Source organism: Pleurodeles waltl, chromosome 10, assembly GCF_031143425.1.
Source record: "Pleurodeles waltl isolate 20211129_DDA chromosome 10, aPleWal1.hap1.20221129, whole genome shotgun sequence".
NCBI classification, from domain to species: Eukaryota; Metazoa; Chordata; class Amphibia; order Caudata; family Salamandridae; genus Pleurodeles; species Pleurodeles waltl.
Window position 1 is genome coordinate 939,957,491 of NC_090449.1, and position 72,089 is coordinate 940,029,579.

Consider the following 72,089-nt stretch of genomic DNA (forward strand, 5'->3'; position numbering starts at 1 on the left):
TTTGGATGCAATCAACAAATCATCAATGTACTGCACAAGAGTCGAATTATAAGGTAGCACAAGAGGTTCCAAATCCTTCTTCAATATCTGATTGAAGATGGATGGTGACTCAGAAAACCCCTGAGGAATTCTGCACCAACTGTATACCTTATCCAGGAATTTGAAACTGAACAAAAACTTGCTGTCTTCGTGAAGTGGAATCGAGAAAAACGCTTGTGATAGGTCTACTACGGTAAACCACTCAGCATCACAAGGAACCTGGTACATTATTACTGCTGGGTTGGGAACCACAGGGCAGCATTTTATCACGATTTCGTTTATTTTTCTCAAATCCTGCACAATTCGAACTTTCCCACAGGGCTTCCTCAAACCCATAATTGGAGAGTTACACGGACTGCTCAGGACCTCTTTCAAAACTCCCTGTCTGAGAAAATCTGCAATTATCTGTGTTACTTCAATAAGGACATCCTGAGTCATGTGATATTGTGACACTTGTGGGAACACTGCGTTCGGTTTTATCTGCACCTTGACTGGTTTCACTCCCTTTATTAATCCAACCTCCTTTCCAATCAAATCCCACACCTTCTCTATCACTGATCCTTGCAGATCAGCAGGTAGATCGATCAAGGTGAACACTGGAAAAAGGGTAATTAGAGGGTAATCTTCATTCATCTCTCCTCCTTCTTCCATGAGTTGACCCTCATCTGCCTCATCATCACTGTTTGTCTGAACCTCTATTCCACCATTGGAACAGGTAATTGAACATTTGGTTTTGCACAATAAGTCTCTTCCTAACAAGGATACTGGACTTGAATCGCATACAACAAATCTATGCAGGCCCTGGAAATTTCCAATTTCAACCTGCACTGGGTCAGTGATTGGATTAGTCAGGTATTGATTAGCCACACCAACCACTCGTATGGTGCGCCCTGAGAGAGGTAATCTTGGTACCTCTGCACTGCGAACAGTAGAGCGTGTAGCTCCTGTATCGAATAAAAATGAGACTTTGTAGCCCATTACTTTTCCCTCCACATATGGGCCTCTCTGGTCTACCTCTAAGGATGCGGCGAGTCTGCACTCTTCACTGTCTGAGCTATCATCTGACCAGTCCTCATTTATCTCATTTTCACCTCGTAATGGGAATTGTTGTACAGTGTTGTTTTGATTTGTTACTTGACCTGTAACCTGTTGAGGAAGCATCACCTGTTGCTGTCCCATCGGAGCTAGGGGTAACTGCATTTGCTGTCTAGGCACCATAGGGATCTGCTGTTGCATTGGTTGTACTAACACTGTTTGGAAACGCAGCATTTGCATTTGCTGCATAGGTTGCACCCCTGACATTTGCACCAAATTATTTTGATAGTTCTGATTCGGGTGTCTCATTCTTGAACCTCGTGAATTTTGCAATGTACCGGCATTGATACTCTGCTGAACTGTACCATCCTGTATTATATTTGGACAATCCCGTTTCCAATGTCCCACGCCCCGCACGCATGGCATGGTGACATCTTTTTCACTCCTTGACCATCACCTTGAACAACAACATTATTCATGTCCGAACCACGGTTCACAAACCCTCGACCTCTACCTCTTGGCTGTGCCTGAAACACACCATTCAATTGTGGTTGTTGCTGTATCATTTGCTGAACACCATTTCCCTGTATTCCAGCCTGTGCAGCCCTTATCTGCATCACCATCACCTTCTCCTTCAACTTTTTCTGCTTTAACTCAATTTCGTCACTTCAGTATTTCGCATACTGTAATACTTCATCAATCGGTTTAGCTTGCCAACAAATCAAATGATTTTTAATCTTTTGGCTGACCTCTGGTCTCAGCCCTTCGACAAATCTGAACACAAGATGATTCATGTCCTTCGGTTCAATTGTGTCAGTACCACTGTAATGTTTAAATGCCTTCAACAATCTTTCATAATATGCATGTATTGACTCTTTAACCTCTTGAGAGGTCCGGTCGATTTTCTGCCAATCAGTCACCTTCGGCGACACCTTTTGTTTCAAAAACTCAATTACTTTCTGATAATATTTCATCACCTCTTCAGAAGGCGCTCCAGTCACTTTATCCCTTGCTGGTTCCTTTGTGGGCCAATCTACCCCTCTTTTACACTCAAGCCACAAGTCTGGCGGAACAATAATCTCAAACAAGGTATTTAAGTCTTCCCAGAGACACTTCGCAAGCTTCACGAATCTATCTGTCTGTTGGTACCACTCGATCGTTTTTTCTCTTAACCTGGGATAATCATTCGTAAAGGACAAAATGTCTCCCCTGGACCAAGGCACATGCACCAAAACACCACCAGCTGTTTCTCTCATAGGTAGGATTTTCACTGTCTCTAGGTTTGGTGTGACTGTTGTTTCATTAGATACTGGACTATCTCTTTTCCCCTTGTCTCTTTTCTTCATCCATCGGCCTTCCCATTTCTCTAGTGCTCCCCAAATTTGTGCGCTATGCAGCAGCTCTTTCAAATGTGTCTTCATGCCTGCAGATCTCATGTGCTCAAAATCTTTTGAGTCAAAATATAATCTGTAACTCCGTTTCAAATGTTTCGTGTTTCCAATGTCGATATTGTATTTGTCTGCCAAATTCGTTAATTTCTGGTGTACTTTGCCTATCTCTTTGGTGATTTTAGGGCATAAGTACCTTAATTCTGTCTCAGTGTAAGACTCCAACCTATTTACTCCCATTGTTCCATCCACCAATTCAGCAGCTTCTGCCCCTAGTCGTACTAGATTTAGGTATTCATCGCGTTTCTCTTTCTCAGGTTCGATTGCAGTTGCTGTAGCCTTTTGTGATGTGCAAGTTTTCTCTAACCACTCATTTAACTGTTGTACTGTAAAACCCTGCAGTGAAATGTTCCCTGCATGTATCATTGGAGTATGTGAGGTATTTGTACTCATAGTTTGGGGAGTCAGGACTCCTAATCCTGCTTGTCGCATTGCCTCAAGAGGTGCCCCTATTGGACTAAGGTCCATTAAGGGTCTTGATTGTTCACAAGCCTGTCCTCTCTGTGCCATTATTTGTGGGGTTATAATAGGCCCTCCTCTTATCATTTCATGAGTTATGACTCCCTGTTCCCACATCCTTGTTTTCTCCTGTGCATACAACGGCACCGGGGGACCAACTGTAATGGGTAGTGATATAGCGGCAGGTGTCTGGCCTGCTCCCAAGCTTCTTGGAGCTTCAACACCATAGGTCTGATCTAATAATCCTGGTGCAGGTTCTTTTAAAGGACCCGCTACTGGGTTATACCCAGGGATCAGTCTTGGCGGTTGTGACACTAACTGCGGAGTTGACTCAATCTGCATTAACCTTGGCTTCGTATATATCGAGTCTGGCTGCACCACCAAGTTCGTAGTAGTCTCAAGCACTGGAACATCGGGATAAATTATTTTTATCTGTGGTGGAGGCTGTAACTGTATCGGCGGGTCTGGAGCAGTGGGTACACCGACACCATTCTGTATCAAAGCTGTATCGCTAGACTGCACTGTATCAGTAACACCCTTTTCTTTCGTCTGGTTCCCAGGATCCAAGCTAGTACTTGGAGCACGGTCGTTCACCGCGTATGGTGTCGGACGTTCATGTAACAATCTATCCATAAACGCCTCATCATCTGAGTCGTCCTCTTCTTCCCAAGATCTTTTATTCTCTTTGTTTTTGCCTGGTTCTTTGTCAGTTTTGCAAGAAGCTTTCTTTCCCTGTATTTCCTCTCCCTGGGTTATTGCCGGAAACAGCTTCAACCCATCCACTATTCCTCGTCTCCACATTTTGTTCTCATTGTCCCATCTAGCCTCTGCATAGGATTTTTCTGCTGTTGTCAATCTCCTGTGAAATCTTTCTTGTCTATGTTTAAGAGCCATCAGGTCCCAAATTGCCAAAGCCTCATATTGTGGTGGTCGAGGAGGTGGTTTCTGCGTACTTAACATCCACCTCAGATTTTCTAACACCTTTTGATTAAACGTTCCATGTTCAGGAAACGCTAGACACCCTTCTTTCTCTGTTAGTTTACACCATTGTTTTATCCATAAACACGGTGCGACACCCTTTTCCTCCATAACCGTGTAAGCTGGTGTACCCTCAGGTGGTGTAGGTTCCCCATCAGTTGCAACAATATATACATCTCCTTTCAAAGAGCTTTTGAATGCCTTAACAAAATTCAGGAAAACGGCTTAGTTCCCAGGACACTCTTCACCTACCCTTTGCTCAACCTATTGCCTCTCACGGACGGCAGCCAATCCGTGCGTGACCCCTCTCGACATCTGACCTATCCCAGCGCGGCACCACTGACGTCACTCTCACACACTGCAGCTGACAAAGTCTTGCGGCTTGTACACACCTTACTAACTTCTTACAACTCATACAAACTAATGCAAATTATTGCTAGCACTTAAATGACAACACAAATCTGCCGGTTTACTACAGGAAGGGTAACACATTCGCGTCAGAACTTTACAGAGATTTCACTTGAAGCCTCGGCCGCTACTCTTTCCTTCTCAGTTCCCTCATACGCAAGCAGAATTCGACCTGCAAATCCTACTCTCGACTTGTCAATGACTCCTTCTAGTGCACTTTAGAACTTGTCAAATCTCCATCGAAGGTTACACGCATGCATCATAACTCGAAACTCGACCTGTGAACCACGCCCGATTGACCTATTAAACCGCACAGATAACAACATAAACCATTTTAACATCATACTCCGGAGTCTCAGACCTCAATAGGCCCGTATACAACAACCAACCACGTGGATAATTTTGAGCAACAAGCGCTGCATTCACATGAAGTACGCCGACTTCCCTACTCTCATTCTGTGGAGTACGCCCACTCCTTCTAAACAACACTTAATTTGGCCTAATCATACTCAAATATTCACAATCACCTGCAAAAGTGCATAATATTTAATAAGCGCAAAAGTCCCTAACCACACATACTATGGCGCCGAGAACATTCCCAACTCATTTAGGCAGGCTCCGAGATCCCGGGAAAGCCCATGGCAGATCTAGCAACTCATCATCTTTCCAATTTGCATTATCACAAGAAAACAATTGAACAGTGAAAACTCCGTCCTAGGGCCCCCAAGGGCCAAACCGTACTCTGCTACCAGAACTGTTAACGCGTCCGTTTATGTCAATTTATACACATCAGGACTCGTTTTAGGCCAATGAATCTGTGGGCCCAGTGGTGAGACACCGTAGGACAAGATAACTGATCAAAATATCAATCAATATGTCAATAACATTGTCAACATTTAACACCAAATTATATCTTACTTTAGACATTAATAAACATTTGGCGCAACCATGACCTTTTAGTAATGAATAACCACACCTTGATGAAGTTTATACGTTTTATTCCCTATTGATTACAATCTAGTAGCAAAGGCATTAATCTCAAAGTCAATAAGCATATAAGCACAATTACAAGATGACAACCACAATAAGTTTCAATAAATGCAAAGATCAGTAGCATAGACAATCAGATAGATATAAGCAGATTATGACACATCGAATTTTCTAAGATACTAGTTCAGCATAGCACCATGTCAGTCACGTCAGCTTGTCAGTCAGAATGAATACCTCGTCTAACCTCTAATTAGCATTAGCATGTTGGGCGTCATGCAAAACAATTTTGAACACCAATTTGGAAAACATCTAACTACGGTCTCTAATAAAACATACAGCAGTTGGTACCTAGAAAGAAAGGCAAATGAGTTTTCATTAGCAATTTTATAATTAGCCTCCTCTGATTAAGTCAGCATTCAGGATCAGTCTTCGTCTTCAGGACATCAGTCAGATCGCCATCAGTCTATCTAAGTTAGAGGCAAGACACTCTCCTCTTAAAGAGAAGAGTGTAAGGGACAGTAATATGGGCAAGGATGGTTTGTCTAAACCTCGAGTCACAAAATAGTGTGACAGAGTTTCGGGATGCAATCAATATCATTCCCTACCTAATGATGATTACTTCCTGTGTCATGGGTTTTTATCCCTTTCTAGTAATTCATTCCCCCAAAATTCTATTGGTTAGTCAATACACCCCATCATTGTTAACCTATCAAATTATACATTAAGTAATGCATTTGTCATCTCTTGATATTGTTTGGTCTTCATAATCCGCTTTTCGTAGGTGGCATATTCGGGGTTACTTCATCATCTTGGCACACGTCTCAGGTTAAAAGTTCTCTTTCCCTCGTCCCATTGTCCTTGGAAGTATCTACAAATGTTTCGAAGCACATTATTTTATACTAAAAGATGCTAGCATGCGGATGGGAAAATGTCCCCATGTTTCAAACTAATACAGAAAGAACAATAGCTGGGTCATGGTCGTTTGCAAGTCCGCACACTGAAGAGACAGGAAAAATACACTTTTAATATGAGAGCTACACAGCTTCTGCTTTGCTCATGCTAACTTAAGATATACGAGTTCTAATGAATGCAGTTCTATACGTTTTAATGTACTCCGTTAGGCAAACTATAAACGATTATTTCTTACAGTTGACATTAGTTTATACATATTAATGATTCTCCATATTTGTGAATACACTTTAATGAATGTTTTATTTAGTACAGCATTGTTAGACATAAGCATTTCACGTCTATAATATGTAATATTAAATACGCTCTCTCAACCACATAACAGATATTGCCAGTAAACAAGATGTTCCTAGTTTAAAAATACGTCTGCACAATCCCCCTTTGCCAGGAAGTTCCAGTTCCCATTCCCAGTTTCTGTAGACTCTGCAAAACATGGATTATTAGTTTATATCAGTATAGGTACTGTTCCCTGTTTACACAATGCCAGAATATAAAATGTTCCAAATTGGAACACACTCAACAGATGAGACAAATGTTCATGTTTACAGTAAAGTAAATAGTTTCCAATTTGAACTCCTACGTAGCAACTTAGTTCGGTTTACAATACAATACAAGCGGATTTATAGAGCCTGGGTAATCACCCGCAAGGGTATCCAGGCGCTGTTGCATGTGTATAGCAAATATCTCAAATCCTGTTTAGGGAATAGTCCCAATTTCTCAATGACAATATACAGTAGATTTGCTTTTTGCAACAGTGATTCCAACTATTACCAGTACTCCATATTCTCAGTTTTAGTAGAAACCATGGCCAAAGTTTACAAAGAAGTCATGCAGCACAGCAACTAAGTTTGCTGAGCTGCGTTGCATGAAAGGATGAGAGCACATCAACATCTAAGATGTGCCACCTTTTTGCTCTCTTCCTGCACTGGTGCCGTTTAAGCTGCCCTGCACCAACACAAACACCTTTGCGCCATAGTGCAAGGGTGTGTGTGTGGTGGTAAGCATCATTTTTGTGCAGAAAAGGGTACATTCTTGTACAAAAATTGTGCTTTAAGGAATACACCTGTTATTGTGTGAGCTGTAGAATGCAGCACACATGCAAAGAGGGAAAAACAAGCAGAAATAAAAATGCTTCTCCTTGTTATGTCTACCCCAGGGTAGCACAGAATTGTGCTGTAAATCTCTGTCTACATTTCTTTGTAGATGGGGATTTGCGTCAAAAAGCAAGGAAGGCTGCCCATTCACCATCATGGAATGCCCCCTTGGTGCAAAGTAAAGCAAGTAATGCATTGCACACCTTTGTGTTGCTTTGGGCTACAATTCATCACATATTGTGATGCCACCACACTTTGCATTGGTTTGCATAAAAAAAAGTTAAACAAACCCGGCAAGAAGTGTTTGCAAATCTGAGGCTGTATTTCTACTGCATTCTCCTACTTGCTTTAACAGTTTTCTTACCTCACGGATCTTGGATCTAAGGGGAATCAACAGCCTGCAATTTAGTAATATATTGATGTTGGCCATACAGACACAGAAGCTGAGGGATGCTAGTGGATTTCAAGCAGGTGCTGTCTTTAAGGCCATCAAGAGAGAGGGAATAATCAGGTTGCTTCTCCAACTAGCCAGTCATCTTGCAGACTCCTACCACTGATGCTAATTCTTAAAGTGTGCGGATTCTCGGAGCAGTGCAGTGAGTATCTTCAAATAGCCCTGCTACTAGAAAATGGGCAAAATGTTTCTGTTACAAAGTGGGGATAGAGCTGAGGGCACAGCTCCTGCCTGTTTCAATCTCAGACAGTAAGATTATCCCATCTCAACACATTTTAGTCATGATTTGGTTTACATTTAAATAGATTTGGAATCCTATCGGGAATTTCTTTTGAAAATGGGAAGATCAGACATTTCACTCTTATTAATTTGTCCTACCTGTAGTGTGACAAGACGAGGTATTCATTTTCATCTCACCCACCTTTAGTCTCTAGTGTCAGATAATAGTTTCACAAGATATCCTTGTGATCATCTACAAATCCAGGCCAGAAACATTCAGTTGCCCATCAACAAAACTATTAAAAAATCCAATAACTAACTTACAAAAACATTCAACACAATTGTTCCACTAAAAAATACATTCACTCCTTGTTTGCACCCAGTCAATTAAATTGTTTACCTACAATCTCCTTCAACACCACCGGCTGAACGACTGAATGTCATTAGAAAAAACAAATGTAGACCCAGACAACATAAATTGATATACCCATCATCTAAACGTCAACAGACAAGTATCAGAAAACCATTAAAATAATTACTACTCTCACCTCTCCTTTGCACCATGACCTCAATGGGCATTTTCTGAATTGTTGGACCTGACCTTTCTGCAAGGTCATTTCAAACATTTTTGCCCTCCTCCTAATCCTTCTGACTTTGTTTTTGCTGGCTTTGGGACTCTGTGCACTTTACCACTGCTAACCAGTGCTAAAGTGCTTGTGTTATCCCCTAAACATGGTACTATTGGCGTATACACAATTGGCATCTATGATTTGGGTGTTGACCCCTAGTAAAGTGCACTACCTGTGACCAGGGTCTATAAATTAAATGCTACTTGTGGGCCGCATGCACTGATTGTGCCACCCACCTATGTAGCACCTTTACCATGTCTCAGGCCTGCCATTGAGGAACCTGTGTGTGCAGCTTTACACTGTCATGTCGACCTGGCATAATAATCCCTTTGCCAAACCCAAATCTTCCTTTTTTATATTTAAAAGTCACCTCTAAGGTAGGCCCTGAACAGCCCGGGGACAGCGTGCAATGTATTTAAAAGGCAGGAATTGTACTTTTCAAGTTTTACATTTCCTGGGAGTGAAAAGCTTCCAAACGTGTTTTTAGTACAGCAAGGGTTCATCTCTTCCATAGAATAACATTGGGATTACCTTATTATATTTTATAAATGTAATTCACAATCTGGAAAGGATACATTTTGTGAGTTTAGTGTCTCTGGGATCACAATTTAAAATCACAACTTATGTTGAAGTTAGATTTTGAAATTGCAGTTTAGCAAATGCCACTTTTAGAAGGTTGGCATTTTCTTACTCTAGTCTTTTGGAGCCTGCTGTTTGACTCTGATCACTTCCACGACACAGATCTACATCCCCTGGAAAACAATATTGCTTTGACATTGACACCAATCCCAACTAATCACAACCCCGCTGTTTTGCTGTTTGTCAGTCCTGCTTGAATTGGCAACCAAAAGGGCTCCCTCCCAACAAAAACCTAAGGTCAAAAAAGAAACCTATTAACTGATTTTCAGTAGATTTTATGAGAAGCCCTCAGAACGTGCACGTTGGAAAAAATCATTTAAGAACTGAATATGATAACTCTTCACAATAAACACACAGAATACAAAACTCACTGTGGAAGGAAAAGCTGACTATATGAGATCTGAAATTGAAGCCTCTAAAAATTGTCTGAGAAAAGCGTTCAACCTCGTCAAAAATCTCACCTCCACCAAGACAGACTTGGTGATCCCCATCTCTAAAGATTTCCAGGAAAAATTCTCAAAATTCTTCAACACCAAAATAAAAGTAATTTACTTTTTACTGAATTCAACAAAGGTCCAAACTGACTTTTAAATATCCAATGAAATGGTCAACATTTAGGAATGTAACACACTTCAATGTTTTAGCGACAACCTCCAAAGTTAATCCTTCCAAACATTTTTCTGACCCTTTGCCAGCCAAAATCCTCAAAGACATGTCCACAAAATACGCCCTCTTCTAACACGATGGATAAACAACTCTCTTTCTCACAAGGAGTTGTTCTTAACAGTTTTAAAGTAGGTAAAATCACCTCTCCCTTAAAAAAAAATGTAACTTCACCCTGGTAGACCTAAAAAAGTTCCAGCGGGAATAAAATGTTCCTTTCATGTATAAAGTCTTTCAAATCTGTGTGAAGAAATAGCTGAAAACAATTATCAATGATAACACCACACTCAACCCTCACCAATCTGGATTCAGGCCTGGCTTTTGCATAGAATCTGCTATACTACAAATAACAATTGATGATATTCTTGCATCTTAAACAACAGTGAATCCTGCCTGCTTGCTTATCCGGACTTGTTAGCATATTTGACACTGTAAGTCACTTCTCATTTATAAGCATTCTGACTGAAAGGTTAGATGTAAAGGGCCTGGCTTTATCCTAGTTTGATTCATACTTCTAAAACTGATCCCAAAATATAAAACCTGCAAATAACATACCAGCCCCCTACTCACTAAAACAAAAAGTCTCTTAAGGCTCCATTCTCACCAACCCATTTGAACTTACACATGGAACCCCTGACTACTCTCTTTTAGTTATTCAGGCATCTCATTCTACTAATATGCCAACAACACTCAACTGCACCTGAAGGTGCCCTTCCAAAAAGGTATAGATGCACTGGAAAGAATGATAAAGGAGACTCAATCTTGAATGACCCTATAATTCCTCAAACTGGATCATCAAAATACTGAAGTTCTACTTATCCTGCCATATCACAGCAACACACCAATACAAATTTAATTTAACAGATCAGACATTCTCATCTGCAAGCCTTTCACTGTTGAAACCGCTCTAAGGTTCACCTTGACGGACATTCCTAAAACTCACCTAGGTCCTCTAAAATTCACCTAGTATGAGGCACTGACAAGCTTGATCACATCACACCTTTAATAATCACCCTCAACTGGCCAAGTAGCTAACTATGGAAGCCAGACGTAAATGCAAATAAGCTGTATTACCCACAAGGCTTTACACAGCGTGACTCCTAACTACTTTGCCCACAAACATATCATTTTGGGGGAGTCCAAAAACTGAAAACAGTTGTCTATCTTTGTCTCAAAATCCCTCTATTTAAGGAATCTTACGTTGAAGCCTTCTCAGGCTGTGTGCCTAAGACTTGGAGCTCTATTTCTTCAACTATAAAAACCAACCCCTCCCACTCCACCTTAAAGAAAGAACTAAAATACTTTCTATTTGCTCAGTACTAACAGTCATGATTCACCTTCAGCCATGTAGAAACATTTAGCCATTCCCAAAAGACGAAGGAGACTACCTCTGAGGAGTCGGCATTTATCTGTCTCTCTGGTGCTTCTTCATCCTACATCATGCTCTCCCACTCCTTCTTAAACCTCTTGCAATAGAAGATCCTTATACTCCCATTCCCTACGTTTGTCACCTAGCACCAGCTATCCTTGTTAAGTAGATGTAGTCTTTTGAGGATATATCCACAAGATTTCTATGCATCAACTGTACAGTCCATGATGATCTTCACCTTTCCCAATGGACACTTTGCATTGTATACTTTTTCTGTGTAACACTTATCTTGTTCAGTGTAATTACTGTAAAATGCTCTGATATCCATATGGATCTGGTGCACTGTACAAAACCACAGTTAAGTAAATAAAGAGTTGAGGAATCATCCTAGATGCAGATCTGAGACGCTAAAGTGAAATTCTTGAATACACTCAGAATACCAAAAAGGATACTCCACTACTAAGGTTCACTTCCATAGTTCAGGCCACTGGTATACTTTTCTTGCTCCTGGATTACATGACTGTTCTATTCCTAGGAGCCTCACAACTCCTTCTAAAACAAATTACCGTGGTTGGAAAAGTCTGCAGCTATGCTCTGCACATCAGACTTTGGGATCACATTACTTTGGTCCTCGTGACTTTGCAATGGCTTTCCATATCATATTGGATTACATTTAAATCAATGCGCAGAACACAATGAGCGCTGCACAGAATAGAAACAAATTTCCTTCAACAAATGTCTTATACCAGAATCTCTAGACAAGTCTCTGATCCAACAGATTCTTACTACTCAAAACGCCATACTTCAACAAATCTCACCTTGGAGATTACTCATTATCAGTCTGATCAAACAAATGTTTGAAGTCTCTCCTCATCCAGATAAGGAAACAACAAACCTATGTTGTTTGCAAAAAGCCACACAAACACGGCTTTGCAAGTTTTTAAGCCCTTGAGTTATTTTCAGTCAGCCTAAAAGGCAAGACCAATCAATCAGTGAACTAATGACTCTCAACTTGAGACTGCAGCTGTATGAAGCATGATATAACACTTCTCATATACAAGTGTGCTTACATATCAGTAGAGTCAGGTGTGTTCGCTGTAATTCACCTATGTGGCAGACATTGACACACTTCAAACAAATCATCCCACATCGGTCATACTACAATTACACACCACTCTAGCCAAAACCTACCAATCTGACTGTAATTGATCCACACAAATAAAGTACCTGCTTGTTGAAGTAGCATTCTGGGGAATAACATAAGCCTTGATGTACTATCCCTACTCACAATCAAGGATGTCCGATTTGCACAGCAAATCACAATGTGACCTATGTACTAATTAGGCAGATCATAATGTGCAAGCCCACCAGTGATGGCTTTACATGCAGAAATGGAGGCTTGCGAGGGAAAGCAGACATCATCCTGCATTTGGAATTTTTAAAAACAGCCCATGCCCATGAGGGAGATCGGTATTGCTTTTTAAAAAAAGGTTTCCTGTTAGGGACGCCGCCATGATTCCCACAAGGACATATCTCCCACAATAACTTGCCCTTCATGAATCACCCTTTTTGAGGTGCTTGTCTGTTGTTATTCATTTTTAACCACAATTGCAGTTATAAACCATTCATTTATTCATCTCTGAACCACAAATAGGAGGAGCCTGCCCTTTTTCATGACTTCTCCTATTTGCGATTTGAATGAGATGCTGTTTCCTTCTTTTTTTGTTTGTAGAGGACCGTGGCTGGAGCGTCTCTCATGGGAATAGCCTAACATATTAAGAACTCATGTTTGACTCCGCTTATATCATCATATGGAGTGCCCAGAAAATATCTGACATGTCACGCATCAGGTTATAAACGGGGCACAAGGCACAACCGAAATATGGAATTCCAAACACATCATGGAACGAGGGTCGATTAAAGTATAAAAAAACTACTATGCCCAGAATGTACTCACAAGAAACAAGCGCACATGAGTGGGAGTGCTCCGGTGAAGTGAGCATTTAATTCACAGCAAGCTTTGCAGTCTGGCCCCCAATGAATTGGAATAGGGTGCATTTATTGAGCCAGTGTTATGTCACAGAATTAACAATAGAGAGAAGCATACATCATACGATAAGTGAAGGAACGGTGAACTAAATATAAACAATAAAAGACTACGAAATCCAGCAAGCACTCTAAGGGAATGATGGTCCTGGATGATGGAGCCTGTGTGAAGGGAACTGTGAATTGCTAAAAACATTGAGCGCTTTGAGTTTGAAACCGTTGGAATTTTAATGCTAGGGCACACAAATATGTAATATGTCACAATTTGGTTTCCCTTTTTTTCATAGGAGAGGATATGGGGGAGATAAACTTTATTGAGTGAAGGGGAACACATGGAGTGAAAGGGAAAAAGGACAACTAGTTAATATTTAAAATGGTGAGGATGGAACAAAAAAAATTCCAGTGGTCAAGGTCGCAAGACCGAAACACATCAGGTTACCCACTGTACCACAAAGAGTGCATTCCGTGTGTTTCTCTTCAGTTCTGAAGGAAAAGAAAAGTGAAATTGACCTTGGCCCAGCCCAAGGAAGATGCACCACCGCAGTTACAGAGAAAGGCACGGGAATGCTGTCAGGGCTTGAAAGTGACATATATACAAATATATACATAGAGAGAGAGAGTGAGATAGATAGATAGAGAGAGAGACATATATGTGGAGTTAAGTATAGTAGAATGTAGCTTACCGTTAGAATCTTAACTTCACAATAGTTTTGTCCTCAATATTCTTGATATAATATTGTATCCACAAGATATTTTTAACTCAATATTTTGTTCTAACACCCATGACTTGACCTGGGATGACATGACATAACATACCAAATCTCAAATAGCCATGCATCACCATGAAAAACATCACTTAAAAAACAATATCCCTACCAGGTGCAAAAGCTCACGCCATGTCTAGTTTGTTCTTTCCCAGGTGGCATCATACTTGTAGGCAACCCCTTCTGCTGTTCTCTTTTTTCATTTTCCTAGATTTTTCAGTTTTCTAGATTTGAGATATTGTACTCGGCCATCGTCTGACCTCCCTTCGCCAGACCGTAACAACTACATCTTATTTAAATTAACATTCCATTCATTAGTAGGGCTGGCTCTCTTAAAATAGAATTGGCCTGGAATTCTCTTAGGTCACCACCATGAACGTCATTTAGGGGTCCTCAGGGGTCGCAGCTGCAACCCCAGGCTTGCCTCTTGTGACCCCTGGCACTGTATTTGCGACCCTTGACCTCAGAGATGGCAAAATCAGTGCCAAGAACAAAGGGGCAGGTCGTCCTTATGGATATCGGTTGGGGCTCAAATTCTCCTTGCTTTCTGTCATTTTTTATTATACTAATAACGAATAATAAATAATATGTAATTCACTATTAGTGTAATGGAAATGGAGTACAATTAGCTGGCATATGACCCTTCCTGGCACCTGAGGTAAGTACAAATGTTTTTAAATGTGTGCTGTGTGCATACGTGCAGGTGAGAGTGTGTTTATGTGAGAAAGAGTCTGTACATGTCCTTGTGTGTTTATGTTTAAGCATATGTGTGTGAGCGAACGTAATGATCGAATGGCGTGTGATGTCACTTCCGCCACCCCTCTCCTTTTGGTGAATTGACTTTTATGGTCACCAATCTCTGCATAAAAGGAGACAAATATTAAGAACAAGTTCGCAATACACTGGCTGTCGTCCACATGACCAGCATTGTCTGGCCTCATGTGTGCAGGTAATGAGTCTATTGAGCAGGAATATTCCACCTATGGCTGATCGTGTGGCATGTAATCTTTGTGGTTAATCGAGGGACTGTACAGGCTTCTACCTACATCTTCAGCATCTCATTGGTGTTTTACCACTAAAGTAATAGCTATTCGCTGGCTATGGATTTGATGCCTGATCTAAGGTTTCTCCCGTCCACTATCCATCCATCAGTGTTGTGCACGTTGCCTCTTTCATAAAAGCAGCAGTAGAACATCTAACATACCTACAGTGTTTAATCAGGGCAGAGGAAGTTTATTCATTAAACTGACTGCATCAAGGATAAAGGAGTCGATTTGGAGAAACAATCTAATATAAAATCATCCAACTTTACGGCTAGTGAAATACTAATGTGGCTGCTAGATAAGTACCCCAAAAGTGGAGGTACATCATCAGTGCTCATTTAAAGATGAGAATGCAGCATGTCATGGACACTTTACTTACTATTATGAAAACATGCCACTATTTATTCAGCAGTATTTCTTGGAGTTCAATCCATTAGACATGATAGTAGACCATTCAGTCTATACTGGGCACATGCTCTGCCGTCATGCCTCGTGAAGTTAGCCTCTAATGCAGCGGTTCCCAACCTTTTGACTTCTGTGGACCCCCGCTTTATCATTACTGGAACCCAGAGACCCCCACTGAATCATTATTGGAATCAGGTGACCCCCCTCACTGAGTCATTACTGAAAGCTGGGGACCCAATCTGTTAATATTGTTTAATTTTCTAAACAGTTGCAGACCCCCTGAGGATTCTTTGCGGACCCCCAGGGGTCCTTGGACCACAGGTTGAGAACCACTGCTCTAATGGATAAGGACAGTTTCAGTCATAGGCATAGCCGCCCACTCTCCCCTTTTTCCCAACAATAACTGGTCCCAGTCTTAAGCAAGGGAGTATAATCGGGACCACATAAGAATTGACTAGGATAGCTATTTCCGAGGTTGGCCGAAGCAGAAAATAGCAGTGCAAGAGAATTAGGGACAAATTTATCAAAAAGGTGCAATGCAGGGCAGTGACCAAAGTTGTTGTGCTACATTGTGTGAGGTGGAGAAAACAGCCATATCTACAAAGATATTGGGCTGCACCTATCATCCCCTGTTCTGGTGCACAGATAGGCTGCCTAGTGCCAGACACACACCTTTGTTCCACACTGCAATGGAGTGAGTAATGTCTAGTGTAGATTTTGTAATGGAAGGGTATCCTTCCAGTACAAATTACTATGCTTAGACTAACTTAAAAATTGTATGTGTGCTGTGCAGTGCAGTGAAATGTGGAAAATGTGGAAAATGTGGAAAAAACTAAAAGATTTCACCAACTTACTGCCATGTGCAAGGAGGCATTATTTTTTGCTGCAAAGCCCTCTCTACCATTGTTAGTAAATATGGCTTGCATCAAAAACTATGAGTGGCAGTATGGGGTTGGCCATGTACCACCCATGGAACACCCACTTGTAGTAAAGTAACACATTGTGTTACATTAAGGCTACCTTCAAGAGCCAATCATGTTTTCAGCCCGACAGTGAATACTATATCAACTTTTTACGCTGATTTGTCTCACTTTTCGTGACTTTGCACCACTGCAACGTGTTGATAAATTGGTTCCATACTCACCATGGTGTAGCACATGTTTGGAGTAATCATAAGAATTATAGGGTGATGATTTTTGTGATAAGTAATTGGGTTGCCAGGACGTAGGTTAACTAGAGGTGGTCAACAAACAAACATGTAGACATCAGGATAGGTCTGTCAACAGAAAGCAGCCTGAAAATAATTGTCACAGTGAAAAATTACCAATATTTATCTAAGCAAAACAAGGCTAACATGACAAAATTGTGACATACACAAGCAACAAAATGAATTTTGAAAGATAAAATCCCAATAAAAGCACTTAGAAACACAATAGCTCCAACTGTTGCTAACAGGGCCTCGTGACGGAGTCGTTCCCAACAGTCCGATGCCATTCACAAGGGACGGTGGTGCCGGTCACCGAGTTGTATGGACCCCAGGTACAGTACCTTAGAAACGAGACAGAGTCAAAGACACGACATAGAGTCAGGAAGGTGAGGCGTCGCTGGACCCTGTGCGGCATTGGTTCTGCCTGCTACGCAGGAGGTGAGGAATTGGTTCCTTACTGTACACAGGGGAGGGGAGGCATCAGTTCCTTAAGTAGGCAGCGGAGGTGAGGCGGCATTGGAGGTGAGGCATCGTTTTTTTACGATCCAGTGGGGTCAATGAGTCCAGGGGGTCATGCGGCGACATTGCAGTTTCTCGGTCACACCACAGGGCCACAGGCATCGCAGCAGAGTTGGGTGTCACAGACGTCGGTGACACGACACTCAGGACTCACGATGTTGCAGACCTTCAGAGGTGCTGCAGTGGCATCGGTCCTGCAGTGTCAGTCGTGGTCTTCGCACTTTAGAGGGGACTATGGCTTTGGGAGCAGGCAGTGGCATGGAGTTGCACAGCGGCATTGGTTATGGAGTCATCCGAGTCAGTGTGCCTGGTTCTTCTTATTTTTGTGCCAGGCTTCACTCCCAAGGGCCTAGGAACTGGAGTGGGTACCTCTTGGCAAGCCAGGGTTCTCAGCAAGAGAACCAAGGGGCTGGCAGGTGAAGTCTTTGATGTCCCTAAGACTTCTTAACAGCAGGCAAGCTCAGTCCAAGCCCTTGGAGAAACTTCACAAGCAGGATACACAGCAAAGCCCAGAATTTGTCCTCTCCAAAGCAGAAGCAGCAACTGCAGGCCAACCCAGTAAAGCACACTCAGCAAAGGGGCAGTACTCCTCCTCACAGCTCTCAGTTCTTCTCCTTGGCACAGTCTCCTCTTGCTCCAGAAGTGTTCTAAAAGTCGGGGGATTGGGTCTAATACTTATATTCATTTCTGCCTTTGAAGTAGTCAGACTGCAAAGGGAAGTCTTTGTCATGCTCAAGACCCTGCCTTTCCCGTCCTGGTCCCAGACACACTCTAGGGCAGTGGTCTTCAAACTTTTTTAATGCTGTGCCCCCCAGTGGAAGAAAAAAATAATCGATGCCCCCCCTCAGAATTTTCCACAAGTATTCAATTACGTTGTCAATGTTTAAATATGTCTAGGCTTATTTAAACATTGCAGTTAAGTTATACTACCTTTTTAAAATACAATACATTCTTTTTTGCTTAAGACAAGGCACTGTTATCTGCATAATGCTTGTTTTGCCGGGAGCCTGGCACCCTCCCTGGGATCACTTGAGGCCCCCACAGGGGGGGCCCGCCCCCCAGTTTGAAGACCCCTGCCCTAGGGGTTTGGAGACTGTATTGTGATAGTACAGGATTTGCCCTATTTAGGTGCAAGTGTCTGCTCCTCCCACCACTCTGGCCCAGGAAGTCCCATCAGGATAGGCAGGGCACACCTCAGCTCCCTTGGTGTGACTGCCTAGTGTGAATTCACACCCAGCCCAACTATCATCCTGACCCAGATGTGTATTCCGCAGCCTGTGAGAGGCACACAATGGTTAAGCAAGAAAATGCCCACTTTCTAAAAGTGGCATTTCCAAACGTGAAATTTAAAAAACACCTCCACTAAAAGATGTATTTTTAAATTGTGAGTTCAGAGACCCCAAACTCCAAATGTCTATCTGCTCCCAATGGGAAATTACACTTAAATGATATTTCAACGCAATCCTCATGTTAACTTATTGGAGAGATAGGCCTTGCAATAGTGAAAAACAAATTTGCAGTATTTCACTATCAGGGCATGTAAAACACACTAGTACATGTCCTACCTTTTAAATACACTGAATCCTGCCCATGGGTACTTACATGTACTGAAGGGCCTGGCAAACTTGCCAGCACCGCATGGCAGCTTAAAACTGCACACACAGACGCTGCAATGGCAGATCTGAGACATGTTTACAGGGCTATTCATGTGGGTGGCACAATCAATGCTGAAGGCCCACTAGTAGCATTTGATTTACAGGCCCTGTGCACACATGGTACTAGTAAATCAAATATGCCAATCATGGATAACCAATCATAATCACAATTTACACTGGGAGCACTTGCATGTAAGACTCTGACCAGCAGTGGTAAAGTGTGCAAAGTACCAAAACCAGCAAAAATGAAATCCAGCACACAGTCCAAAATCAAGGAGGCAGGGGCAAAAAGACAGGGGGGAACCACTTCAAGGATGCCAGGTCTAACACGTGCCCTGCCCCAGCGGAGAGTGGGGAGAACTACCCAACCGCATGGGACTTCTCATTACTATGGTGGAAGAATCTGGACAGACCATCAGCATTGGCATTGTCTGTACCAGGGCAGCATTCCACCACAATGTCCGTTCTCTGTAAGGAGATGGACCATCTCAACCGTTTTGGGTTCTCACCCTTCATCTACATCAACCATCTGAGGGGCCTGTGGTCTGTCTAAACCTGGAAGTGAGTCCCAGACAAGTAGGGTCTCACCTTCTTCACCTCCCAGACCACAGCAAAAGCTTCTCTCTCAATTGGGCTCCGCCTCTTTTCCCTGGGGACTAACCTCCTGCTATTGATGGCTACAGGCTGGTCTAGACCCTCTTTGTTTAGCTGTGCTAGAACTGGCCCCACACCATGCCCTGAAGTATTAGTCTGCACAACGAATTCCTTGGAGAAGTCAGGTGACTTCAGCTGGGTGCTGCACATATGGCTGCCTTTTGGGCATCAAAAGAGGTCTGACAAGCCTCAGTCCAGATCACTTTTTTGGGTTGCTTCTTGGAAGTCAGCTCTGTCAAGGGGGCAACAACGGTGCCAGAGCCCTTGACAAATCTCCTTTAATAACCGGTGAGGCCTAAAAAGACAATCACCTCTGTCTGGGGCTTGTGGGTTCTCAAGCCAGAATGGTGTCAATCTTGGGATGTAGGGGCACCACTGTGCTGCTCCCCACTTCGTGGCTCAAGTATAGCACCGTCCCCTGCCCTATCTGGCACTTACTGGCTTTAATAGTGAGGCCTGCCTTCTGCAGGGCCTTCAACACTTCCCAGAGGTGATGCAAGTGATCCTCCCAGCTCGAGCTGAAACTGCAAGATCATCCAAGTAGGTGGCGCTGAAATCCTCCAGCCCAGCCAGGACCTGGTTGACCAACCTCTGAAAGGTGGCAGGGGCGTTTTTTAACCCAAAGGGCATGACCCAGAACTAGTAGTGTCCCTCTGGCATTGAAAATGCTGACCTCTCTTTGGCCCCATTAGTCAAGGCAATCTAACAGAACCCAGACATTAAGTCAAACATACTGAGGAACTTTGAAGCTCCCAGCCGATCTATGAGCTCATCTGCTCTGGGGATGGGGTGTGCGTCAGTCTTAGTGATGGTGTTGTGCCCACGTAAGTCCACACAGAACCTAAGTTCAGTGGTCGCACCTGGGGCAGCAGCCATTGGAACCAAGCCCACTGGGGTGACTGGCTTTTACCTTGTCAGTCACTGTAGATTTTATGTTAGGGTGTACAAATGGGTGACTCCTTGGGTCAAGGAAAACAGAGAGGCATACTGCCCCAGCAACTGGTGACAGTCCACCTGCTGTCCCAGGGTCAGTGTTGGGGAAGCGTTCACACACTCCACAGACTCATCTTGCTCTGTAACAGATAGGAGGTCAGGAAGAGGTTCACTCTTCTCCTCCATCCCATCATCTGTAGCCAAGAGTATGGTGATTTCAGAACTCAAACAATGTGGCTTGAGGCACTTCACATATAGGACCCTAGAAGGGTTCCTTGGAGTCGCACGTTCACCAAGCAGGTGACATTATTCTTGCACTTCACCACCTCAAGACGCCCAGTCCACGTGTCCTGTAGAGTTGAGGCTCCACTGGGGCCATGACCCACACTTTCTGGCCAGGCTGAAACTCAACCAGAGTGACATTCTGGTCATATCGTTGCTTCATATCCTCCTGGCTTGCTTCCAAGTTTGCCTGAGCAAGTTTCTAGAAGCGCGCAGTCTGGTTTGTGAGAGCCAGCACGTACCTAAATATGTCCTGGTAGTGCCTACTGGGAACAGTAGGCTTTCTCCCAGCCTTCTTTCACCAGGCTAAGAGGTCCTATTACAGGGTGCCTGTACAGCAGCTCAAAGGGGCTAAAGTCAAGTCCCTGCGGTACCTCCCAGAATGCAAAAAGAAGGCATGGCAAGAGGATGTCCCACTTACACCTCATGGAGTCTGACAGACCCATAATCATGCCTTTCGGGGTACAGTTGAACCTTTCAACCAACCCATTTCTTTAGGGGTGGTAAGAAGTGGTAAACTTGTAGGTCACCCAACATTCCTTCCACAGAGACTTCATATATGTGGATATGAAGTTGATACCCCGGTCGGATACCACCTCCTTGTGGAACCCCGTGTGGGAAAAGATCCCCATCAATGCGCGTCCCTCCACTGGTTCCGTCACTGGCCTCAGAGGGATAGCCTCCGGGTACTGGGTGGCATGGTCCACCAAGACCAGGATATACCTGTTGACCATGGTTGTCTTGGGGTCCAGCGACCCACAATGTTGATCCCCACCCGCTCAAAATGGGTGCTCACAATGGGGAATGGTTGGAGAGGAGCCTTGCGTTTCCCCCCACTCTTGCCACTTGCCTGGCAAAACCTACATTGTGCATCAGAGTGCCTTCACTTTTGGGGCGAGTAAAAGTAGGTGACAATCCTCTCAAATGTTTTGTTCTACCCCAAATGTCCTGCCAAAGGCACACCATGAGCCAAACCCAGTAGGCAGGTTCTGAAGGGTTATGGTACCACCTGCACTCGGGCTGCCACATGCTCAGCACCCTTATGCTCACTATAAAGGAGACCATTCTCCGAGTAGATCCATTGTGATCCAGACTCCTTGCTAGTAGCCTGGTCTGCAGTCTGCCGCCGCAGAGACCTCAAGAGAAGGGTATGTCTTCTGCACCTCACAGAACTCCTCCCTGGTAGGACCCCCTTTTTGCTGCCAATGAGTCAGCTCAGGCACATCCCCCCGGTAGGCCATCTGTTCCCCTGTAGATTCTGGGGCATCCCCCACAGGTTTATCCTCCTCTCAGACCATGAAAATGTCTGGTGTGGGTTTCACACACCCCCTGCTCCTTCTGTTCCTGGCAGGCACCTGGACCACTCTTTCAGCCTCCAGGTCCTCCTGATCACCCTTTCTGGCTACCACAGATCGAGTGGTCACACATGCTCACTCAGACACACCCACCAGCTCCAAGTGTGACCTGCATTTCACCTCACAGCAAGGGGAATCCTCCAGGTCATTACCTAGCAGACAATAAACAGGCATGGTTGGACTCACAGCTACCCTCAAAGGAATCTGCGAACCTCCCATTCAAAGGGAACCTGCACCACCTTTTACTAGCACTCAGAGTTGTCCACAGCAAATACTTGGTGAAACACATTGGGGACCACCAGCTCTTCAGACACCTGGTGACACCTGAAAGTAGTCAAGCTGTCTCCTGTGTCTCTCAGATCCTCCACCCTCTCTCCTTTGATGGCAACCCACTGTTCGTACTTCTTAATGTTCTCAGGCATGACGGTCCTCTGGACCATCTCACCATCGCCTAGCAAGACACAAGTCATCTCAGCTGGCTCCCATCCTTCTCCTGGAACCAATTCCTCCCCAAGCACTATACAGGCTAACCCCCGTGACTGTGCACCAGTGGGTGCCGGTGTCTACTTGGGACACTTGGCATCCCTCCCCCCATGTGGCCTTACTGATCACATGCAGAACACTTGCAGGGCCCCTTCTCTGCAGGCTTCTCTGTAGAGATCTAAGGCTTCTTCTCACATAGGGGATCGGAATCCTGACCCTGGGAACTAGGTTGGAACCCTTTAGAGAACTCCCCCTGTTTATTTTTGCCTCCCCTTCTTCTTCTGATGGTGACCCTGCCCACCCTTGGCGGAATCTCCCTGATACCTCTTGTGGACCCTGGTACTCACCCAGTGGTCTGTTTCCTCAGCAAGCTTCCTGGGGTCAGTCAGCTTGCTGTTAATCAGATTCTGGGGCAGCTCTGGAAAACAAAGACTATACAAGTGCTCTCACGCAACCAAATTGCACAGCCCCTAATAATCTGTTACCTTGCTGCCCTTCACCCACCCAGCCAGTGCTCTGCAAAAAGAATCAACACATTCTGACCTAGTTTAGGAATCTGACTTCTTGTAGAACCTAAACTTTTCCTTGCACTGCTCAGGGGTGAGACCATACCTGGTGAGTAGGGCGCCCTTCATGGTAGAGTAGGTGAGCCCCTGGGGATCCCCTAAGGCTGTCAAGATATTTCTTCCCTCAAAGTGCTTCCATAGATGAGCCCCCCAGTGTACCTCAGGGGCACCCTTCATCTGGACAGCTGACTTATACCCCATAAACCACAAGTGTATGTCATCCTCCCTCTTATAATTCTTCACTAGATATTTAGGAATGTGTACCCTCCTCTCAGACTGCACTGGAAGTATGCTACCACCATTCGTACTGGGTTCGGCCTGCTTGACCTTGAGATCCAGCTTCCTCATGCTCAACTCGTGCACCCAAAGCGATTTCTTTTCCTCTAGAACACGGGCCCTTTCCCTCTCTTGTGGCTCCAGTTCAACTTTTTGCTTTCTGCTTTCAATCAATCAATCAATCAATAAATAACTTTATTTCGGCTAAAAGCCATACAAGTATCCAATAAACACCATACCATAATCATACAGTAAACCAGTTAAAAAAGAAAAATAAAACAAAGAATACCACATGATATATTAAGAAACCCTAAAATTCCTTCTAAAATGAATTGCAAAGTCACATAGTTATTAAAACAGTACAAAACAGACATCAGTCTTAAAACCTTATAGGCCTTTGCGTCTTAATTCCAATCGGTAATCTGCTGCTACATTGAATGATTCTAATCTAAAATAAGTTTATTAAAACACACAGTTATGACGATTCTCTGGTTCTTATGGCCCATGCATTTTGCAAATACCTTGCAACTGCAAAGACTACCTTGTCGCTTGTATCACTTGCCAAGATGCATAAGGATGTTTTACATTTCCTTATCCCCATTGATCTGCATAAAGGAATGATCCACTTCTTCCTGGGAGCCAAATATCTAGGACAAAAAAAAATGAAGTGTACAAGTGACTCTGGTTGCTCCTGGCAGAAATGACAAAAGGTCAGATTGTAATCCTCCGCGCACCATCTCGCAGTAAATGTCTTGAGTGGCAGAGTCCCTAGTCTAAACTTGCTTTCTGCTTTCAACTTGAGCTTCTCAATTCCCAACGCATGTTCTCTGGCCTGTCACCTGTCCTACAGCTCCTATGGAGACAAATCTCTGGATGACACACTGCTGCCACACCTGGAGATTACTCTCCCTTCTGGCAGATCCTGAGCTCCAAAGTCCCCTTGTTGGTTCTTTACTTTCACACCCTCATTCTCAGTCTCCCCAGCTTCTCTTGCTGCCCACCAGGTCCACCAGGCCCTCAGCGCCTAAAGGAACTCTTCACAAGGAAATTAAGATCCTTGCAGAACTGTTTCAGTCCAGGCACTGTGTTGAATTTCAACTTCTCAATCTCAAACACAACCTCTGCAACTTCACTTGCAGGTTCACAAGACAGAGACATGATGTGTAGATAGCTCCCAGGGTTGTCAAAAACAGAAAAATATGAAAAAGCAGTATGCGGTTGCGCTATGGTGTGCACTATGCAGGAGTGTACACCAATCACTGTATGTCAGGTACAGGCACAAGTCCTAGCTCACTGTTGCCATCAATGTTAGAAATGGGGTCTATAATTGGCAGTCAGATTGCACCATGTCCAAGTAGGGACCCTTACTCTAGTCAGGGCAAGGGAGTCACAGTCCTAAGATAACCTCTGCTCACCCCCTTAGTAGCTTGGCACAAGCAGTCAGGCTTATCTCAGAGGCAATGTGCTAAGTATTTGAACCCAAACACAGTAACACAGTGAAAACACTACAAATGGACACCACACCAGTTTAGAAAAATATCCAATATGTATCTAAGTCAAACAAGAAAAAAAAAAAAAAACGAATCCAAAATACACAGCAAAGATATGCATTTTAAAATATTAAATCACAATAAAAACACTTAGAAACACAATAACTCCAACTGGCGCTATCACAGTATCGTGACAGAGTCGTTCCCAACAGCCTGATGCCACGCACGAGAAAGGGCGGTGCAGGTCAAGGAGTCACACGGACCCTGGTTTCTAAGTTACTGTACTTAGAAACCAGGCAGAGTCAAAGATGTGGTAGAGAGTCAGGGAGGTGAGGCATCACTGGAGACGCTGGGGCATTGGTTCCGTACTGCTACGCAGGAGGTGAGGCATTGGTTCCTTACTGCTACTCAGGGGAGGTGAGGCATTGGTTCCTTATGGAGGAAATGAAGATGAGGTGGCGTCGGCAGCGAGGCATTGGTTCCTTATGATCCGGTGGGGTGGATGAGTCCAGCAGGTCAAGATACAATGAGGCGACTTTGCAGTGTTGCAGTCACACCATAGGGCCACAGGCGCCGCAGCAGAGTCTGGTGTCACGGACGTCAGTGACACGGCACTCGGGACTCACGATGTTGAGGGACTTCAGAGGCGCTGTGGCGGAGTCAGGCCTGTGGTGTTGGTCACAGTCATTGCACTTCAGAGGGGACAATGGCTTCGGGTCCAGGCATCGGCGTGTTGTCAGGCAGCGATGCTGGTTCTGGAGTCATCCTGAGTCGGTGTGCCTGGCTTTTCTAGTTTTTCTTTTTGCAAGGCTTCACTCTCAAGGGCTCACGAACTGGAGTGGACACCTCTTGGCAAGACAGGATCCTCAGCAAGAGAACCCAGGGGCTGGCAGGTGAAGTCTTTGATGTCCCTGAGACTTCTTAACAGAAGGCAAGCTCAATCCAAGCCCTTGGAGAAACTTCACAAGCAGGATACACAGCAAAGTCCAGTCTTTGTCCTCTCCAAAGCAGAAGCAGCAACTGCAGGCCAACCCAGCAAAGTACACACAGCAAAGGGGCAGTTCTCCTCCTCAGAGCTCTTCAACTCTTCTCCTTGGCACAGTCTCCTTTTGATCCAGGCGTGTTAGAAAACTTCTGGGGTTTTGGGTCCAATACTTATATTCATTTTTGCCTTTGAAGTAGTCAAACTTCAAAGGAAAGTCTTTGTCGTGCACAAGACCCTGCCTTTCGTGCCCTGGTCCCAGACACACTCAAAGGGGTTGGAAACTGTATTGTGGAAGGAGAGGCACAGCGCTATTCAGGTGCAAGTGTCAGCTTCTACCACCACTCTAGCCCAGGAAGACCCATCATGATATGAATGGCACACCTCAGCTCCCTTTGTGTGACTGTCTAGAGTGAATTCTCAACCAACCCAACTGTCATCCCGAACCAGACATGTATTCCACAGCCCAGCAGTGGAACAGAATGGTTAAGCAAGAAAATGCCCACTTTCTAAAAGTGGCATTTTCAAACTTGCCCTTTACAAAACACCTTCAATAAAATATGTGTTTTTAAATTGTGAGTTCAGAGATCCCAAACTCCATATCTCTATCTGCCCCCAGTTGTAAATTGCACTTAAAAGATATTCCAAGGCAATCCCCATGTTAACTTATGGAGAGATAGTCCCTGCAATAGTGAGAAATGAATTTGGCAGTGTTTCACTATCAGAACATGTAAAGCACACCAGTACATGTCCTACCTTTTAAATTCACTGCACCTGTCCATGGGGCTTACTTGGGTCCCTACCTTAGGGTGCCTTACATATACTTAAAGGGAAGGTTTGGGCCTGGCAAATGGGTGCACTTGCCAGGTTGACATGGCAGTTTATAAATGCACACCGATACTGCAATGACAGGTCTGAGACATGTTTACAGGGCTACTCGTGGCTGTCACAATCAGTGCTGCAGGCCCACTAGTAGCATTTGGTTTACAGGCCCTCAGCACACATGGTGCACTATACTAGGGACTTGCTAGTAAATCAAACAGGCCAATCATGGATAACCAATCATAATCACAATTTACACAGGGAGCACTTGTATTTTAGCACTGATCATCAGTGGTAAAGTGCCCAGAGTTATAAAACCAGAAAAAACGAATTCCAGCACACAGTCCAAAAATACTGGAGGCAGATGGAAAAAGACAGGGGGAAACCAGGCCAAGGGTGCTAGGTCTAACACACAGGTACATCAAGTAAAACCATAGCACATGCCTATCTTACATATTTGGTTTTGTCAGTGAATTTGTGGCTATTTTTTCAGCTAAGCTAAGATATTGTCTCCATACTTAATTATAACCTCACATTCTCTTTCGTTTTTTTTTTATGGAATTGCTGTGTTTTTTTTATCACATTCACAGCTGAACATACGCTCATCCTCCTCAGACAACCTGTGCCCATCACCATTGCTGCACACGGCCTTCAGCTGTGCACAATGAGAGATGGGTGCAAGGCCTAGCATCTGGTCAGCCCTGCACACAAAACCTCAGTGGTGCTCATCACCCTGCTGTGCAAGGTCTTTTGGCCATGCCCGGTGGGTGATTGGCGCCATGGCCTAGCTTCTGGCCAGGTAGTATGCCCAGTGGGGTGTAGCCAATTAAACCCCTCGCTGCACCTATCCATCAGCCATGTGCAGCATTTTTTGGCCAGTCTCCCAACCCACTGCAGGCAGCCAACACCCACTGCTAATGGTCTATGACCTATACAATGGTGGTTGGGCACAGCATCTGGTCAATGACAAGTGCCTTCTCTTTTTGTTTTTCTAGATAGTTTTTCAGTGCCACAGTACCAGTACCTGTACTGTGATTCCTCCTTGGGTGCCTTGCTGGGTGCTGTGCACTGGGTGCTGATACAGCTTTTCTGGGGTTGGCTACAGGGCCTGGCATCTGGGCAAACCCAGCATCCAAATCCCTGTGGTCAATTAACTCCCCGTAGAAGCCCAGTTTATAGCCAGGACTTGTGCCCAACCCACCACAGGTGCCCAACACCCTGCTGCGCAAGGTCTTTGGCTGTGCACAGCAGGAGTTGATTGCAGGGACTTTCTACGGGTGAGGTACTGTGCCCCTCCCCAGTGATCATCCAACAACACAACATGCACAGTCATTCACAGCAGAGGGTTAGAGGCAGGGCTTGGCCACTGACCAGGCTCTGTACTCATTCCCTGCTGAACCTCGAACCATGTTCCCAACGGCTGTCCAAACTCTCACTGTAGTGTTGAAATAAGGTAGCAACTGATATTTTAAAACAAAAAAACTGTGAAATTCACCATTTATAGTTTAATGAGCTAGCTAGAGTTCGCCTTCCCGCCACGCACAACTTATGACCTCACATAACATGTTAACTGACATAATTGATGGCAACACTCATGCTATCGCAAACTACATCACTGATGACCATTGTAACATACAGCATAGAGTCGCTCGAGTATACAAGTGGGTGTCGATAGCATGGAAATAGTGTATGCCCCAGAGACAGTGTAATTGTTAATTTTAAAAGTCACATGGTGCACAATTTACATATCACTAATGTTTGGGATGGAATAATTAATCTACGTTAAAAAAGGTAACGGATGAGCACAGCTGATGATAGTTGCAGAGGTATGTTTGAAAGTACATACAGGCTTAAAACCAAAGCCTGTTTTAAAATATCTGTTAGAAAGGTCAAGCTGCTGTTGACAATACATTAAACATCAGTGCAAATATAGACATATGTTAATGTTAAATAGTTGTAATAAGGTGATATAGACAAATTCTATATGCTGTACATGTTTGATTCCAGAATATGACTAAAGATTTTGTGGCATTGCAGAATATTGAATAATGCAGACTTTAAGTCTAACCCACTAAGAGGTGGTTTACCTCATTCTGGTGTTTTAAGATTGTACGCCAATAGGCCCATCTCAGAATAGTGGACTTTACTAAACCACAGAGTGTTGTCCAGAGGGTCTCATATAAACTGTCTTTACAGTGGCAAATGTATACATGTCAATTTCTTGAATTACAATTTAAGTGGGTAATCCCATTAAGATGAAGCGAACATTGTCCACAGGTGCAGTGTGATTAATTCCTTCAAGTCTACAAAACCTATTGAGCAGTATCACAATGACTGCATGATGTAATTAGAAATTGTCATCAACAATGTTCTTTGAGATGTTATCAACGATGTCATTTAACATGCCATAAATATGTAATAAGTGAGGTCATAAGCAGTGTATGACCGGGGCACACATTATAGTTAGCTCAATAAACTATAACTGGTGATTTTATTTTCAACACATAACACTATAACAGCTATCTACCCTTAATTTTTCATTGAACATTGTGGGAGTTGTATTTCAAGTTTGGGCACTATCCCCAAGACTGGCCAAGAGCATGTCGACTGTTCAATGTTCAATCTTGCAATCCTTTCATTACTCCTTAAGATGAGAATGACAAACAATGTTTGTTTCTATAATCAAGATATATGAAAAACAGTCTGACCTTTCATGGGCTGTAGTTCATAATAAGAGATCTCAGTCATGACATAATAAGATCTTGCTCTCTCATGTTTATCCTCATCCACATTGCTGTGCCATGTGAATTCCATCTGACTTAATTTTAATTTTCATAGGTGGATATATATTTGTTCATTCTGATTGTGCCCAAAGGAGTCTTTGTTTTAACCTGATGATTTATCTCTTAATTTCCCTGTAAAGGTTTTGGACTGTGCTCCAGGAGCTAAAATGAGAGCACATTTTCTGTAAGTTCACAATATCTTTCTCAGCTACATAAGAATAAAGTCAGATATTCTGAGTAAAACATGTACTTCCAGCAGCAGCAACATGTCAGTTGATTGCAATGAATATACTACAGATTCCCAAAATTTTGTAATAAAAACCTAGAGCGCTAACATTATCTATCTGTATTAAATGTATGGCTCAACTGAAGCCATCTTGATGGAATCATAGTTGTAAACCTTAATGCATTTCAATTAGAAATGAACAAAAAAAAGTGTGGGAAGATTCTCATAGAAATTATGGTTAGTGCTCGGCAAAGCTAAAATGAGGACACATTTTCTAGGAGTTCTCAAATATTTTCTCAAAGATCTTACTCAAGCCTTTCAGTTAAACATTCTGACTTGTATACTGAAACATGTACTTTTAATAAAGGCAGCAGTCTGTCATTTCACTCCCTACTGTTCTACTACAGCTTGAAAGTGTTCTAATGAACAACTACTTAAGAACTAACATTTTTTTTATTCAAAACAAAAGAGCTGCACTCCTGAACACCATTTTGTTTGAATAGGAGCTGTTGAATATAAAGCCTTTCCTGAAGAGAAGGACAAATAATTAGTAAGTGAGCATTAAGATGTTGATGCAGGCATGACACTAGAGGTTGCAAATGGGAGGGGTGGTACGGGTTTCCAAAGGTATAATAAAATAAAAGAAATTGATTTCTAAAATAGTTACAGAGTCGAAGAGGGTATGATGTGCATAAGTCCCCTTTCCACATCTGTCTACTCAGCTAGTTATTTTCTCTATCTCAAAAAACAATCGCTTGTGCCATGAAGTAACTATAGTTTGAGCCCTGCCATGCAGAGTTTTGTCATTAATGATCTAATTTCAGGTGTTGCAATTATGTTATCAATTATACCACAGAACATGTCATGAGTGATGTAATAGATGAGGTAATTATCATGCATGGCAGAGGAGCTACTTATATTTACTTTAGGTCACGAGTTACAGATACTTGAGCTAACCATGACTGGTGAATTTTAGTGGCTTCATTTGTTTGAAACAATTTGTTTTAACAGACATTTATATCTAACTATTACATTCCTTTAACCTTTGCTATTTTTCAGTGAATTTCTATTTTGTTTACATAAAGTAAGATATTATTACAATTCCTAACTATAACATCACTTTGAACTTTGGTTTTCTCAGTGACTTCTATGTCTTTTTAGCATGAACAAAGATGTGCATTGCCCAAACCCCCGCCAGGCACGGCTAAAAGCCAGGCATGGGGTCAACCCACACCCCATGAACTCACCCCTTTCTGCAATACATGGCATGTGGTTGGGTGCAAGCGCAAGGCCCTCGGAGTACTTTAAGAAATATGGTGAGCTTTCCTGCAATCATGGATGTAATGACCCAGGAGACTTACTGTGCATTTTTTCATGTTGCTGAGGGGCTGCTTCACTCCTGCAGCCACCCAGAACAATAAAAAATGCTTGATGGCGTCCTACCTCTTCTAGGGGCACCATCAGGCCCCATAGAAATAAGTAAAAAGCCCTCTCAGGCCATTATAGGACACATTCTCCTTCTTTGGCACAGTGAGCAGTAAAAAACAAATGAGCTGCTCCTGCCTCTCATTTATTATGCTTTTTTTGCATTTGAGTGTCCCAGTGCTCTCCCAGGTCACCCTCAATATTTTTAATGATGGAGGCTGCAGGGCAAGCCCCAAGGCCCTGAGGGCCATGCTGGTTCCCCTCCATCACCCATACCAATGCAAACAGAAACTTTTGTTTTTTTTATGTTTCAAGTATGTGCCCCGTTCCACCTGGGATACCTGCACCCCAATGAAGATAGGTGGAGACTGTAGAGTGAGCCACAAGGCCCTCATGGCTCCTGCTGGAGCCCCAGATACCTCAGTGATGGGGCTGGGTCCTGTTAAAGTTTGTTTTTAGGTGGGTGCCCTGGTGCCCACCCAAGTCAACCATATCACACCATCTCTGGGACCGTGTGGGACCCAAAGGCCCCTGTGGTCCCAGTTGGCTCTACAGCCAGCACCCATTGTGGTGAAGCTCCCGTATGAGAGTGAGCAGCATTTTTCACTGCTCCTGCCAGGTGGGAGCAAAGTTATGTTTCCTGCCCAGAAGAGTGTAGGCACTCTCCTTGGCAGGAAATAGCAATGTCCATGAAGATGGGGCCCCTGGAACACTGCTAAGATCAGGTTCATCCTTGTGGCCAATCTACAGCTCGGGGTGGAGGTTTGCACTCCCCTCTCCTCTCCCCCGCGGTCTCCAACCTTGTGCTTCGTGGGTACCCCGGGTTAGCACCAGGGCACCCACATTTAAATAATGAAGTCCCCAGAGGATGGGGTCACCGGGACCAAAATAGAATTGGGAAGGGAGTCATGTGGTCCCTTCCCCCATTAAAAAAAATTAGATGGCCTTATGGGATGGGGTCCCAAGGCCAGAGAAGGCTCAGGGAGGTGGGCCAAACAGCCTTCCTCTCCTTTTAAAAAGGCCCAGCCCTGGGGAATTGGGCCCTCAGAGCCTATAAAGGCTCATGTGGGTATGGCTAAGTGGCACCCCTCCCCTCTTATTTATATTTTAGCCCAAGGGGGTGGGGTCTCCAGTGCCTAATTAGGCTCATGAAGGGGGACTGCATGCCCTCCTACCTTTAATAATTACCTAGACCTGGAGGATGGTATCCCTGGGGCCTAATAAGGCTTGGGGAGAGGGAGGCCCATGCCCTCTTCCCATTTTTAACAAATTTGGCCCCAAAGGATGGGGACCTTGGAGTCCAAAAATGGATTGGAAGGGAGGTGGCATGCCCGCTCCCGTTTTCATTATATTTGTACTTGGGGGATGTGGTCCCCAAGGCCTTATAAGGCTCAGGGATTGGATGGCTCCACACCCTCCTTTCCTTTTTGATTGTATTTGGCCCTGGGGGATAGGGTCCTCGGGTTATTTAAGGCTTGGGGATGGAAGATTTTATTGGATCTGGCACCAGTGGATAGGGTCACCGAGGCAAATTAGAGGTCAGGGAGGGGGCTGCATGCCTCCCTCTCCTTAATTTATATGTTTTAGCCCCAGTAGATGGGGTCTCAGGGCTCGAAGGCCAAGTCTATGTTGTGCATGCCAAACGCTGTGTGCAGTATGAAGTTGGCAGCCTGCTAGAGGTCTGGCCGCAGGACCCAGTGGCAGGCCAAGCCCGGTGGCTGAACCCACTACACAAAGCTAAGGGCTGTGCAAAGCATAGATTTGGCTGCCTGTGGAGAGTTAGCAACACAGGCCTTGCGGCCATCCACAGTGCGGGGTTGGCTGCCTGTAGGGAAGTTGGTGGCCTCAGAATGGGTTGACCCATGCTGTGAACTAAAAGCTGTGCACAGTGCGGGGTTGGCTGCCTGGTGGGGGTTTGACTCATGGCCTGGCCGCAGGCTTGTCTTTTTGTATGGTAATAAAATATTAGTCAATATCATGTTAAAAAACCTTAGAAATTCACTTAAAAAGTAACATTATCATTAGGTGTGTGTTAGACCGGACAGCCTTAGGGTGGTCACCCATAACTTTTTGCCTGCCTCCCTCCACTTTTTAGACACTGTTTTTGCTGTTTTGAGGACTCTGCGCAGTTTACCACTGCTAACCAGTGCTAAAGTGCATATTCTCTCTCCCTTAAACATGATGGCATTGGATCATACCCAATTGGCTTATTTAATTTACTTATAAGTCCCTAGTAAAGTGCACTATGTGTGCCCAGGGCCTGTAGATTAAATGCTACTAGTGGGCCTGCAGCACTGCTTGTGCCACCCACTCAAGTATCCCCTTAACCATGTCTCTGGCCTGTCATTGCAAGGCCTGTGTGTGCAATTTCACTGCCAATTCAACTTGGCATTTAAAAGTACTTGCCAAGCCTAAAACTCCCCTTTTTCTACATATAAGTCACCTCTAAGGTAGGACCCAGGTAACTCATAGGGCAGGGTGCGGTGTAGACAAAAGGCAGGACATGTACCTGTGCAGTTTACATGTCCTGGTAGTGTAAAAACTCCTAAATTCATTTTTCACTGCTGTGAGGCCTGCTCCTTTCAAAGGCTAACATTAGGGCTACCCCCATATACTGTTTGAGTGGTAGCTTCTGATCTGAAAGAAATAGGAAGGTCATATTTAGTATGGCCAGAATGGTAATATAAAATCCCGCTGACTGGTGAAGCTGGATTTAATATTACTATTTTAGAAATGCCACTTTTAGAAAGTGAGCATTTCTCTGCACTTAAATCCTTCTGTGCCTTACAATCCACATCTGGCTAGGTTCAGTTGACAGCTACCTTGTGCATTCACTCAGACAAACCTCAAACACAGGATGATCAGCCTCACTTGCATACATCTACATATTGAATGGGTCTTCCTGGGCCCGGAGGGTGGAGGGCCTGACACTTACATGTGAAAGGACAGTAGCCTGCCCTCACACAAAGGGCTGCCACACCCCCTACTGGGACCCTCGCAGACAGGATTGAACTGAAAAGGGACCTTGTGCACTTCTAAGACACTCTTTGAAGTCTCCCCACTTCAAAGGCACATCTGTGTATTTAAACAGGGCTTCTGCCTCTACCAACTCAGAAACTTCTTGACAAGACACTCTTGTCACAGACACTTCCTGGAGAAGAGAACCTGAACCAGAACCAGCAACCTGCCAAGAAGAACTGCCTGGCTGCCCAAATGACTCACCTGACTGCTTTCTGAGAAGGACATCTGCCTTGCTGTTGCCTTGCTGCCTTGCTGCTCTCTGACTGTGCTGAAAGGTGCTCTCCATGGGATTGGATAGAGTTTGCCTCCTGTTCCCTGAAGTCTCAGGACCATAAAGACTTTGTTCCTGCAAGAAGAACTCCCTATGTTGCGGAAATCGACGCACAGCCTGCAGAAAATGACACACAGCCTGCATCCCGGTGAGAAAACCACTGCACGCCGAACCGGAACGACACAGCCTGACTTCGCAAGGAGAAGATCGATGCAGCACCAGTGTAGCGACTGGAAATTCGATGCACAGCCCACTGGATCGACCCAAAGCTGAGATGGACTGACACAGCCCGACTTCCTGAGAGGAATCGACGCAGCGCCTGCCGTGTGATAGAAATTTCCACGGAACGCCCACTGGATCGACGCTGCTCCTGTGACTTTGTCCTGAAAGTGCTGAATTTCAACGCATCGTCCCTGGGGCATCCGAAAACCCCACAACCCGAAGAGGAACCAAGACCGAGCGGCGGAAATCGACGCAAAGCCTTCGCTGCATGAAAATTAAACGACTCATCACTGTGTGCAGCCCGAGAAATCGACGCACATCTCCCTGTTTTCCACGCATCGCCTCCTCTGCAGTTCCTTGCAGAGATTTTGTACTCAAACCACGTACTTTGTGCTTCAAGAGACACTTGTTGCTTTTAAGAGACTAAAGACACTTTATGTAATTTTTACAGTGATATTTCAAAATATACTTATTGCATCTTCATCATTTTTGACCTGCATCTTATCAGATAAATATTATATATTTTTCTAAACACTGTGTGGTGTATTTTTGTTGCGTTCTACTGTGCTATTGCATGATTTATTGCACAAATACTTTACACTTTGCCTTTTAAGTTAAGCCTGACTGCTCAGTGCCAAGCTACCAGAGGGTGGCCACAGGATAATTTGGATTGTGCGTGACTTACCCTGACTAGAGTGAGGGCCTTGCTTGGACAGGGGGTAACCTGACTGCCACCCAAAGACCCAATTTCTAACAGTGTGCTAAAAAGATCTGTTTTTGTTTAAAAAGAACTTAGAAGTTCACTAAAAAATCTAAAGTTAAAGTGACATCATTATAGTTAGGTGAATATCTCAGTGACAACATCAATGTTTTGAACTAAAAAGAAACAGAAATTCACCAGTTATAGTTAGCAGAGCTAACTGTAGCGTGCTACCCTGCAATGCACTTCTTATGACTTCACATATTACATTACTCATTACATGTTCTATAACATCGTGTATGACATCACTGATGACATCTCAAACCAAATCATTAATGACATCACTGATGACATCATTCAAGCTTCTTTTGCACACTTTGCTCAGTAAACAAGTATGGCATTAAAGGTCTGAAAGCAAGGTCAAAATAGATCAGAATATATGAAGCGTCATTAATGTCATTGTATATAAAACCCCTTAGTAGAAACAGGCTAGCATTATGTGCAACATTGACTCTTAACCATTCACTTCATGGGCAGTTCACCCCCTGCCATGCACAGTTTTTCATCAATAATTTTATTGCAAATGTTGCAGTGATATTGTCAATGATGTCATAGAAGATGTCGTTACTGATGCAATATATGGGTTAAGTATCAGTGCAGGGCGAGGGTGCGATTTATAGTTACCTTGCAGCACGAGTTATAGTGTCTAGATAAGTATGACTATAACTGTTGAATTTCTATGCTTTTCTCCCCATTCAGTAACACCAAAGATGAGGAGGCACTAAACAGGGAAGCCAACACCCTCTGCTGCCTCTATCACTCCAGAAAGCATTTTGTTTGGTGTAGGTAAGTCATGTACAATCATTTATTTTATTTTCATAGATTTCACATCTCAATCTCTCCTATAGTGATGCAGAGTAGCCTCAGTAAACTGTCTTTTCTTTTTTTGTATTTTCCTAACTTGTTCCTAACTTCCCCTTATCTACTTAGTTGCATTTCTTGTGTATATTCCATTCTGTTTCTGCAGGCCAGTTCCTTCTGTTTCCTTTTTTGTCTTCTTTCCCCCTTTTTTCTTCCTATCATTATCATCAACCTCTCCTTGCCCCTTTTACATTTCTCCTTCCCATTTCCTCTTCCTTCTTTTAATTATTGTTTACCTGATCCTTTCATAGCCTTTCTCCACTATTAAAATTGTTAGGGCCAGATTTACAAGGCCATTGCGCCTCCTTCTCCACACTAGCGTAATTTTTTAAACACTAATGTTGCATTAAAGAGGCCATTTCCCCACGCCATATTTACAAAGTGGCGCAGTGCAAGCATTGAACCACTTTGTAACTCCTTACACCACTTTACACCTGTGTAAGTCATAATGTATGCAAGCGGGGCATTCCCATGCAGGGAAGCCTCAAAAAATAGTGCAGTGAAATCTACAAGATTTCACTGTGACATTTTTTCCATTAATTTTAATGCCTGCTCGGGGCAGGTGTTAAAGTGACGGGCCCATAGTAACCTAAGGGCCTCGCTAGTGCTTTGTTGCACTAGCGCCATAATTTATAGCGCTAATCCAACAAAGCACCACAATAGCATAGTAAATTTTGGCGCTATTGTGGAAATTAGCTCCATTGTGCGCCGTATTGTAAATACAGCTCAACCATGATGTTGTTAGGTGGAGCAGAGGAGGCGCAAGAAAAGTGGTGCATTAGGACTGATGCACCATTTTTTTGTAGATCTGGCCCTTATAGTTTCATTTTTGAGTATTTGCTTTTTAAGATCTAGAAGTGTACCTTTCAAAGTGATCATTTGGCTAGCGATAAATTCCGATTTGTTTAGTATTTTGTTTTTACTTGTGAAAAACACTGCAGGTGGAAGCAACTTTACTGAATAAGTGCTTTGGTTTTTTTAAGAACCAGAGGAGAAGGCAGAGCAAGTGGCCACAGGATGAGCAGGAAGTCAGGGTCCCACTCCTTTGCCAATAACTACTTCTCCATGTGTTGTGTTTCGTTAAGGTGTTCCCTTTCTTCCTTGTTCCTTCCTAAGCCTGATCCCCCAATCTTTTTTAAGCTATCTACCTTCCTATCTTTCTGTCTCTGAGCCTCAGGAAAGCAGAAGAGGTGTGTTATGCTGTCCATTCCCAGTGCCCATGGCCCACCAATAGCATATCTACTACTGCCCATCCCAACTCATTCTCGACACTTGCCCTAAATTCTCCCTCAGATTCATCCTACGTTTCTTTCTCATAAGCAATCTCTCACTGTGGCCTGTTTATTACCTTCCATAAACCATTCCACCTCTCCATTACCAACTTAAATTGAGCCCTAACCTTGGTTTAAAACGTCAACCTTTCCCAACACTCACTTGTTCCCTAACTCAGGAAAAATATTTGTAGTACTGGTAATAAATTAAGGGTGAGAATGTGGTGTGGATAAGTGGACTGGGGCAAAACGTAGGACTACAGAAAAAGCAGGGCCACTGAAATGCTGTTATGTGACTTTGGTTGTCTAAAAATAATGCTGCTCCATCAGATTAAGCCTATTAATATTGCACAATATACTAAAATAAATTGTGCAGCATAAATGTAAAGCTCCAATATTTTTGATGACAATGTATATAACTTTGCAGTCTAGTCATTTTTTTAAACACAGGTTAAATGTCGGATGAAAGAGTCTGCCCATGAAATCATTTATTTAAACTTTTATAATTTTACTTTTTATTCCCTTTGATCCTTTTTTGTAACTAGGCAGGTGCTTGTGGTAGACTGATTGATGCCAAGTACTAGAAATAGTAATTCTATGAATAATGTGAAGTCACAGGGACACAGAATCACATAAACATGAAGTACCTTTAGAGAACCAACACCTCAGTGTGAATGAATGACTATACCAACAGCTTGCAATGCGTGCTACTGTTCATGTCCTTTTCTTTTTTCTTCACAACAAGATCCTGCTGTTTCTATTCTTGGCCCATCCTGGAGATCCCCCAATACCACCAAAGAGGACAAGGCTGGTGGGAGATAGCCACTCAGCTGCACTTCTACAACATGTAAGCAAATCTTGTTGTGTATAGACGGGTGGTGATACTGGAGGAGGTTGAGGAGGCAGCGGCAATCCCTTCTACCTGTACCCAGTGTAACTGAGGGCAAGGTATCATATCCCCAGCCACCAAATCCAACCAAGTGGATTTTCGTCCCCCAGCACCTGATAGAGCAGTCCGTACTAATAATTTTACCTGTGTTCGGACGCTCTTTAGGCCGATGAATCTTTTGACTAAGTGGGACTCTCTGTACTCTATATCGATCAACTTCCTTAAATCAATAATTAATAACTTACATAAGCAATACCTTGATCGACATAACACTTAACAATTAATCCAGAATACATTTCGGCGAACCCTGACCTTTCAGCCAGGAATAACCACACCAGTTTATTCAAAGTTAGTGAATTTTATTTCCCTATATTAACAAAGCTAGCACAATATAGATGTGTCTCAACACCAAATGATAAACATAAATGAACATTAATAGCTGTCCATAGCGGCGAAACAGGTGCAATCTATGTAGCATTTGAATCACAAGGCATTCGATAATAGCAATGCAAATCACTAATACGATAATCTGTAACGAACTAATTGCATACATTTAGTCAGCATAACAAGATCTCAAATTGCATTGTGCGACATATGGAATCCTCGTCTAACCTCAAATTAGCATCGGCATGTGGGACTTCATGCAAAAACAATTTAGCAACATTAATTTAGAAAACTCCTAACTAGGGCTCTTATCAAAATCAGCAGTTGGTTACCTAAAGGAAACACAATGCAATTTTACAATTTCCTTTCATATTTACCAATTACGATCAGCAATCAAGGAAGTCTTCGTCTCACAGGTACCGTTCTTCGGTCAGCATGGGTACCGTTTCGATCGGCATGGGACAGGGCAAAGGGGCAGGGGTGGACGGGGCAATTGCCTCACGGCGGCAAAGTAAAACTACTACTTCATGCAAGGGATTAAATCAAAGTTAAAGTCTCTAGGGCAAGAATCATTAAAGTCTCTTTCTCTCGATTAGAGAAAGCATCAAAGTCTCTCAAAATGGCGTCGCAGCAAAGTGGGCCATAATAGCTGCAATGTCCTGCAAAATGGCGGGTATCGAGCTGGTAATGGCTACCTTCTTCTCGTGCACCTGGGTTTTATAGACAACAGTTCAAATCCAGTAGGGTCTTCCATTGGAGGGTTCATAGGTTAGCTTCAAATTATCCAATCAAAAACGACAGTTCTCAAGCTTTTACTTAAGCATACATTATCCTTGGAGATGGGTACGCAAGTTGCAACATTTTATACCAATTAGCTCACTTTCAGAGCCTCCATTGTCCGCACCTGCAAATCGACCTTGGAGTAAAGAGAAAATATGCCAGGCTGGCACGAAACCTTAAGATAAGCATGTGAACGGTCTCAGTGGAAAAGTACAGCTTCAAGCAAAAGTACACGTTTAATAGCACATTGGAAAAATACGAGCATCTAAACCGTGAGACCAGGCCACTAGGCCGAAGCCTGCACTAAAGTAATGCTAAGCTAAAACATTTCAAACAAGCAAATCATAGCACACGTTTACGATTATGTCGGATTAGTGCAATTCTAATACACCACGTTATATAAAGCACGCTTATAAATGTTGGCAAACTACTCTGAGGGCACATTTTGTCCCCGTACAATCTTTATTAGTTCGGTTAAAGTCACACATGATTATTTCACACTACGTTTACGTGTTAATAAATGTAAAACCTTCATTTTCTGCTTCATCAATCCCTCCTCTGATGACTACTAGTCATCACACCAAACCATGCCCACAAATTTTATTCCATTAAAATTCTGTCAGTTCTCCTTTCCTTTTAATTCCCCTAGTTTGCGCTTTGTATTCTTCTGCCATTCTTTTCATAATTTTCTCTTCTTTTCTTCTCTTAATTCTTTCCATAATCATTATTATTCCCCTTTTTATTCCCCAAATTCCAAATATGCAAATTATCACTATTAAAATTCCCTCTATTATTTTTAACAATATTCCATTCCAAATTCCCCCAATCCAATGTCCCACTGAAGCAAGTCCTTTTCCAACCTTCTCCCACACTCCTGGTTCTTTCAGTTCCTTCAAATCTGCACTTTCTTTTGTTAGATTAGCAAGCATAGTTTTAATTTTCACACTATTGTCAGGAATATATGTACAACAGTGTCGTGTACCAAGCATTTTGCAAACACCACCATCCTTTGCCAAAAGAATATCTAAAGCAAGCCTATTTTGAAGAGTCATAGCTCTTTCCGCTGCAAGTTCAGCATCTATCAGGATTATAGCACCTGAAAACTTCGTCAACATGTTATCCACTATAGTAGACAACTTTCTTATTTTGATGGAATTCAACACAACTCCCAATGAAGGAATCATTGCTCCAAATATATCTCCCACCACAGCAGCTGCGGTCTCTCTTTTCTGGATACGATGGGATCCAGATGTCTTTTGAATCATCGATAGGTCATCCAGTTGATAAACCTTTGGGAACACTATACCCAAATAACATCTCCCCCACCATCCCTTTGGAAGACGATAATAGGCATTATACCCACAAATGTAATATACACCTGGAATGACAGGGTCAAGTCCGTCCATCATGAATGTCCATTTGGCCTTAAAGATAAACGTATGTTTACACTCACTCGCTCCTACAAAAATGTTGTCATAATAATATTCACCTCGATATATACAAAATTTCCCTACATGCCAAGCATCTAAAGCTATTTTCCCTTGTGTCTTTATTGCAGCAAAATCATAATTATCTACTGAAGTCCTCTTATGTAGCTCCTTTTCTAATTTCGCATTCATTTGTGCCCTTCTATCATCTGTGCGATCTAAAAAGCTTATTTCTATTGCAGAGAGCGAGCAGGTAAGGTTTTCCCTATGAGCGTGAGCCGTTTCAAAAGGTTGCATTGGCTCGAAAAATTCCCTCATTATTTTAGCATCCCAATCTTTAGCAATCTGGCTTAGTTGCGCTATTATAGGAACATATGCAAAGGTAACATCATAATTTGAGTAAAAATACTGTATGTTAGTTTGACCATAAAATCTAGACATTACTATACTACATGTAATCCCGTATGTGAGAGGCATGTGGTGATATGTCACCCCTTCCTTCACTGACGTCGGTATCTGTGTACACACATAACAATCTTTTGCATCCATAGTCTCAACATATTCTGTTAGCAAGCGATAGAAAACGTTATACGAAAGCTCTTTCTTATCGTGCAAGAGTCTCTCATCCAATGCTAGTCTTTTCAATGCGGTTAGTTCGGTGACAGTAACAGGAGCAAGAGTAGAAGCATCAATTCTCTCATTCTCAGTCTTACCATGTATTCCAAGCACAATTGCCATTATTATTAGTACACATGCAATTATCAAGCCTATACACACATATTTACAATATTTCTTTCTATTGTTTTGCGTCATGATCTGTATAGAATCAGAGAGCTAGAAGCACCTGTAAAAGAAACTATTTAGCAATTCAGTTACAAAGCTGAGCGAGCGCAATGTTCACACCGTCTTCTTCAGGAGGCCAGTCACTTATCGGTTAGCAGCATTTGTCTCAATTCGGCAATAACTCAGTCTTTATCAGTTCAGCAAGTCTCATCCGGTTTAGCAATGTCTCAGCTGGTTGTTTGTATCACGTTAGATTGTAGCAAGCAATATCATTTATTACCCTTTCAATCGACAGAGTCCATAAAACTTTTCTTTTCTATTGGTATCTCTTCTTCTTCTTCGTTCTCGATGCTTAGAGATACAAACTCGTCAGTCCAATCGTCATTGACTACATATGCCCATTCAGGACCGGAATACCTTCTGTTCGGTATCCTTTTCCTTTTCAATTTTGCGTCTCTTTTTTATTCTGCTTCGCTGGTACTTTCCTCTTTTGTCAAGTCTTTTTCTTCACTTGAGGATTGTTCCACAACAGTCACTTCCTTTCTTTTCTCTTTCACTTTTGGCCTTTCTCCGTCGTTCAAACTTTCTTTGGTCCTTTCTTTTATTGGTGATATACTTAGTCTCCTCTTTGCACCGTGTCCATTTGATGGACCTGCGATCTTTTCTGAGGAAGCTCGAACCTTTTCGTTCTGTTCTGCCTTGTCCCCTCCTTCTGGGGAATCAATCACGTTCTCTTTTTCTTTTTCTGTACCGTCTGCTTCTGGGAAAGCCCTCCTCTGATCAGGCTCTCCTGCTTTTTCACCTTTTTCGAGCCCTTCGTCACCGTTACTTTCGTCAGGCTCTTTATCACCTTCAGCTGCTTCAGGCTCTTTGCTACCCTCAGCTGCTTCAGGTTCTTTGTCACCTTCAGCTGCTTCGTCGCTGTCTGAACTTTCTCCTTGGTCTCCCCCAAGCGAGTTGGTCTCTTCGTCGTCAGAGAATATCTCCCTCTCTCCCGTTTCTGCCTGTTCGCTTTCAGTTCGGTTTTGCTCTGTCTCAGCACTCAACACTTCTTTGTCAGGCACTGGTAGTTTCAGCGCTTCAACTTCCTCATCTGTGGGACACAACACCTTCTTTGTGTGACTGGCGTGAATCCAGTTGGGAACCCCCGCACTCTTCACAGCGGTAGTTGTCGTCAGGATCACTTGGAAAGGGCCTTTCCAACGGGGTTCCAGACACGACTTTCTCACGTGCTTCTGTACCACGACCCAGTCACCTGCTTTCAGTGCGTGTCCTGGACCTTGGATCGGTGGCAAGGTGGTCGCTTCCACCTGGTGAGAGAAAGAGCGAACCACGTCAGCCAGACCCTTGCAGTAGTCTAACACCATATCATCTGTAATATTAAAAAGCGCGTTTGCGGGAACTGCAGGAAGTCTCATAGCCCTGCCCATGAGAATTTCGTGCGGAGACAATCCAGTCTTTCTATCAGGGGTGTTTCTCATTGACATTAGCACTAAGGGCAATGCGTCAGGCCATTTCAAATTTGTCGATGCACATATTTTCGCCATTCTTGATTTCAGTGTACCATTCATTTGCTCCACCATTCCTGAGGCTTCAGGGCGATAGCTACAATGTAGTTTTTGCTCAATGTTCAGCGCTTCGCAAAGTAACTTTATCACCTCGTTATTGAAGTGACTTCCCCTATCTTATTCTAAAGAGATCGGGAATCCGAAATGTGGTATCAACTCCCTCAACAATAGCTTTGCAACTGTAAGGCTGTCGTTTCTACGTGTGGGGTATGCCTCAATCCAGTGACTAAAAATGCACACAATCACCAACACATATTTCAGACCTCCATGCACAGGCATCTCAATGAAGTCCATCTGCATACGACTAAAAGGCCCGCTTGCCCTACCAATGTGGCTCGCGTTCACAACTGTTCCCTTTCCTGTGTTCATCTGCTGGCAAGTGACACATCGATGGCAAACTGCTTCTGCAGCTTGACGAAATCTGGGGTTAAACCAATCAGTTTTGAACAATCTTATCATGGCATCTCTCCCTAGGTGAGCCTGCCCATGATAGAACCGTGCAAGCTGTGATAAGAGACTGTTTGGCAAAACAAATTTTCCCTCATTCGAAACCCATAACTCGTCTGGTCTCTTTATACACTGTGATTTAATCCAGGAATCTCTCTCATCCTCCCTGACGTTATTCTGCAATGCTTTTAGTTCATCTATTGTGTCTACGACCTTCAAGGCAAATGCTTCAGCTGGTTCGAGTTCTGGCTCACTTATCGAATTCCAATCATCCCTGAGTAATATACAGTTCAAGGCACAAAATCTTGCGACTTGATCCGCATATGCATTTCCCAGAGAAACATAGTCCTGTCCTTTTGTGTGAGCACTGCACTTTACCACTGCAACTTCGGCTGGCACTTGAATGGCGTGTAACAATTCCCTTATCCTCTCCCCGTTCTTCACTGGGGATCCTGAAGAAGTCAGGAAACCTCTCTGTGACCATAGTTGTCCAAAGTCATGCACAATCCCAAACCCGTATTGACTATCAGTGTAAATGGTGACTTTCATCAATGCAGACAGTTGACATGCTCTGGTAAGGGCTACAAGTTCTGCTACTTGTGCAGAGTAGACTCCTTGAAGCCATCCCGCTTCCAAGACCCCTGTTACAGTACATACAGCATATCCTGCTTTCAAAATCCCCATCCCGTCTCTTAGACATGAACCATCAACAAAAAGAATTTGGTCATTTTCATCAAGCTTAGTATCCTTAATGTCCGGTCGAGGTTTTGTGCAAAATTCAGTCACCTGAAGGCAGTCATGCTCGACGTCTTCAGCGTTCTCAATTTCAGCATTTTCTCCAGGGAGCCAGGTTGCGGGATTCAACGTAGTGCACCTTTTCAGCTGCACATTCGGTGAGCCTAGAATTATCGTTTCATACCTTGTGAGTCTAGCTCCAGTCATGTGCTGCGTTCGGGAGCGGGTCAAAAGTATCTCAACTGAGTGAGGGACCATGACTGTTACTGGGTGTCCCATCACTATTCCTTCACTCTGAGTGAGGCTGATACCAACTGCTGCTACGGCGCGCAAACACCCTGGGAGTGCTGCTGCGACCGGATCCAAAGTAGCTGAAAAATATGCTACTGGTCTGTTTACGCCACCATGGGCTTGGGTCAAGACAGACAAAGAACATGCATCACGTTCATGACAAAACAATGTGAAAGGCTTTGTGTAATCAGGCATACCTAAAGCTGGAGCCCTACACATGCATTCTTTCAATTCAACAAAAGCATCCATCTCATCTCCTTTCAGCTCAATTTGATCCAAAGCATCCTTCTGGGTCAGTTTCAGTAAAGGCTTTGCTAGAGTCGAGAAGTTGGGAATCCACTGGCGACAATAACCCACCATTCCCAAAAACTTCCTCACCTCCCTCCTTGTCTTTGGTGGACTCATTTGAAGTATACTCGTTATTCTTTCCTTCATTATTCTCCGTGACCCTTTCTCTATCTGGTGACCCAAGTATTTCACTTTCTTCTGACAGAACTGTAATTTGGAAGGAGACACCTTATGTCCATTCCTTCCCAAATGATTCAACAGAGCAATGGTATCGGCTGTGCAGCCACTTTCTGTCTTTGATGCAACCAGTAAGTCATCAATGTACTGTACTAGGGTTTATTCGAATGGCAATTCTAACTCTTCCAAGTCTTTCTTTAGAATCTGATTGAAGATTGACGGTGACTCAGAAAACCCTTGAGGAATTCGACACCAACTGTACACTCTGTCTAGGAATTTGAAACAAAAGAGAAAATGACTGTCCTCATGAAGAGGCACCGAGAAGAATGCTTGTGACAAATCGATGACTGAGAACCACTCAGCATCGCAAGGGACCTGGAACATTATCACAGCTGGATTCGGTACTACTGGGCAGCATTTGACTATGATGTCATTTATTTTCCTCAAGTCCTGCACGAGTCGGACCTTTCCACTCGGCTTTATTAGTCCCATTATTGGTGAATTACATGGACTGCTTAACACTTCTTTCAGTACTCCCTGTTTTACAAATTCGTCAATTAGTTGGGCAACTTTCATGAGGGTGTCTTGTGCCATGCGGTATTGTGGGGTCTGGGGAAAGATTGCATTGGGCTTTACAGTCACTTTCACTGGTTCCACTCCTTTCATCAATCCCACCTCTTTCCCTGTCATGTCCCACACTTCCTTTCTGACTGTTTCCCGTAATTCGGCTGGAATATCTTCTTCAGTTATCATCGGGAAAAGACAAACCAGAGGATACTCTTCATCTACAGTTTCCATCTCATCCCCCTCTACACTGTCCTCTTCTTCCCCATCACTGCTCGTCTGTATTGTTATTCCTTCGTTCGAACACATGATCGAACAACCCAATTTGCACAATAGGTCTCTCCCTAATAGTGCTATTGGGCTTGAGTCACATACCACAAACTGATGTACCCCTTGATAGTTACCGATGCTGACTGGTACCGGATCTGTTATTGGGTTCGTCAGATGTCTGTTTGCTACTCCCACCACTTGAACTGTCCTCCCTGAGAGTGGCAAATTTGGTACTTCACTGCTCTTAACAGTTGAACGTGTGGCTCCCGTGTCAACCAAGAATGAGACACGATGACCCATTACTCTTCCCTCTACGTATAGACCCTTTTGATCAACTTCCAAGGATGCTGCAAGCACACAATCTCCTTCTTCTTCTGAACTTTCACTCTCCCATACATTGTTTATTCCACTCTCACTGTGTAATGGGAACTGTTGTACGGTGCCATTTGTACTCATTACCTGACCTGAGACCTGTGGAGGAACCATCACTTGCTGCTGACTCATTGGTGCCAAAGGTATTTGCATTTGCTGATTAGGTACCATGGGTAACTGCTGTTGCATTGGCTGCATTTGCGTCATCTGCATACGGGGCATCTGCATCTGCTGCGGCTGCATAGGTTGCAATCCCTGCAACTGATTTACAGTCTGAAAATTTGGGTTTGGACCTCTCATTTTCGGTCCCCTCATTGTCTGAAATGCATTGACATCATTGTTTTGCTGACCAACACCTGCACCTACACCTGCACCTTCCTGCACCACCATCGGGCACTCGCGTTTCCAATGACCTACGATTCCGCACACGTGACACGGCATCACCTTCTTCATTGCCTGCACACCCGTCACAACAGTGTTCAAATCCGGACCATTATTCACAAAACCTCCTCTGCCTCTGCCTCTGGCCTGTGGCTGAAACGCCATGTTTCCCTGCAACTGCGGCTGCGGTTGCGGTACCTGCTGTTGGAACCCTTGCATCCCTTGCAAACCTTGCAGACCTGTCTGAGCTGCCTTAAGCTGCATCATCATCACCTTCTCTTTCAACCTTTTCTGTTTCACTTCAATTTCGTCGCTACAGTATTTCGCATAATTCAAGACTTCGTCAATCGGTTTAGACTGCCAGCAAATCAAATGCGACTTTATCATCTGACTTATCTCTGGCCTCAGCCCTTCCACAAATCTAAACACAAAATGGAGCATGTCCTCCGCCTCTATTGTTTCCGTGCCACTGTAGTTCTTAAACGCCTTCAACAACCTCTCATAGTAACTATGAATCGAATCTTTAGCCTCTTGGGCCGTTCGATCGATCTTCTGCCAATCCACATTTTTCGCGGCAACCTTCGTCTTCAAATGCTCAATCACCTTATAGTACAAGCTCATCACCATAGGTGATGGTGCACCCGTCTCCCTGTCTCTCTCTGGTTCACTTGTCGGCCAACCTACAGCTCTTTTGCAATCCTCCCACAAATCTGCCGGAACCACAATCTCAAAGAGAGTATTCAGGTCTTCCCAGAGACATTTTGCAAGCTTCACAAACCTGTCAGTCTGCTGATACCATTCAATCGGTTTCTCTCTCAGTTTGGGAAAATCGTCCGTAAAAGACTGAATGTCACTTCTGTGCCATGGTACATGTATTAATTTTCCCCCTGCTGTTTCCCTCATTGGTAGCATGGTTACTGTCTCGCTGCTTTGTGGTCTTTTCTCATTATGCTCTGTAGCACTGTCCCTCCTCTTTTCCTTTCTCTTTACCCACCTGCTTTCCCACTTGTCTAAGCACCTCCACACTTGTGCACTCTGCAACAATTCTCTAAGGTGTGCCTTCATGCCTGCTGACCTCATGTGTTCAAAATCTGTGGTCCCAAAGTCCAACCTGTAGCTTCTGCTCAAGTGTTTTGTCTTGTCTATGTCAACCCCGTTTTTGTCAGCTATTTCCTGCAAGCTTTTATGTACCTTGTTCACTTCCTTCGTAATCCTGGGACATAGATACCTCAGTTCTTCTTCCGAGTAGGACTCTAACCTATTCACACCCATAGTCCCTTCCACCAATTCTTGTGCTTCCATGTTTAACCTCATCCTATTCAGATAATCTTCTCCTTTCCCACTGGCTGAGCCCTGGGTGGAATTCAAACTGTTGAACCACTGTGTCAGCTGTTGCGCATTCACCCCCATCAGTGTAGCGTTCACATCGACTGCCATTGATGGTTGCGGCAACTTTTCAGTGTTCGATGTTAGAGGTATTATCAGGGGGGGGCTCGACCTCACCAGTGTTGACTGAGCACACATGGGACTAAACTCCATCAAGGACCCAGATCCATTTGGCTGAGCCGCTATAGGAGTTATCCCTGGAGTGTTTTCTATGCACCTCCTTTCGGTCCCATTCTGCAGCATTGATCCCTGACCGCTCACACCTAAGTTAGGCTGACTGTACAGAGGTACCGGTGGACCTACAGTAATGGGTAGTGATATCGCATCTGGGTTTTGTCCATTTCCCATGTTCTGAGGCATGTTCATTCCCACACCATGGGTCATCATTGCCGGCATGCCCATCTGACTCCCCGTCATTTGAGCATGTGCGTTTCCCCCCTGCATCTGCTTTTGGGTCATCAAAAACTGAGTTGATTCAGCTTGTGCCAATGTCTGGTTGTGACCATTCTGTACTCCCCTTACGGTTTGTTCTAGAATCATTCCTCCACTGTTGTCACTGCTGTAGTACCCTGGCATCTGCGGCTGATAGTTTTCTGCTGGTTTCAACATGGGCACATCTGGATATATTCTCCTAACCTGCGGTATCTGCGGGGTGAACAATAAACTTGGGTCCTTAGATCCCGATGATGCTCCTGAACTCTGGGTTTCACTGTTCTGTACCGGTGCCGGAGGGGCAGAACTGGTACTTGGACCTTGTCCATTCTCCGCATAAGGTGGTGGACGGTCGTTCAGCAATTGCATTATTAACTCCTCATCCTCTAACTCCTCTTCTCTTCTCAACTTTTCCTCGTCCTCTCTATCCTTGGAACACTTCCTGTCTGTCTTACAGGTAGCTTTCTTACCTGCCTCCCCTTCTTCCTTAGTAATTGCGGGAAACAATTTTATCCCCTGCAATACATCTGACCTCCACACCTTCTGTGCATTATCCCACCTAGCATCCGCTAGTGTATTTTCTACCTTTCTCATCCTGGTCTCAAACTTCTTTTGCTGCTGCTGTCTGGCCATTAGTTCCCAAATCGCTAGAGCCTCGAACTGGGCTGGCCTTGGAGGCACCTTCATGTCGTACATCGTGAATCTCAAATTCTCTAGAATCCTTATATTGAATGTTCCATGGATCGGGAACGCTACGCTCCCATGTTTCTCTGTCAGTTTGTGCCATTGCTTTAGCCAAAGACACGGAGCTACCCCCTTCTCTTCCATCACAATGTAAGCTGGTGTGCCCTCGGGCGGCGTTTCCTCTCCTACGCTCGCTTTAATGTAAGACTCCCCCTTCATCGCACTCCTAAATGCTTTAAAGAATTTCATTTTCTCGTCCTTTTATTTCACAAAGTTTGTAATCAATAGGTGACTTTAATTCCCGGAATACTCTTCGCTTGCCTTTCCCCTTCCAATCAAGTCCCACGGACTGCGTCCAATCCGTGCGCGACCCTTCTCTGCAACCAACCTATCCCAGCGCGGCTCCTAGTGACGTCACACTCACACACACTGCGGCTGACAAAGCCTCGCGGCTAGTCCTCCTTCACTCAGCTCCTCTCGTAACAACTTCTTGCATGTATCGCGAGCTACCAAAAACTAAAACAGATCTGTCGGTTTACTACAGGAAGGGTAACACAATCGCTTCAGGACCTTAGGGACTTTTCACTAGCCTCGGCAGTTATTCCGTCTTTCTCGGTCCCCACGTTCGCAAGCAAATCTGACCCGCAGACCTACTCACAACTTGTCAATGATCTGTTCTAGTGCACTTAGAATCTTGTCAAAGCCCGAAGTCGAAGTTTCTTTCACTCCCTAACACACGTACCGACTCGTTGACCGCGCCCGATCAACCTACTAAACCGCCCAGACCACAACATAAATCAACATACTCCGGAGTCTCTTGACCTCGCAGGGCCCGTCTCAACAACAACAACCACGTGGACCTTTTTATGCACAAAGCGGCACACGCACATGAAGTTCGACGACTTCCCTACTCTCACACTCGGAGTCGCACCTCCGCTATTTCTATGAAGTTCGACGACTTCTCTACTTCTACACTCGGAGTCGCACCTCCGCTATCTTCTAAAAAGAAAAAAATCCTCGCAACCTTCTCACACAATCTGCGGCAATAAGCTGTGCAAGCGCAAAACCCTAACTTCACTCATACCATCACTAGTACCGCCAACGCCGATTCCACATCTCCTTTCTCTCCATTCGCAAGCTCCGAGATCCCGGGAAAGTCGCGGTGGACCTAGCCCATCATCATTCTGTCAATCTGTTTTACCCAAGAAAAATCTAATTCAACTTCTCGAGTGGGGTCTCAAAATGCGTAACCGTTAATTCAACACCATGTACTTTAAGAGTACAGGGTCCCAAAAGACGAAACCGTCCTCTGCTACCATCTACTGATAGAGCGGTCCGTACTAATAATTTTACCTGTTTTCGGACGCTCTTTAGGCCGATGAATCTTTTGACTAAGTGGGACTCTCTGTACTCTATATCGATCAACTTCCTTAAATCAATCATTAATAACGAACATAAGCAATACCTTGATCGACATAACACTTAACAATTAATCCAGAATACATTTCGGCGAACCCTGACCTTTCAGCCAGGAATAACCACACCAGTTTATTCAAAGTTAGTGAATTTTATTTCCCTATATTAACAAAGCTAGCACAATATAGATGTGTCTCAACACCAAATGATAAACATAAATGAACATTAATAGCTGTCCATAGCGGCGAAACAGGTGCAATCTATGTAGCATTTGAATCACAAGGCATTCGATAATAGCAATGCAAATCACTAATACGATAATCTGTAACGAACTAATTGCATACATTTAGTCAGCATAACAAGATCTCAAATTGCATCGTGCGACATATGGAATCCTCGTCTAACCTCAAATTAGCATCGGCATGTGGGACTTCATGCAAAAACAATTTAGCAACATTAATTTAGAAAACTCCTAACTAGGGCTCTTATCAAAATCAGCAGTTAGTTACCTAAAGGAAACACAATGCAATTTTCCAATTTCCTTTCATATTTACCAATTACGATCAGCAATCAAGGAAGTCTTCGTCTCACAGGTACCGTTCTTCGGTCAGCATGGGTACCGTTTCGATCGGCATGGGACAGGGCAAAGGGGCAGGGGTGGACGGGGCAATTGCCTCACGGCGGCAAAGTAAAACTACTACTTCATGCAAGGGATTAAATCAAAGTTAAAGTCTCTAGGGCAAGAATCATTAAAGTCTCTTTCTCTCGATTAGAGAAAGCATCAAAGTCTCTCAAAATGGCGTCGCAGCAAAGTGGGCCATAATAGCTGCAATGTCCTGCAAAATGGCGGGTATCGAGCTGGTAATGGCTACCTTCTTCTCGTGCACCTGGGTTTTATAGACAACAGTTCAAATCCAGTAGGGTCTTCCATTGGAGGGTTCATAGGTTAGCTTCAAATTATCCAATCAAAAACGACAGTTCTCAAGCTTTTACTTAAGCATACATTATCCTTGGAGATGGGTACGCAAGTTGCAACATTTTATACCAATTAGCTCACTTTCAGAGCCTCCATTGTCCGCACCTGCAAATCGACCTTGGAGTAAAGAGAAAATATGCCAGGCTGGCACGAAACCTTAAGATAAGCATGTGAACGGTCTCAGTGGAAAAGTACAGCTTCAAGCAAAAGTACACGTTTAATAGCACATTGGAAAAATACGAGCATCTAAACCGTGAGACCAGGCCACTAGGCCGAAGCCTGCACTAAAGTAATGCTAAGCTAAAACATTTCAAACAAGCAAATCATAGCACACGTTTACGATTATGTCGGATTAGTGCAATTCTAATACACCACGTTATATAAAGCACGCTTATAAATGTTGGCAAACTACTCTGAGGACACATTTTGTCCCCGTACTATCTTTATTAATTCGGTTAAAGTCACACATGATTATTTCACACTACGTTTACGTGTTAATAAATGTAAAACCTTCATTTTCTGCTTCATCACACCCACTCCTCCCTTCAACTGTGGAGGTCCCCCTCCGAAGGTGTTCAACAACTAAAACTGGGTCATATGTAAATTAAACACAAACCTGACCATTTGGAGGGATCGGGGTGAGCATGTTGTGGGCGGAAACAGTTGGGTTAGAGGTAGAATAGTTCAGAATTCCTATATTTAGCTTTATTTGTTATTGAGGGTTTTTGCGAGAGGGGTGGGTCTGTTGCTGGGGGGAGTGCATTAGTTTATTTTTTGTAAAAGTAAATGCCTATGGGATTTCCAAAATATTATTATTAGTATTATTAGTATTATTTTTAGTTGTATCGTTAGTTGTACTTTTTATGGTAACATCTGTAAAGAATGATGCTCCACCTACGTATGTCAGAGTAGAAGCTGAGCCTTAAACCTAGCCCATTACAATGAAATTGTCCATTGTCCACCCTCATCATCCTCCCTCTAGTCTTGAGCCCCTTCAGCACCAGGCTAACCTCAAAACATGGCTAGATTTCACTCTTCTGCAATCACTGTTGGAAAACTTATGATGCATTACCTTTGCCTCTCCACTTCATGACTTGATGTAACCTTGGAGCATCCAACTTCCCATCAGTCAGTAGTAATATCTGTTTACTGCTCTACCGCCCACCCCAGTCAACACTCACCACTAAGGATGGATACTACTTAAAATAACCAACGACATGCATAAGATGTCTTTATAGTATGCACACTGAAAGGTTCTGTCCAACCCTGAGCCCAAGCACTCCCCTTTCCAGTACTTACTGAGCAGAAATGTATTTTCTGCCACCTCCACCAAGACTTGCTGTTGAGGCTTGGGTTTTAGGGAACCAGCATAGAAGGGCTTTTTTCTGTCTCTGGAAACAAAAAAGAAAAAACAGAGTTAGTGAAAACTCTAAGGCAACAGCCAGCATATATCAAATAACAGTGTAAAAGGGGAGTCATTTATTATAGTAATTGTAGAGTAATCATAATGAACAATCAAGTCATAGAATGACTATGGTAGAAACATCAGGCTGATTAATTCCCCATGGGGTATAAATTTACCTATCCTTGCCTACCATGTTTATAATATATTCCCTGCACTAGGATGGCCCATAGAAATTTATTTGTAACCACCCCTGTAACAGATTAAAGATTCTTGCACCACATCTGCCCTGCCAAGTCTGAGACATGGAGATAGTGGAAATAGGATGGTGAGGGATGGAATGATTGCAACAGCCTTCGCTTAGGTAAGCTTGGTATGTCATGCTTGGGTGATCATTTGATTCAAGATGAACCCTGAGAGTGTTATTTACAGTAGACTAAGACTAAAGTTTTTTTTTTAATTTTCATGTTCAAAAGGTCTATCTCATTTGGAAAAAGTTCAACCTGCAAGTCTCATGCCCTGCACTCTGTCTCCTTGTACACAATGTTTACAGTACCTCACAAATATTCTCTGTTTCCGTTCCCATTCTACAGACCTTCTGTTCTGCAAAGAAGTACCTCCATGGTGTTCCTACTCTGCGGTTCAACCATAGGCACCAGACAGGCAATACCAGAAGAATGCATTTGCACCATTTGTACACAGTTTGATTTCTCTTCACTTTTGTTATACATATTTTTGAACTGTGTATTTCATTGACATCTTGGACTGCAGTCTAGATAACTAACTGTCTATAACTAACATGGGAGTCAGTTGGCTACCAAAGACTGAGTAGTTTAACTTAACTGTCATCTTCCTTCCACTATAGATGTTCTGTACCCACTGAATTGCTGAGTGCTGTCTTTGTCTCTCTGTAGTTTTACCTAATTCCCCTACCAATCCAATCATCAGTGCCCTAATCCTATTATCCCAAGTTGTGAGGTCTGTTTTGCTTTCATCTATTTCCATGTGCAGTCACATGGCAGCTTTGCATGACAACATCTTCATTTTTCTTATCACCACCTCCTTCTATCTGTTCAACTTCTCTCTCCCCAGCAGCTACCTTTATGAGGTGCTCTTAACTCACATTTGTGTGCTGATGTTTCAGAAGGGTCAGTTGGTTCCTGGTACCAATATATACACGTAGCTTACCACAACACACTGGTCTGCAGCAAAGTGAACAAATTGCAATGTGCACCTCATGCGGTCACAGTGAAAAGATGTCCCAAACTGGGAAGCAGAGCTCCTCCAAATATCTGCCTTCAGTGGGCTCCTACCTGCCAGATGCCCTCACAGCTGACTTAAGCAGGGGCCTGTGAGGTGAGCTGTGTCTCTCCTGCTGCCTGCCCTCACTGAATCAACTGCACAACAGAGGTCCGGGCCTGGGCTATCTGCGAGGCCTAGTGCAGCCTGACTTCCCAAGTGCTGCCGCGTCCTGCGGTGGGGGACCCGGCTGGGCAACCTCATTTTGACTGCAGGTGATGGGTGCCTTTGCAGTGGGTGCTCACTTCACCTGCCGCCATACTTGCTTTTGTGCTCCGGGTGGTCCCGGCTGAGAAGTAGGAGGGCGTGGCCCTCAAACCTGGTGCGGATATCAGGCTGAGTGTTTTCCAGGCCCTGCCCAGAGCTGTGAAAGCTGCGTGACTCTGCACACCCCCTGGGGCCCGTTCTTAAACAATAGGCGGTGAGTGTACAGGGCAGGCCCTGTTTCCCTACCAGGGGCCAGCGCATCACAGACCTATGCCCTGACTCCACCACCACACTGGGGCTGGGTTCAGAGGCCCTGCATCAACTGTCTCGATGCCCTTCTGTGTAACCCCTTCTTTGGGGACCTGTTACACCTACCTCATCCTACATTGAGACGGCTGCCAATAGAATCTACCTGGACAGTGGGGTGCTCTCCTTTTGATGACTTCCACATCTGGGACACACCCCTCTGGGACACACTCCCCACCACAAAGCTATACCTATTTCTCTTGCTTCCACTTGGGACTCCTCATGCCCCCCGGGGGATGTGTTCTCACCAGGGAAAGGCAGAGCCTACAGGGAGGGGATTACCCCCCAGGGCCTCAAAAGCACATACTTGTGAGGCGCCTAACACGCTCACCACCAACGTGCACAGCTTGCCTCCCCTTGCCAGGGTCATTGAGGTCCTGGGCCTGCTCATGCCCCCTGTGGAGGCGACCATCCGGAGAGAAGTAGGGCCATCTCACTCTGCTCCTGTCCAGAAGCTGAGTGAACAACGTCTTCACATTGACTTACGCCAGCACCAACATCTGGGGAGTCAGGCTTTTGCCCCCCCATCTTTTTTATCACTATGGGTTGGCACAATATGCACCTACAGAAAATTACATTTGAAACAAAGAGCCACAAGCGCCAAACAGATCAGGACACCTTGTCAGAGGGCTCTTCTATTTGTTAGGGATGCAACAAACAGCTGACACCGACCTCAGGTGTCTCCTAAACGAGATGAAGATTAACCTTTAATCAATAGACGCAAAGCTCAGCACTCTTACAACTCGTTTGGACCACATGAAACAGAGAGTAGATAAACGTGAGACCCGGTTGGATCACATAGAAAATCATGTTTCTGATGTGGATGATGTTCAGACTGAATCCAGGGAACATCTCCTGTGTATGGACAAGATCTTAAAAGTTCTCATAGATAAAATGAAGATTTGGAAGCAAGCTTGCAGCAAAACAACCTCAGGATCACCTATGTCTCCGAATCAATTGCTATCAATAAAATGGAGGACTTTGTTGACTCCCTGCCCCGCAACCTCTTTAGTGCAGCCCTCTCTCCCATCTTCATAGTCAAATGGGTCAGGGATATCCAGACACCCATACCCAGGTGCCACAAGACATTTGGCTGATCACACACACTACAGACAGGGAGAGCACCTGTGTCACAGCTGTCCACAATGTATGATTTAGGATGGTACTGGCTGATATTCCGGGATGTTAAGATTTGTGTGGCCAGGGTTACACACCTTCCCCGCACTCTTTCCGATCATGTACCGGTCTTGCTAGAACTATCTCTCCCCCATTTCCCCCCCCTAACACTTTCACTTGGTGACTTCCTCTAAAGCATTGCGAGATGTTGCTTTCCGCAAAGACATCCGTACAGAAATCGTGGAGTATTTTGCTCAAAATGAGGGCTCTGTGAGCTCCCCACCAACCCTTTGGGAGGCTTTAGGTGGTTTTTCATGGTGCATGCATTACAAAAAAAACAGGGTCCTGAAGGATGTATGAGGGAGACTGGCAGGTCTGGAGAAGGACATTAAAACCCTCAAATCACAATACTTCAGGTCTAAAAGTGCAGCCATGCTGGCTGCAATTAGAGATAAACTGTCAGAGTTTACCAAAGAAGCCACCCAGGAAATCAACTACCTAGATTGGAACACACAAGCTCACCACTATGGTGAGCATGACAGATCGGGCAAGACCAGTGCAGCCTTACTCCAAAGGCCGCGGGCCTCCACATACGCAGTGTAATTGGTGGACGACAACCAGGTCCTCCACTCCTCCACTAAGAAGCTTCTAGACATGATGACCTCCTTCTAGGTCAATTTATACACCAGCACAGCAGTCCACTCTGACGATACATTTTGCACATATCCTGATGACCTTCAACTTGTGTGGCTCGAGCACACCCATTGCGCCTATCTTGATTCTCCCATTACGAAGGAAGAGCTTCTAAAGGTCATCTGTAGCCTTCCAAATGACAAAGGGCCTAGTTTCAACGGCCTAGCTACCCCTTTCTATAAAGATTTTGCATCCCTCTTTATCCCCCACATGCTATCGATGTTTGAGAAATCCATATTCAAGGTCTCCCTTCCTCCTTCTCTCAGAGAGGTGGTCATAGTGACACTTCTGAAACCAGAAAAGTTGGCATCCCTCTGCGACTCCTATAGTCCACTGTGCATGGTTAAGGTGCACAACAAAATTGTTGCTAAAATTCTGGTGAATTGCCTTCTTCCACTACTACCCAAGATTGTGAAGCCTGACCAATCCAGTTTATCCTTGGACACTGCACATCTTACAAACTCTGCACCATATTTGCTGTCATGCTCCACATACACCCTCAGACTCCAGCAGTGGCGGCCCTCCTAGATGCCACCAAGCCATTCGACTTTCTTGAATGGCCTTATCTGTTCCAACTCCTTTCACACATCGGCCTGAGTGCCCACTTCCTCCATCAGATACAACTTCTCTATACCCCGCCCACTGCCCGCTTTAAAATCAATGGTATGATATCGACCCCTTTCTGATCACCCCTGGGATGTGTCAGGGTTATCCACTGTCACCTTTTCTTTCGCCATGACAATGAAGCACCTGGCTGCATGCCTTGGGCAGCACCACACGCACCACAGTCTTGGTTTTGCATCAAGAGGGCTAGTTATCTCCTTTTATGCAGATGATGTCACACTCTATGTCCGGGAACCCCAAGAAAACCTTATCAGAGAAATCATGCACTTCAGCGGTTTTTCCAGCTTATAAGTCAACTGGTCCAAATCCATCCTATTCACACTCACAGACACACTCAGCCATTCCCTCTGGATTACCTATTTCAATGGGCCTCCAAACTAGTTCCCTACTTGGGAATTTGGGTCAGTCAACACCCAAGGAGCTCTGGGCTCACAACAATGGCCCTGTCACCTCATGGCTGGAGGACAGAATTCAGATTTGGTCCTGCCTTCCACTCTGTTTCTGTATAAATAGTGATTGCAAAAATGGTTGTCTTGCGAAGTTCTATCTCTCCCTAAACATGCCCCTTCCTCTCACAGCCCACTTTTGCTGCTGTCTCCACTCCAGCCTTGTAGTGCTGACCTGGGCTGGTAAACAACCCAGAATCAAATGGGAAATACTCACCCTACCACTATCCCAGGGTGGATTGGGTGCACCCAACATGCCACTATACACAATGTGCACCCAGGCAACATACCTGCATTACTTGATACATCCTTCAACGTTTCAACCCCATGTTGCCATAGAGGTCGAACATGTAGAGCCTTGGCCGTTAACCACTGCTCTTTACCTGCCATTAAAAGGCAAGAAGAAGGAGATAGAAATGATGGAGTGCCTATGCTGGGCATGGGGCGGTTTATGGAAGCACGCAGGGCTCACTTGTCATGACCTTCTCCGATTAATTCCCGGGGGACCACATTCTGCCACCCTTTGAGGCGTCCCCAACCTCTAGTACTACTACACTTGAGATGCTACTTAATCATCAACTTAGAGTGAACTGTGTTAACTACATGACACTTTCCCCGTTCCTCCCCAGACGCTCCAGGCTCTAGAACAGATCAGAGATAGAGGGGTGAATTTGTTTTAAAAAACATACCTTAACCCCGTCTTAGCATCCTTCCGCCTCGTGCTCTTCTTCCCTCCAGCACAGGCTCCCCAGCAATCCTGGTGCTGCCTTCAGGCTAAACATTACATGAAATCAGCCGGGCTGGAGAAACCCAAGTGCACCTCAGACGGCCGTCCAAACACACATGCGCAATTAGGAGCACTCACACCTCACCCCCTATCCCACCTCCCGTTGGCCAGCTCCACACCCCCTGTACTGGTGGCTGAGCCAGGAGATGAAATATGAAACAATAGTGGAACTATTGTTTCATTTTTCATCTTCTTGCTCTCGGCCAGGGGTGCGACGCTGCTTCGCCATAGCGAAGGAGCCACCCCTGGTATTAGCTCCTTAAAAACCCTCAACGTTTTAAAAATTAGGTGATAGCAATGTTTGTCGGACTGAAGGGCTTTAGTTTCAAATCCTGGAAATGTGCAAAAGTGCTTCAGAAGGGATGTCCAGTGCAGTTTTCGGGGCAGCTACAACATTTCCAAACTAGAGGTCTTGATATGGATTTACTCCCATCCTAAACACGGCTGAACCAAGGGCTATATTTATCAAGGGATTGTCCTGTCCTTGTGTTATGCAGGGTGTCACAAGGGCAACATAATCCCTAAATAAGATTTACCAAGCAAAGCAAGGCCACCTTGCATGGCTCTGCATTGCTTGGTAAATCTTAAGTAACGCAAAGCAGCTCAAGTCACTTACTTGTACTACTCTGCACGGTGGGGCGTTACATGGGTGGAGCATGGGTGTTCCCACGCATCCACCCAAGGATTTTGACACATTCCCAGATTTACCAAGACTGGTATAAATAAAAAATCTTTATTCAGTTTTATAACCATAAAAGCATACAGTGTAATATATTTTATAAATATAGTATAGTGTAAAATCCTATTCAATAAAATCAACACATCAAAATCATTGCAGCTAAAATAAATAATTTGTCTTCCTCATGGACGGTAAAATGAACATTACAATTGTTAACATAAAAATGCATATTTATGTTGCAGTTATTTCCTGCTACTAGATGCATCTCTGGCAGTGACTTCTGTCCTGTTACAAAAACGTGCAAGGTCTGTCAGCGCGATAGCGCTAGTAGGGGTCCACAGTGAGTAGTCACTTGATGCTCCTGAGCGAATACTTTCAAGGACTGAGGCAATGATTAAAAGTAACAGCAGCACGTTATAAAGTGCAACTATCAACCCGGCCTGTTATTCGTAGTTTGTCACAGTTGCAGACAATTTTAAACTGAGGGTAAACCTAATGCCTAACCACAGTAAAATACAGTGCAGCTGCCAACAATCAATGGTCAGATGCGCAACACTCTAACCTGTTGTGGGATAGGTGCACTATAGGAGCACTGTAGAAGATCCTTCATAACAAAATATCCTGATTTGGTGCTGTTAGGGTAAAGTGGGCTTATTATGATGCAGTTACTTCCCAACCATTTTACGCAGTCTAACGGAAACAGTGATGAACTGCTAAACTGTGTTATATACTAGTTCAGTTTGTAATTTTAGGAAAGTGCCTTTGTTGGCATGGTTACCTCCCCACTTTTTGCCTGTTAATGATGCCAGCTTTGATTGAGAGTGTGCTGTGATCCTGCTAACCAGGCCTTAGCACCAGTGTTCTTTCCCAAAATCTGTACCTTTATTTACACAATTGGCACGCACCTGGCACCCAGATAAGTCCCTTGTAAAAGGTTCTCATGGTACCAAGAGGCCTGTCGCCAGGGAAGGTCCCCAAGGACTGCAGCATGTATTATGTCACCCCGGGTGGACCCCTCACCAAGCACATGCACACTACCTTTGCAGCTTCTGTGTGCTTGTGGGGAGAAAAAGGCAGAGTCGACATGGCATCCCTCTCAGAGTGCATTGCCCACAAACCACTGCCTGTGGCACAGGTAACTCCCCCCTCTAGCAGGCCTTACAGCCCTAAGGCAGACTGCACTATACCACAGGTGAGGGCATAGCTGTCTGAGCAATATGTCCCTGCAGTGTCTAAGTCCATTCTTAGACATTGTAAGTACAGTTTAGCCATATTGAGTATATGGTCTCAGAGGTTGCCATTACGAACTCATAGGTCCATAGTGGCTTCACTGAATACTGGAACATTTGGTATCAAACTTCTCAGCACAATAACTCCATATTGATGCCGGTGTTGGATTTATTGAACAATGCACCCAGAGTGCATCTTAGAGATGGCTCCTGTATTTTACCCAACCCTTTAGTGCAGGACTGACTGGTCTGTGCCAACCTGCCACTAAGAGACAAGTTTCTGGCCACATGGGGTAAGAGCCTCTTTGCTCTCTGTGGCCAGAAACAAAGCCTGCCCTAGGTGGAGGTGCTTCACACCTCCCCCCTGCAGGAACTGTAACACCTGGAGGTGAGCCTCAAAGGCTCTGGCCTCTTGTTACAGAGGCTCAGGGCACCCCAGCTAGTGGAGTTGCCACCAACCCCCCCGGACAAAGCCCCACTTTTGGTGGCAAGTCCAGTGGAAAAATTAGGGAAAGCAGGAAGTAGTTACCACCCCAGCTAGGACCACCTCTAAGATGTCCAGGGCTAAGGTGACCCCCTTCCTGCAGAATCCTCCATCTTAGTTTGGAAGACAGAGACCAATATGGCTAGGTTTGTGTCTCCCTCCCCAAAGGGAATGGACACAAGAAGGGTGTAACCACCCTCAGGGTCAGTAGCCATTGGCTACTGCCTTCTGACCCCTGTAACACAACTAAATCCAGGATTCAGGGGCTCCCCTGAACTTAAGATGTCAGATTCCTGGCAAACTCACAAGAAGAAGGACTGTTAAGCTGAAGCCCCAGCAGAGAAGAAGGAAGACCAAAACTTACTTGGCCCCAGCCCTATCGGCCTGTCACCCGCTTCAGAAAACCTCCAAAAGAAAGCAACGCATCCTGCAGGTCCAGCAACCTCTGCTAAGCCTCCAGAGGACTGCCTGCATCAAAGAGGACCAAGAGCTCCTGTGGACAGCGGCCCTGTCTAAAAAGAAACTACATCTAAGGACTCCAAGGTCTCCCCGGATCTGCGAGTCCTGACCAATCCGTTGCTGATGCCTATGGCCCATGTCCAGGTGGCCCTTCTGACTAGAGAGAATCCCTAGGCGAGTCCAAGCAAGTGCCCATTCTGGGTTGACCCCTCCTGTCCCCCACAACAACGCCTGCAGTGTGAATCCCGAGGACCCCCCTGACCACGAAAACTCCAGTCGCAGATATCCGACTCCAAAAGGTACACTGCACCCACAGTCCCCAGGCCTTGGAGAACCTGACCTCCAGTGCACCAACGTTCAGCAGGCATCCCTCCTACTTGTCCAGCCTGTGGTTTTCCAGAACCAACCCCCTGGGGCCAGCCTGCATCAATTAAGTGACCCCCAGGGTCCCCTCAAAGGAAAGCATTGGGAGTCTGATGTTGTGTTTGCACCCTGCACCCGTCCACCCCTGTGCCGCTGAGGGTGTGAGTTTGATGCCTACTTATGGCCCCCCGGTGCTTCTCTAAACCCCCCCAGGTCTGCCCTCCAAAGACACGGGTATATACCTGCCAGCAGATCTAAAATCGAATGCCCCCAGTCTCCACATGTTAACCTTGCCTCTTCTTTGACCTTTGCACCTGGCCGGCCCTGTGTTGCTGGTGGTGGGTTTTTGGGGTTAACTTGAACCCCAAACAGTGGACTTCCTAACCCCCAGAGACTGAAACTGTAAGTGTTGTACTTACCTGCAAAACATACTAACTTTTCTTCCCCCAGGAACTGTTCTGAAAATTGCAGTGTCAACTTTTAAAACAAATTATTGCCATTTATTCAAAAACTGTCCACTTACCAATTCCAATCAAAGTGGTATTGATACATATGTGAAATATTTATTAATTTATGTACTTATTTGCAACTTGAATCTTGCGGTTCTAGAAATAAATGAACAAAAGATATTTTTGCTATGGATTTAAGTAATTGAATGTGTGCTTTTTCTATTGTCTGTGCGTGTACAACAAATGCTTTGCACTACCCTCTGATAAGCCTAACTACTCGACCACAGTACCATAAAAGAGAGCATTAGCACTATCTACTTTAGCCTCAGTTAAGCCTCTGGGGACCCTGGGAACCCTTGCACTCTGTGCACACTATATCTCATTTTGATATAGTATATACAGAGTCAGCTTCCTACAGTAATAATTGGAGATACAGCAAATCTGGTTTACACAATCTGTTTATAAGGGTTCTGAGCAGTGGACTAATATAGCTTTCCTGGGCTCCCTATATAGGTTGCAGAAAAAGACAAAGTGCAGGTGTGCCTAGGTCGATTATGAGACACACGAGGAGACTGCAAGGTCTTTAACGCAGTAAGCCTTTGATGGATATGAAACCATCAGGTGAGCCATGTTAAGGCGAAATCTTACTAGGTGCTATCTCTGTACACAAGGAATAGTGAGCAGATACGGTTCTATACAATTGGTCGTCATCAATATGGCATGTGCCCTCACCATCCACTAAGCATCGTCCAACACCTCTCTTTTGCTTGCCATAAAGGGCAGCAATTCATTTTTGACAGATGCTTTAAAGTGTTTTTCTACATTCAGTGGGTTGTCAAAAAACTAATGGTGACCTATTGAATACAGTAGTTACTTCACATACTGTAGCCACTGAATGTTGCACACCTTATCTAGATTCAAGCAGTCTGTGATCACGGCTCTGTTCAGTTCTGCTTCAGGTCAACACCAGGTGGATACCCATAACATTGTCGGAGCTATAACGATGTCCCCTAAGTATTTTAGACCGAGTTGGTCATGGCATAGAATAGTGGGTACACACCCTGATAGTCGGAGACTTTGCTGAGAATCTATTTTCAGCAGACTTCAATTGGACCAGATCAAAGGGACCCCTAATGCCTGCTCCATATGTGGCTTCCGAAATACATTTGGCTTTATATATGTTAAACATTGCCACAAGGGGAGTGGAACCCAATTTCTTGGAGAACTTGAAGATGGATGTCTTATTTCATTCTAATTGCATGCATCTCAAGGTGTTTCTAATTGAACTTCGTATAAAAATACATCCCTAAATAAGTGAAAGTGGGTACAGTCTGCAGTTTTGTGCCTCGTACCTGAAAAGCTCTCACCTTGCTCTTGGGTTGGTCACATATCATTGTGTATGATTTGGATTTATTTGTTTGACGCTCCAGGCAATCCATGAATTCCACAAATCTATCCAGCAATCTCTTTAAGTCAACCCCGGTTCTGGACATAAGCATGCAGTCTTCAGCGTACATAAGGACTGTGAGGCCGCTTGTTCCAGCCCTCGGAGGATCAGTCTCAACCTCTAACAGGAAATTCTCCATATCATTGATGTAGAGGCTGAACAAGAGTGAGGTGAGTACACAGCCTTGCCTTACCCCCTTCCTGATGTTAATGGAGGGTGTGCACTCTCCTTTGAAGCCTTATCTAATGCTGCCCACAACATCCTCATGTAATTGGGGCAGAACATGTACAATCCTTTCCTTAGCACCCATAGCCAGCAGTTTTGACCAGAGTCTTCCTCTGTCAACATTGTCAAATGCAGAGCTAAGGTACAAAAAGGCAAGATTTAGGCACCTGTCCTTGAATTGTACATACTTGCTGATGATCGTGAGATGAAAGTTCAGGCACTGGACTATGGTTCCCAGCCCACAACTAAACCCATATTGTACCGGTGTTCAAATGTCCTCCTTAGCCGTCCAGTTCTCAAGGCAGTCCAACAATATCCTGCCCATCACCTTTGCTCTAGAATCTATGAGTGACATTAGGTGGTAACATTGGGGGTCCCCTCTATCCCCTTTTTTGAAAATCAGGACTATGATTGCATTTTACCAAGACCTAGGGGGTCCGCAAACAATTGCACTATTCAAAAAGTTAATTAAGATTGGGGCCCACAACTAGTAAACCTGGGAGTGGGTCAAAATGCTATGATTTCCCAGGGGAGACGCAATGAGGATAAATATCTTTATATGTTTTTTTGAGGTATAAAGCTTTTATATAAACAGCAAGTGCAAACAGTGAACAATTTGCTAGGATTATGACAAAGCAGGTTTTCTTTTATTGTCCAAATAGAACTTTATATCATATGAGAAATATCTTTATTTATCCTTGCTATTCCTCTTTCTAAATTTGCTTCATCCTTTAGCACACCTAGAAAGCGGAAAAAGCCTCCAAGAATTGGTTTTGTGCAGGAAGGTGTGCCTTCCTGCACGAAACCAATCCTGCTGCAGCGCACGTAACCTTGCACCATGACGCAAGGGTGCCTCTTTAATGCTAGGCAGCAGATTGTGCACCGGTGCAAGCAGAGAGCAAGAAGGCACCATATATTGGCAAATATGGTGCATTCCTGCCCTCTGCCTTTCATGCAGTGCAGCAAAGCAAGTTGTCTTGTTATGTTATGTTACTGAAAGTTTGATAAATCTGGCATTCATATACTAGATGTCACTCCGAGGGTAAAAAAACAGAGAAAACTAAGTGCAGCGCAAAGAGCACAGGCCCGAGCCTCGCCAACGCAGCATGGGAGCAATTATCTTATCACTCCATAAATACTTTTCCCGAGACAGAATCCATCCGAGGTTTGCACATTCTTACATTAACATATCGCTTCACCGGGCTGTCGCATTTCCCTGTGGTGGCGAGCGCTCATTTGCAATGATGCAGTGCACTTTGATATCCTTCATACAGCACTTCCTCATGATTGCACCTACATATTATTTCATATTAGAAATTACTCGTGGGAATCTGGGCCTCTGCTTAGAATTCCATCATTTTTGAGGTTTCTGAGAGCTTTTTAACAAACAAAACGCTGGGTTTCTGAGAATATACTTTTTCCACACTGTTGTACGCTCTTGGCGTGAGCTGCTTGCTATTCGCCTTAAAGAGGTCAGTATACCACTCAGCCATTTTGTGGCAATCATTTGCACCCGCCATTTTATGTCATTTTACTGGAGCGAAGCTACTGCTATTTTTCTCTGGCAGGGACCCATATTTTTCTTAGTGTGTCAGACGAGTTGGCAGATTATCCGCTCTTGAACTAGTCATCAGGCACCTGAGAAAGTGGTGGAAGATGTAAAAATTATACACTCTAAGAAACACATTCCAAAATTACGGGTGAATCGTGTTTTGAGGCAACACCATGAGATGATGTGTTCTAGAAGAGGATTGCACGGAAAGAGAAAGGGTGCTGGAGAAGGAAGAGCCTTTGGCGTATGTTGCACCCAACAGAGGGGGGTTGGACCCAACAGAGGGGGATCCTTCCATTATTAAAGATATAGTTGTTCTTTTAACGTTAAGTTTTAATGCAACCCCTTTCACCATTTCATTTATTGTTGGCATCTAAAGGTTGAGGGTTTTTTTTAACATTGTTTTTCGTTGTTCATTGTTGCCATTGTTCCATATCATTTAAACCAATTATCAATCCTTTTTATTTTCCAATTTTTCTTCAATTTTCTTCTTTTTCTTTTTAATGACACTTGGTATGGACCCTCAAATAATTCTTACTTTTCTTCCATTGACTGTCTTATTAAGAAAAACACCTAAGTGCACTTTTTCTGGTGACTGCCTGTTGGTCATGTCATACTTTCTTGCTGATCCACGCCTCCTTCTTGAAACCTGTTCATGCTCCTGGACACGAACATTGTGAATATCCAGACTGGCCAATTCATTGCAGACCCAGTTGTAGCGGGTGGGCCAGGTAGGCGAGACCCACCCAAACATGTCCTTTGCTCTCCAAGTTACAGCAGAAGAGGCCGCAGAGAAAGCACCTGTTAAGTGCTTCTCCCCTGTTGATGCCAGACGTTGTGAATATTTTTCCCTTTGTTTAATTAAAACATCAGTCATGGGTCATCGAGGAACCTCTACAATACATTTTCAAGTGCATCTTTTAATGATAACTGTTTTAATTATTTATTGATAGGGAGAAAAATACAGGCTTTAGTTGATTTTGCCTATTTTTGTAGCGGCTGAGATAGTAAAATACTGGCGGTTGCCGGTGGCAACCCTAGGTCGTGGCTGAGCAAGGTGCAGTGGGAAGGTGTGTGTTGGGGAGAGGGGGCAGGGGTTTACTTGCTAATGATACAGCTGGTGCATTGACACCAGGGCCATTAAGCAGCCTTCTGCACCTTAATTATGGCTGTTTCTGTGTGGGGTTGCTGGGCATGTTATGTAGATTAGGCTGTGTATGATGCATGGAGTAATATGCTGTAAAATGGGACAAGCATTATATAATTCAGATAGCAGCAGTTCACGCCTTATTGGATGAGCAGCCATAATGTGGAATTACAATGTCTACTAGAGTAAGTGCACCTGTCTCTTCTCTGCCAGATGTTGTGGTAAAGTAAATAACCGTTTTATCTCAAGTAAGAAATTGTGCTGGACTGTGTTTACAAATGTGCATATTTCACATTCTGATATCTTGTCACAGTACTTTGCGCATTCCCATATTATAGTCGGGGGCCAGTGGAATTGTGCAATTTTGCAGCTATAGTGTTTTCAGTATCATTGTGGATTTGCCACATTTTCCACATAATCCATTTTATGATGCAGAATCTGCAGATTAAAACAATGTTCCTAGTTCAAATGGTTCAAACGTTGCTACAAATACTGCCATATGTGGTGCTGCACAGTTACAGGCCCTTCAGAAAGGTTGACTGATCACTTTTCTGTTGCTTATTGCTATACGTGGGTGGTAAACTGCTAAGGTGAAGCCTATGTCAGATAGTGACAACAAGTGTAAGGAAAATGACAAAGTAATGAAGTATTACTATCAAAAAATGTGCCACATTATGCTGCATTATTTGACTTTCCTTAATGTATAATTTAGTCAACACTACTGCATAATTTGGACCTCTCCCGTCACATGATTTCAGTGGTTCAGTTCATACAGATCTTACTCTTCACATCTACTAGCAATTGTATTGATCAAAATTCAGTTCAATAAAGAGCTACCAAGAGATTTGCAATGTGGCATGATATACACAGGGTGGCATTAACGCTAATTATCCAAACTTGCCTCACAACTAAATAATGCATTTCATAGGTATATTTTAAAATTGATTTCACTAAACGTTTGCCACAAAGTATGATTTTCAGATAATGTATAGTCTCTTAATACAGCTATGTTAAAACGAAATATGTATAATTTTAAAGATAAATTTCATCTGTTCCATTTGATCATGTTTGCTAAATAGTGTTTGGTAACTTTTTACATTTCACTGCATAGCACTAGGTTTAGTAAGGTTCATTGTTACAACGAGAGGCCACACAGCTGATGATTCATGCACAGAAGCTGCAAAGCATGTGGTCCTTCAACCTTCAGTATCTAAAGCTGCAACACCCATACACATTTAGAAAATTCATGCTGTGTGTTTACCTCAAATAAGTTATTGGATCATTTTATCAGTATTATTGTGCAACATCCAGTGTTCAATGAATGAAAAACACCACATACAAGCATCCACCACATGCATAAACACCATGGGCGTGTTTCATAAAAGTGAACTTAGACGTTTGTTCTAAACTTAGAACAAAACTCTAAGTTTATGACTTTGAAAATTCACAAAGGGCATTTAAGAGTACTGTCTTTATGCCTACACTCAGAGCAGACATCCGCGGTCCGCTCCTGGCAGCAAGCATCTTGCTTGTCTGCTGCTTTAAAGTCATTCTATGGAGAAACCATTGAAATAAGAATTGCCTCTACATAGAATGACTTCAAAGTGCCACACAAGCAAGATGTTTGGTTCAAATGTCATAAATATGCTTTCATGCACAGAACAGCAGAATCACTCTTGGCCTGGTAAAGCTAATGGATTGTCACTCAGCAGGTTGAAGGTTGTTCAAATCTGGGATCTCATGGCAGAGTGTCTGTTTATTTACTAGTGTTCTGACTGTTGAACATTCCTAGTAATAAAAGATTTACATCCTTTTTCCATCAAAATCTTTGGGTTCAATGTCATATCTTATGTCTGGAAACTGCGTAGTAAAGTGTCACCTGTGGCCTAGAGGTTAAAGTTGCATGCCCTTGTCCTGAAAGTTGAGGGTTCCAGTTCAGTGTGTCAGTAATCACATTCCTGCTTTACTTCCTGTTCGGATATTTCATGTACATGCCGAAGTGAGGTCACACACACTCTTTTTACTTGACAAATACATTTTTTTCAAATTTTCCTAAAATATCTCATTCTAAGAATAGCCTTCATCAAATGCTAGAAAAACTCTCCCTCTCTCTCTCTAAATTTCTCTCTGTCAAAGTCTTCCTCTAAATGGCTCCCTCTCTCAGTCTCTCACTTTCTCTCTCTCTTCCATCCGATAAGGGAATAGAAGAAAGATCAAGAGAGCTTGGTATTGCAATGGTCTCTATATACAATGACTTCAAAGTGTCACACTGACAAGATGTTTGGTTGGAATGTCATAGCTATTTTGAGGTACAGTACAGCAGAGTCACTAGTGACCTGCTAGTAAATCTCTGGGACTGAAACTTAATAGGTTGAGGGTTCAATTTCTCAACCTATTGGGTTGTGTGTCTGCCTATTTACTAATGTTTTGAATGTTAAACATTCCTTGTGAAGGGACATTGAAGTATTTTTTCCAACAAAACCTGTGGGTTTGAAGCCAACCTCCTAACACACATACATATATGATCACAAGGACCAATGACAGATGAATGAAGTCCAACTGCCTAAAGTTAAACACTATCTCCTCTGCTCACACTTTTCTGTAGTACAATGAGTGGAAAAAGAATTTGACAATTTTAGCACATTTGATGGATCTCACAGCAAACATATGTATGGTTGCCAAGCCTGTATTACAGATAGGGAGCACTGTCCATGTTTGCTTCACTGCTCACCTTTAAACAGCTTCGCTGGGCACAAACAGGGATAGTGCACCCTGTTACAAGCAATACCACTGTCTGGCCTGCGGCCAGCACTTTCCGTGAAATATAGAATGGCTGTAGATAAGTAGAGAAATTGGGTGTTTCGCAAGTGCAGAACAAAGACAGTGCATGCCCAAAACGTTTATGATGGCCTGCTCATCCCACACCATGTGTCCCACTCATCCTGGTCAGTTCTCAAGCCAACAAAAAAATTCCCCCAGATTTTTAATTGTCTTTGAACTGGAGAAATAGGGGTGATGTCTGCAGTAAATAACTCTCTGCTGCAGAATACAAATATTTCTTTCTCACTGAAATCTGGCTCGGCCAGTACCATGACTACCTCTTTCAACATGTACACAATCCAGGGTGTAACAATATTGATGGGATGACGGTCTAGATGCATTGTTAAGAAGTATAGAGTCAGGTACACAGGAGGGAGCTACCAAGAGCGGACAAAGAGAGCTATAGATGCAAACCAGTCCAATATAAAGCTCGGTGTAAGAACTTGACGGGAGGCGTAACTATACATTCAAAGAGGCAATAACATTGTGTGAGAGACAAATGCTCCATTAGGCTAAGCAAAGACGTTATTGACAGTCTCAAGCCAGTACCTGAGAGGATGGTCGAAGAAAGTCAAGGTTTAAAAGAGTGGAACTACTGCCAATGTTATGCATATTGTTAGCAATAGGTTAGCTCTCCAACTGCACTGTCAATAGCCAGACCTAAAAAAGGGAAGTGGGCTCCCACTGGTAGTTGCTACCATTATGCTCCTGATGACGCAGAAAAGAGAGTCCAACATATATTCATACATATACGTAATCAAAAGCGTATAATGTAGTGTGATTTTAGTAAAGAAAATAACGTACGAGGGAAATTGTGCCCTCGGGGTAGTTCGCCATCATTGTAAACGAGCTTTATTAATCATGAAGTATTGAAAATTGTAGTAATCCGTTATAATTGCAAATGTATGCCATGATTTCTTAGTTGAAACTGTTTCGCTTAGCTTAAATTTAGTAGAGGCTTTGGCCTAGTTGCCTGGTCTCAAATTCTAACTGCGTGGCTTTTTCCTTGAACTAATGAAACATATTTTCTTGCTTGAAGTTGTATTTTTCCAGTAGAGATGACTAATACACTTATCTCCAAGGTTTCGTACTAGGCCGGTTTCATCCCCTTTGATACAAGGTCAGTCTGCAGGTGCGGACAATGAAGGTACAGATAGTAAAATAATTGGCAAACCATGTTACAACTTGTGTTCCAAGGCTCCAAGGACAGTGTATGCATAAATGAGTGCTAGTAAAAAGACAATTTTCATTGGACACTTTGAAGCCAACCTATGAACCCTCCAATGGAAGACCATGCAGAATTTGGAATGTTCCTTACTTAAACCCACTGGACAAAGAGAAGTCAGCCATTTTCCTTGATGCCAATTTGAAGCCAGATGCCAGACTCCATTTTGGACGACACCCTGATGCCTTTTTCTCTATTTGAGAGAAAGAGACTTTAAGAATTCTCACCCTAGAGACTTTAACTTTGATTTGCCCCGTCTTGCCCATGAAGTAACTTTGTCCCATTTTCCTTGCCGCTGCAAGGAAGTTTGCCCTTAATTTTGCCCCTTTGAAATCTGCCCCATGCTGATCGAATCGGTACCTGAGGGACGAAGTCTTTTCTTGAATGCTGTTTGTATTTGGTAAATATGAAAGGATAAATGTATTATGCATTGTGTTTTTTCTTTTAGGTACCAACTGCTATTTTGATAGGGCCCAAGTTAGAAGTTTCCAAATTTGTGTTGACTAAATTCGTTTTGCATGAAATCCCACATGCCAATGCTAATTAGAGGTTAGTTGAGGTATTCATTCGATGCACCATGTTAATTTGAAATCTTGTTATGCTGACCAATGTATGAAATTAGTCAAATACAGTTAGTCATATTAGTGATTTGCATTGCCATAACTGAGTGTATCATTATCCAGATTTTGCGTAGATTGCGTTTCTTCCGCCGCTATGGACAGCTAGCAATGTTCATCTACATATATCATTTGGTTTTGAGACTTATATACATTGTGTTAGCTTTGTTAATATAGGGAAATAAATTCACTAACGTTTAATAAACTGGTGTGGTTATTCATGACTGAAAGGTCATGGTGAGCCAAAATACCAACTGTTATTGATTTCTGATGTGTTATTTTGATCTATTAATTGGGTATTGATTGTCGATTATAATAGTTATTGATTATTGATCTGAGTGACCCGACTATTCTAGGATGAGGAGAGCCCGACTCGGTTAAAAGATTCACCGACCTCCAACGTGTCCAGGTACAGGTAATTTATAAGGGCTGGACGCGTTATCAGTAGATGGTAGCAGAGATTGATGGTTTAGCCCTTTGGGATCCGAGCAATAGATGGAGTTAAGTTCGAATTTTCTTTTATAAAACAAGTTGGAGGGATGATGATG